General features: G+C 40.3%; 1 protein-coding gene across 1 annotated transcript; it reads right to left on the bottom strand.

Annotated features, from left to right (window-relative positions):
- Window positions 1–43,794: 43,794 nt before the first annotated feature.
- Window positions 43,795–51,338, bottom strand: LOC134487330 (potassium channel subfamily K member 16-like). The gene is made up of 5 exons (XM_063289070.1): window positions 51,110–51,338; window positions 50,415–50,535; window positions 48,539–48,705; window positions 46,859–47,027; window positions 43,795–44,066 (listed from the first exon to the last, which is right to left on the bottom strand). Exons 1-5 carry the CDS (start codon window positions 51,302–51,304, stop codon window positions 43,795–43,797), a joined length of 924 nt encoding a protein of 307 aa, XP_063145140.1. The 5' UTR covers window positions 51,305–51,338.
- Between the last annotated feature and the right edge of the window lie 20,751 nt (window positions 51,339–72,089).

The raw sequence follows: 72,089 nt of genomic DNA, 5'->3' as shown, positions 1-72,089 counted from the left end.
TTACTAGAAATTTCTTTTCTATGTGGAGTGGGAGTTAGTGGAATTTGATTGATTACTCCACAGTTAGTCAGGGAGTGATACGTTATTGTTGACATTCTTTGCATTCTCCTATTGGTCAGTTGGAAGGAAAGAAAATTAGGACTGAGTAGGTGACAATCTTCTCTACATTTTGAGATCACCAGAAAAGATGATCATGGGTTGGTTTCAACAGTTTGTGAGGCACTGGTGGGGTAGAAAGCTAACAGTATAGAAATGTGTTACATTTAGCCTCTTTCCTTCCTTCCTTCCTTCCTTCCTTCCTTCTTTCATCCATCCATCCATCCATCCATCCACTCACTCACTCAACTCACTCACTCACTCACTCACTCACTCACTCACTCACATGGCAGCCCAGATGTAGAGCAACTCAGGTTGGCTAACAGTTAAAAACATCACAATACAAAAGCAAAAATAAAAAATAAAATATTGCATCAAGCACAACACTCATATTTACAGTGAGCTCATATGTCATCCTGCTCAGGGCTGGGGGTGTGGGGGGACAGGTCTTCAAAGCCTTCTTAAAGGCTGGCAGTCTTAGGGCCAGACAAATCTCAGGGCGGGTGCTGTTCCTAGAGCAGGTGCTGTGACAGATGGCACTGTTTAATTGATGAGACCAAGAGCATACCAACCCTATCAGATCTTCTAGAATAGACAGGGATAATTGGAGATAGACTGACCCTCAAATATCCAGATCCTGTGGCCATGTGGAGCTTTATAGATGGCTGCCAGCACCTTGAATTGCATCTCAGAATCTACTTGTAAACAGTGCAAACCACACAGTACTTGTGTTTAGTAGACTTACCAAGGCGTACCCATAACTACTCACGTTCTATATTCTGGACCAGCCATGGTTTCTGAGTGTCTTCAAGGCAGTCCCACAAAGACCACATTGCAACTGTCCACATAAGAGATAACTAAGGCATGAGTGAGTGTAAGTAGCGCATCCTGATGTAGAAATGTGCACAAATGGAGCCCAAGATGAATTTGTTCAATGGCCCTCCTAGCCATGACTGCCACCTGCTCTTCAAGCAGGAGGCAGGTGTCTAGAAGGACCCCCTAAGGCATACCAGGGCTGCCTGGAAAAGTGCAGCCCCAACAAGAACTAATGACGGAAGACTCAAGAGCAAGATAGTCCCCAAATCCATACCACTTGATCTTGCCAGGGTTGAGCCTCAGTCTGTTAATCTCCATTCAGATTCCCACAGCCTCCAGACACTGAGACAAACACTTTTAAAAAAATGTATAAGGCTTAAAATGCTTATTTGTTACCAATAAGCTTATTGTTTTATAGCAAGGCCAAGGTAGCGGTATTGACTCACAATGCAGTGACATTCTTTGGGTTCAAAACAAAAGAATGTCACTGCATTTCTTCTGTACCGTGAGTCAATACTGCTACCTTGGCCTTGCTATAAAACAATAAGCTTGTTTTGTTCTGTAAGAAAACACTGCAGGCTGTTAGAGTATTTGAAATTCACAAGCATTGTTATTGATCTGTTCTCAGGAGATGAAATTGAATCCCCTTTGAACTGACTTCCATTTAATTGGCAACTTAACTCATGCTATCCCGATGGTTTCCCTCACTATGTCTTTTATGAAGGGCCAAGTCATCAAGATACCATCATACATGCAATTCATCTCCCAATGGCAGCCAGAAGAGTTCAGACCAGAGGCAATGAGGAAAGTTGCTAAGCCCCTTCCCTGGCACTCTTTTGCTAATTAAAAACAACAACAATGCTCTTCATCAGAGCAACGTATAGTGAGGTGCTGGAGGAGTGAGAATGCATCCATGCTTGGAGCACAGTTATTGCTCAAGCAAAGTTGTAGTCTTTCGCCTTTATTGCGAATGAGCATCAGTGAGCAGCTAGGGGAGTGGACCGTTTCAGCACATGGACACCTTGTCCTAACCAAGGGGATTCTTTTAACTAGGGCCTGTCCTGTTGACCCACCACAAGAGTTAGCTAGGCCCATTGCTGTCAGTTCCTGGTTCTACCACCTCTGAAACGTTGCCACGCTTGTCAGTTGCCTTCTCAGTGACAATAACACAAGGAGACACTACATCTTTTCCCTTACAGATAGGGAAGCATCTGTCTGAGTTTCTTTCAATCAAAAAACAAAACAAAACAAAAAAGTCTCCAGGGAAAAGGGGTAGAGGTCTCCTGTTTTAATTAGATTTGTAACCCCTCAGTTTTTAATATTCATTTCTAAAATACATTTGAGTTATCAGAATACTTCCTAGGTTCTTGTTAGCTTTCTCTGCAGGCTGTACTAAATTGCTTGAGGGACATACGATGCCTTGGGATTCTGTCCTGGGCAAGGAGATAAAAGGGATGCTCAACAAATTTGCACGACACTGGGGAGGATTGCTAACACCTCAGAAGACAGGCTCATGGTTCAAAAGGACCTTGTTAGATGTGAACATTGGGCCTTTTCCAACAAGATTTATTTGTTTAATAGATTTATTTGGTCCCCCATCTTGCTAAATGTGACTCAGGGCAGCTAACAAAGATTAAAAACAAAGCAAGAAAGAAAGAAACAACAAAAAACATATATTAAAATAGTTATAAATCTGCCTATTAAAATATCTTATAACAGTTAGAAGGTTTGTAAAGTAAGTCCATGTTAAAATTATTTATTACATTTCTTTTTAATTGATTTTAATAACTATTTTTATTTAATCAATGATAATTTTAATTAATAATTAAAGACATGGCCAGTATTACTCAAATTACGTTAGAAACTGTCCTAACAGCCAGGAAACACGCTGAGACAAGGAAGTGGTCTCTAATGTTTATTGCTAGTACATAACAGGAATCCTAACAAACTGAAGAAGCGTGGGAACAACCCAGACATATAAACCCTAAAGGTTAAGGCGGTCCCGATCTGTGTCTCTTTGAATGGCTGACCAATTCCTCAGTGCTACGCATGCGCTTTACAGCCTGGATGGGAGCCCCCTGCTCGCCATCCTTACTCATGACAGAAACCAAGATTTAAAAGTTACAGTAATTTATGCTTAATCTGGAAAATTTGCTTCAGCAAAGGATTGTTACCTTGTCGTGGTGCTGGAGCTTGAGCACCTCAATGATGCCATGAGCTAAACCATGAAGGGCCACCCAAGACGGGAAGGTCATGACAGAGAGGTCAGACTAAATGTGATCCCTGGGGAAGGTAATGGCAACCCACCCCAGTATTCTTGCCGTGAAAACTCAATGGATCAGTACAACCAGAGATATGTCGGTATACCATCGGAAGATGAGAACCCCAGGTCGGAAGATGGTCAAAATGCTACTGGGGAGGAACAGAGGATGAGTTCAACTAGTCCCAGACGTGATGACGCAGCTAGCTCAAAGCCGAAAGGACGGCTAGCGGCCAACAGTGCTGGTGGTGAACGGCGAATCCGATGTTCTAAGGATCAACACACCATTGGAACCTGGAATGTAAGATCTATGAGCCAGGGCAAATTGGATGTGGTTATTGGTGAGATGTCAAGATTAAAGGTAGACATTTTGGGCATCAGTGAACTGAAATGAACTGGAATGGGCCACTTCACATCAAATGACCACCAGATCTACTACTGTGGACAAGAGGACCACAGAAGAAATGGAGTAGCCTTCATAATTAATAGTAAAGTGGCTAAAGCAGTGCTTGGATACAATCCAAAAAATGATAGAATTATCTCAATTCAAATTCAGGGCAAGCCATCTAACATCACAGTGATCCAAATATATGCCCCAACCACAGATGCTGAAGAAGCTGAAGTAGAGCAGTTCTATGAGGATCTGCAGCACCTGCTGGACAACACGCCTAAAAGAGATGTTATTTTCATCACAGGAGACTGGAATGCTAAGGTGGGCAGTCAAATGACACCTGGAATTACAGGTAAGCATGGCCTGGGAGAACAAAATGAAGCAGGACATAGGCTGATAGGATTTTGCCAAGACAACTCACTCTGCATAACAAACACTCTCTTCCAACAACCTAAGAGATGGCTTTATACATGGACTTCACCAGATGGACAACACCGAAATTAGACTGACTACATTCTTTGCAGCCAAAGGTGGCGCACATCTATACAGTCGGTAAAAACAAGACCTGGAGCTGACTGTAGTTCCGATCATGAACTTCTTCTTGCACAATTTAGGATCAGACTAAAGAGATTAGGGAAGACCCACACATCAGCTAGATATGAGCTCACTAATATTCCTAAGGAATATGCAGTGGAGGTGAAGAATCGATTTAAGGGACTGGACTTAGTAGATAGGGTCCCAGAAGAACTCTGGACAGAAGTTCGCAACATTGTTCAGGAGGCAGCAACAAAATACATCCCAAAGAAAGAGAAAACCAAGAAGGCAAAATGGCTGTCTGCTGAGACACTAGAAGTAGCCCAAGAAAGAAGGAAAGCAAAAGGCAGCAGTGATAGGGGGAGATATGCCCAATTAAATGCAAAATTCCAGAGGTTAGCCAGAAGAGATAAGGAATTATTTTTAAACAAGCAATGCGTGGAAGTGGAAGAAGACAATAGAATAGGAAGGACAAGAGACCTCTTCCAGAAAATTAGAAACATAGGAGGTAAATTCCAGGCAAAAATGGGTATGATCAAAAACAAAGATGGCAAGGACCTAACAGAAGAAGAGATCAAGAAAAGGTGGCAAGAATATACAGAAAATCTGTATGGGAAGGATAACAATATCGAGGATAGCTTTGATGGTGTGGTCAGTGAGCTAGAGCCAGACATCCTGAAGAGTGAGGTTGAATGGGCCTTAAGAAGCATTGCTAATAACAAGGCAGCAGGAGATGATGGCATCCCAGCTGAACTGTTCAAAATCTTGCAAGATGATGCTGTCAAGGTAATGCATGCTATATGCCAGCAAATTTGGAAAACACAAGAATGGCCATCAGATTGGAAAAAATCAACTTATATCCCCATACCAAAAAAGGGAAACACTAAAGAATGTTCAAACTATCGAACAGTGGCACTCATTTCACATGCCAGTAAGGTAATGCTGAAGATCCTGCAAGGTAGACTTCAGCAATTCATGGAGCAAGAATTGCCAGATGTACAAGCTGGGTTTAGAAAAGGCAGAGGAACTAGGGACCAAATTGCCCATATCCACTGGATAATGGAAAAAGCCAGGGAGTTTCAGAAAAACATCTATTTCTGTTTTATTGACTATTCTAAAGCCTTTGACTGTGTGGACCATAACAAATTGTGGCAAGTTCTTAGTGGTATGGGGATACCAAGTCATCTTGTATGCCTCCTGAAAAATCTGTATAACGAACAAGTAGCAACGGTAAGAAAAGACCACGGAACAACGAACTGGTTTGAGATTGGGAAAGGAGTATGGCAGGGCTGTATACTCTCACCCTACCTATTCAACTTGTATGCAGAACACATCATGCAACATGCTGGGCTTGAGGAATCCAAGGCCAGAGTTAAAATCGCTGGAACAAACATTAACAATCTCAGATATGCAGATGATACCACTTTGATGGCTGAAAGCGAAGAGGAACTGAGGAGCCTTATGATGAAGGTGAAAGAAGAAAGTGCAAAAGCTGGCTTGCAGCTAAACCTCAAAAAAACCAAGATTATGGCAACCAGCTTGATTGATAACTGGCAAATAGAGGGAGAAAATGTAGAAGCAGTGAAAGACTTTGTATTTCTAGGTGCAAAGATTACTGCAGATGCTGACTGCAGTCAGGAAATCAGAAGACGCTTAATCCTTGGGAGAAGAACAATGAGAAATCTTGATAAAATAGTTAAGAGCAGAGACATCACACTGACAACAAAGGTCCGCATCGTTAAAGCAATGGTGTCCCCCGTAGTAACATATGGCTGCGAGAGCTGGACCATAAGGAAGGCTGAGAGAAGGAAGATCGATGCTTTTGAACTGTGGTGTTGGAGGAAAATTCTGAGAGTGCCTTGGACTGCAAGAAGATCAAACCAGTCCATCCTCCAGGAAATAAAGCCAGACTGCTCACTTGAGGGAATGATATTAAAGGCAAAACTGAAATACTTTGGCCACATCATGAGAAGACAGGACACCCTGGAGAAGATGCTGATGCTAGGGAGAGTGGAAGGCAAAAGGAAGAGGGGCCGACCAAGGGCAAGATGGATGGATGATATTCTAGAGGTGACGGACTCGTCCCTGGGGGAGCTGGGGGTGTTGACGAGTGACAGGAAGCTCTGGCGTGGGCTGGTCCATGAAGTCATGAAGAGTTGGAAGCGACTAAACGAATAAACAACAACAACTGGAAAATGAGACAAATTTAACAAATCTGAGTATTATAATGGAGATTATAATGGAATGGAGATTATATATGATGATATTATATAATATGAGTATTATAATGGAGATTATAATGGAATGGAGATTATATATGATGATATTATATAATATGAGTATTATAATGGAGATTATAATGGAATGGAGATTATAATGGAATGGAGAGCCAGTTTGGTCTAGTGGTGAAGGCTCCATGCTAGAAACCAGGAGACAGACAGTTCTAGTCCCACTTTAGGCATGAGAGCCTGCTGGGTGATCTTGGGCCAGTCCCTCTCTCCCGGCCCAACCCACCTCACAGGGTTGTTGTTGTGGGGAAAATAGGAGGAAGGAGCATTAGGTATGTTCCCCACCTTGAGTTATTTGTAAAAATAATAAAGGCAGGATAAAAATAAAAATAAAATAAAAATAAAATAAATAAATAATCTTATGTTAAGGAAAAATATCCAACTTTCGATGTGATACGCACTACTCTATAAGATTGTAATCTAGAAATAGTTTCCACACTGAGTTTAATTCTATGTCAGATTTGTTTTTCATATATGAAGATTGTTTTGGTATCGATCCATACTCCCGTAACTTTATTTGCTATTTTTCAATGGAAGGGATTGTTCATACTTTCCATTGAGAGGTGTAAAGAATCCTAGCAGCTGTTATCCTGTAAGAAGCCATTTCTGTATATTTTGTAGGAATTGAAGGTTTAGTAATATTTAATAATACGCTAAACAGAAAAATCAATCTTATTTTTTTTCCATTTTGTTATAAATTATTTTCCAGTACTGTTGAGCTTTACAATATTGCCACCAAATATGAAAAAAAGATCCCACTTGACTGTTATATTTCCAACAATTTTTAGAAAGTGAATTGTCTATTTTCACAATCAATACTGGGGTAATACACCACCAATAAAACATCTTATACCAATTTTCCCTTAATATTAACTGTAAATTTGACATTTTTAAAATTGATATTCCAATTATTGCATATCAGTTTTTCCATTTAAATTCTGCTGTCATGCTCCCATCTCAAACGTTCTCAGAACACTTGATTGGACTCGCGTGCATGTTTCATTCAACACGTGTCTTCTTGCAAGTTGAAAAGAAGGGAGGGGGAAACATCTTGGAGTGGGAATCATTTTGTTTGGACTATCGTTGAACTCCCAAGGTCGTCTACAAAGAATGTTGGAGGCAGCTGCACATGCTTTCACTAACTGGCATGAGAGGGAGGGGTCATACCTGAGAAGGGAGTGGGGGGGGGGGAAATTGGAAGTCACTAAAGATGTCTAATGGGGAAAAAGCACGGGCTTTTTTATTCACAACTTTTTCTTCTGTACTGAATGCTACCACCATTAAAGAGAATTCTCAGTAATTACTTATGAGTTGGATTTAATGGGAAGTCGAGTATTCCAGTCATCACATCTAGATCCATTTAATCATATAGTCAGTGACTTGTTCACTTTCTGAATTGTACTTCAGCAGCCTGTTATCCATGCTAAGGAACTAGCTTAATAATGCAAATTTAAAATTTGGTACTGCCAGTCCACCTTGTTCCTCTGAATTTGCAAGATCTTGAACTTTACCCTGGATTTTTTGTTGGGCCATATAAAATGAGTTCTTCATCTCTGCCATCTTCAATTCTTACTAGGATCGTTTGAAACAAAGAATTGAGTCTCGGCAAAACATTCATTTTTACCACTATTCTTCCATACCAGGATTTCAACTTTCTCCATCTTGAAATATCAGCCAATCTGGCAGTAATTGTTCTTAAATAAATCTGTATTGCTTTTTGTTAAATAGATTCCCAAATACCCAACCTTTGTAACAGTAATGTTAAAGCCCATTGTTCTCTTTATTCCATTTTAACATAGGAATATGTTCACATTCTCAACCCCCAGATTTACCGCTGCCATTCAGAGTTCAAGCTTATAATGTGAATCTCTAATAAAATAATTAATATGTGTAAGCTGACACAAGAAGTGAACAGTTTTAAGAGACTCCTCATTCTCCATTATGTATGACTTCCTAAAGAGCAAGTACAGTTATTATCCTGCGTTATAATAATTATGTAATATTTCCTCAGTGGAAGCAATAGCAATCTATTGTGCTCAGAGGTAATTACAGCTTTTGAAAATCTTGATAGTCTTTGGCACTCCTTGCCAGCAGTAAAATAAATGAACAAGACAGAAGATGATTACTCTAAAAGTGTGCCTAGAAGATTGGCATGATAGAAAAGAAATTACAGGGTTTTTGTTATAATGAAGTATATATCCTTGTTATAATTGCCCCTAAAGGTTATCAGATTCTCTTGTAGAGGAGTGGGGAATAATCAAGCTCAATGATTTTACTTATTTATATTTATTTATTTATACATAGTAAATTTTATTTTTATTATAAATTTTGCTTCGTAGTCTCCTTCTTCTAGAATTCCATAGCCAGAATAGTACAGGTACATAGATGAAACCTTATTTTTTTCATGAATTTTATGGCGGTAGTACTATCAAATCCACAGGTCCTTCCTTTCAAGTAAACACAGACAGAATATTTCCACACAGCACAATTTTCACTCCTTCCCATTCTCCAATCCCTCACAAATCAGTTTAAAGCCGATCTTCAGTCACCTCACGTACTCTTCCTCTTTCTTTCCCTCTCCACGTAGGAAGGTAATTTAAAACTTTCACTTGTAGTTTGGAATAAATATGTACTCTGACAACTGCATGGTAGTTTTTAAAGGTGACCCCTCTATCTTGTTTCCTAAAAGCTCAAGGAAGTTTGATGCTGGGCTTCTTCTGGTAGCTCCAGAAGACAGAGCCACCCCACCCCACCCCACCCCACTTCTCCAAAAATGGTTTTAAATCGTAAGAAATTAGATTTTGGTTGAAGATCAAGAAAAATATCCTAGGTAAGACCTGTTGAGTCATGGAAAATTCTGCTTTGGGAGGAGGTAGACACTTTCTCAATGGAGGTGTTTAACAGAGGCTGGATGGTCATTTGTGGGGAATGCTGGGGTAGCTGATTCCTGGACTGTGCACAGGATTGGATTACATGCTTTCAAACATTCCTTCCACACTTGCATACTATTATTTTAGGCAAAGAGATTAGCCCAATGTTCTTCGGAGGTTGTATGACTTGTCGCTTTATAACTTCCAGCATCTTTGGAAAGTGTGGCAATGGTTCAGCAACATCTCTCTATTTTGGTCACATGGAAGATGCTGTGTCTGGTTCTCGACTATAAAGCTTTTTTTTTTTTAAATTAACTTCAGCATCTTGCATTTCTAATGAGGTAGCAAAGCCAGAGCAGTTAAGCTGAAAAACAGGTGAAGAATTTAAGCAAGCATTTTCTTAACTGTGTGTTAGTAACTAAGACAGCGGCTGCATTCTCACAATACACGGCCACATTTTGGTTTGGTTTACAGTGTCATCCTAGCCCAGAAACATGAGTACTTCATAGTTCACTGATAGGACTACAATCAGTAATCATCTTTTTTATTATTGTTATTAAACAATGTTACAACCTAGCTCATATATCTCCAATGGGACAACAATGCCCACTGACATCTATCTTGATTCCCTCCCTCCTTCCCTCCCTGTCTCAGAATGCATCAATTTCCAGTGCCATTTCTATTTCTATGAATATTCCTGAGGGCTCAAACTGGCCTTAAATAATTTCTTAGAAAATTGAAATATTTTGTTTGGATGCCAATCTATGCAGAAAAAAAGAGGAGTGTAAGCTGAAACATTATAATCGTGCTTTGTGACTGGTTACATCAAATTCCTGTTATTTTTAATTAGACTTATAAATTGAATTAATCCTCCTCCTCCTCCATTACAACAACTTTATAAATGGGTAAGCCATTTATAAACATTTTGTGAGTGTGTCAATGGCATACTCTCAAAATTTCAAATGTGCCCATCAGCCCAAAAAGGTTGCCATCCTTCATCTAGCATTATACCTGAACCCAGTTTTTAATGGGTTCAGAGAATGGGTGCACTGAGAAAATGACATAAGGTGCAAAGATAGTCATAAGTCATCTCCACGTCTTCATTTTCTTTTATACTGCTTCCAGATGTACTTTATGAAAAAAAAATAGGGAAGGGGAAGGATTAGGGTTATGGTTATTCTTCCATCTTGTCCAAAATGATACCAATGTCACAGCTATCTTTTTATTGTTGACGTTGAAGGAAAACTCAAAACAGGAAATTACTGGTATGCCAGGTGAAAAGGCTGACCATTTAATGGGGAAATGCTTTAATGTTTAAATATTATTTAATGTTAAGACATACTTAGTGTGCCATGTGAACAGGTCATTGCATTGCATGCCCATTCAGGGTGAGCTATTCTAAAGCTAAGCATGAGTTCTGCTTGCAAAGGGGCATATGCAGATTGACTGATGCAGAAATGTGAAAGGTATCTTTCTCTGAACTCAGTTCAATGTGCCATGAAAAATAATTGACACCCAACAAACACACATAGAAGATAACCTGCCCTCAGCAGATGATCACTAGAATACAGCAAGGCCAAGGGCTTTTAAAGGAGAAGACTTTGCTATGGATGAATATTTGAAAGCGTGTAAACCTACAGTTGGTTAAATTAATCAATCATCATATAAGCTTCAACAAGCAGTCTGAAATGAGCTATTTTTAAAACATAGGCCTTTGTTCAGAGTTCAAGAGATTAACTGCGCAGTGTATTATTTCTTTGTCAATGCACTGAGAAAAATTTCAACTTCTGAGTAATATAATCAATGATATAAAAGATTAGCTATAAGTGAAGAAAACAGACAAGAGATTTCCAAGAATCCTCTAAGTTAGCTGGTTCGGTTCTTCTTACCCAGAGTTAAACCTGTTATGAAACCAAAAATGTTCAGCCCACCAAATATATATAGAGAAACTTGAGGTGAAGAGATATATTTTTATTCTCTACTGGGCAGTGTTTTCAAAAGAATTTCCTGAAGAGGAACAAGAGATGCTTGGGGAATAAGATAAAGTTGATGACAAAAATGTGAAGATTTCACATCCTGCCATAGTAACAGTATATCTTTCACCAAGTGGGCTTGACATTAGCAAAAGGTCAGGAAAAAGGGGGTAAAGGGAGGGGAACAATGGAACAGAGAACGGATGAGTGAGAAAACACATAAATCTACAGATGAATGAATTTCTCCCTAGCCCCAGTTAAAACGCATTGTTTGTCATCTTTAAAACCCCCCTTTCTTCATTTCTCCTGGAGCCTTCCACCCCTCCGGGAGATTTCCTTACCAAATTCAACAATGGCAGAACTTCTAATGTACTGGAAGAGTTCTTGAAAATTCAGGGAGACACTCAGAGATGTATCTGCCTTGAAAGTAGCCCATGTTGAGCTGTATAGCACAGTCAAACATCAGGAGTTGACCATAGGAAATGTTTAATGACATTTTGTATTATGTCCTAAAATGTTTTATAAAATTTGCCAAGTTTCTATTCCACAGAAGTCATAGGTCCCAGATTTTGGATGCATTCTGTAAGTCAGCCCATTTGAGGTACCTTGGTTCAAAAACTGTTGGCCTATGACGCATCATTTCACCCGTTTAAAGGTTACAAGTATCAAACAGACTCCATATTTGTAGGTAGAATATAGATAGATAGATGCAGCCTGAGTACCCTCTGTGATCTCAGATTCTTTCTGAGCAGTAGAAGCATAATGAGAGTGGACTTTGGTGGGGGAGCTTTCCCTATCTGCCTCTTCCCCATACACCAGTTGAGGCGAATGCATGACAGTGAATCAGGCCACTGGGCTGGTCCTGCTAGCTTTCCCATCCCCAACCCCCACTACAAACCTCCTCTTCCCTCTTTTCCTCCCTACTCACAATATAGCAAAGTGAGCACACAGAAAGGAAGGCTCATGACAACTATGGGAATGGATTTTTGCAGGCCGGATACAGGAGCCCTTCCTTAGACTCAAGGTTCTGTAAGATGGGAAAGTGGCATTCCTTTGCTTGGATAAAGAAGTCCCACCCCTCTCCATGTTCTCTAGCATCCCCAGACACTTCTGGCAGCATTTGGACCACAGAATTTGCTGTTTCCCTCTTCTCCTTTAAGGCAGGAGTAGTGACGTTCAAGGCTGGAAGGCAAAACCAACCAACTGAAATTGACCAACACTTCCTGGGAATCAAAATGGTTGGGGTTTTGTTTTGAAATCCCAAATAGCTCCCATAAACCATAATGTGTTTGGTTTCGTTTGTGATACAGTGGGATATGTGAATTCAGCTAATTGTGATACATACTATGGTAAAGAAATGATGGTTTGGTATGATGAGTAGACCCAGCCAGTTTCTGCTTCTCCCTTTTACTGATTCTGCCTCGTTGTTCCTGAAATGGTTAGAGCAGCGTTTCTCAGCCTTGGCAACTTGAAGGTGTGTGGACTCGGGAATTCTGGGAGTTGAAGTCCACACATCTTCAAGTTGCCAAGGTTGAGAAACACTGGGTTAGAGAATGCTGGGATGTTTGAAAAGACATCATCACGTGTCTTGCTTCATTGTTAAAAATATTAAAAATATTTAAAAACAAACATTTGAGGCCAACCTGGACTTCCCACAATATATACATGTATATGGAGGGTGGGGGGGAATCATTCAAAGTTCAGTATTGACATTTGAGGTATGGTCTTAATTCTAATCCATGTACCTGTTCCATTCCCTGCATATTATCCTTCTGGCTTTCATGTGTTTGTTTTCAAAACAGGATTTGTTCTCTATTCTTCCCCCTTCAAATTGATGAGCAGCCTAATCTCTTATAATTCAAAGAAATGGGATTATAATCGCTGCCTTAAGTCACCTAATGTTACATAATTTAAAAGTGAAATCCCAGTTTAACATAGTTCTTGGGAGAATGTGCTGCAACTAGCCGCTTGCCCCTATTAAATCCTCACACAGCTTTGAAATATAATAATATATCCCTGTCAAAGGGGGATTCAGATGAAATTGATGATGAACCAGAAGCAGTGCCAGACCAGGAGATATGTCAGTGGAGAGATACCAAATGATCTTGTCTGCACATTGTGGAGAACCATGGTTTCATTCATGTTTTATTGACTAAATCACAAATGGTTTTGCACAATAAGCTCACTTGGCCTCCCGAATCCAAGGGTCCTCCCACAATTCTCCAGCTAGGACGGCCATTGCTGAGAGCTCCAGGAGTTTAAGTCCACACAACTGGAGGGTGTCTGCGTTGTGGTAGACTGCCCTATGCAATAAATGATAGTTTACAAACCAAAGTAGGTGGTTCGCTCAACATGGTAAACTAGAACCAAACAAACCATATTATGGCTTAGTGCAGTATGTAAACCAGGACATTTTCTCTTCCTTTTTCCAAATGGCAACTGCAGATTTTCCTTCCTTCGTTGGTTTGAAGGAGATTGGTGATACAAATGAACATCACAAAGAGGTTGCAGTTTTTTACTCTAGAAAACTATAAATAATTGAATAGTTAATTGTTTATAATTTTCTTGATTAAAAATCTGTAGATTACATAGTGATTTAAAACATTAAAACAAAAGCAATGAATATAGAAAATAGTCTCAAAATGAAAAGGTATAAATGCCACTACAGTTCCACACATCTTCTAATAGCCTATTCTCTTGACAAAACTCTCTCTATAGTGTTTACTCAGAACTAAGAATCCTTATTATGCAAATGTTCCTAGAAAATAAAATTTAATGGCTTCCTGTTTTGGTGTTTTGGCCTTTTTATCCTTTTATAGGTGTGTGTGTGCGTGTGTGTGTTTGTGTGTGCAGATGCATTTGTATCTTTTAGTTATTACTTCTTTATCCCTAATTATAAAATTCAAAAAGGAGAACTAGAATCTGACCTTGATCGGTCAGATAAATGTGATCGGTGGCTATGGATGAAGTAGACTTTTTCAGTTAAAGTGTCCTAGTTATGGAATTATTTTCTCCGATCCCTGATAGCTATTTCTGCTATAATTCCGGTGCCGTGTGAAGATATTTTCCTTTCCCCTGAATCTTTCATCACTGGATTTCATTACAGAAAAAAGCATGGAAAAAAACATAAGTTATTGCAAATACTCCAAGTTTGGTTAAAGGAAAGAAAGCGGGCTATTTCATTTTGACGAATTTGATTGCAAAAGTCTTTTTTTCCCCTTTCTTTCCTCCCCATACAATATACTGTTAATATAATAACCAAGAGTTACAAAACTTTACTTCCTAATAAGATGTTGGCACTGTCGTTTCTTAATAAAAGTAGTTTTAAGGTCTCTTTTTCCTCTTTTCTTTTCAGTTGCTACTGAAGTACCTTGGGACATGTTTAGAGATCACTGATCATAGCCCAGGGTCTTGTGTGTTAGAGGAAGGAAGCCAAACTTTCTTTAATATCACAAGGGAATACCGTTCTTTTTCTGATGCACTGTTAAGAAAATACTCTGGTCTGGTTTCAGTTTTTGTTGGTCTGGACAGGAAATTTGTGATGCCTTTTTCCTGTAGGCAATCTCCCTTTAGCCAACATATAAACAGATGAGCTTTAGTGTGTGTATAATTGCCGTTATATTGCACCACCCACTAATCTGATATTTACAGAGAAGGGGATGGAGTTCTACTGCAAGGCAATAATACTACACAACTTATTTATTAATTATGTGCCATCAAATTGGGGTCAACTAGCCACCACATAGATAGACTTTCTTCAGGACACTCGGTCCCCAACCTGGTCCTTCAGATGTTCCAATAGTGCACCAGTTGCTGCACTGAGTCCATCTACCTCGCTGCTGGTCATCTTCTTTTTCTCCTTCCTTCCACTGTTTCCCAGAGACTTCTCCAGAGAGCTAAGTCTTCACATTATGTATCCAGTATAGGATAATTTGAGCCTGGTCATCTGTGCCTTGAGTGAAAAATCTGGGTTGATTTGGTCAATGATCTATTGGCTTTCTTGGCTGTCCATGGTGTCTCAGGAGTCTTCTCCAACACCAAAGTTCAAAGGTGTCAATACTCTTCCTATCCTGCTTCTTCAGAGTCAAACTTTCGCTTCCATAGAATGTCACAGGGAATACCATGGCTCGCATGATCCTGATCTTTGTAGGGATAGACACACCATGGTGTCTGAATAACTTTTCCAAGGCCTTCATGGCTGCTCTACCCAGCGCTAGTCTGAGGTGTGTTTTTTGGCGGCTAGTTCCTTTACTGTTGACAGTCGAGAGTTCTGGGGGTTGCAGTCTCTCAAATGGATGGCACAAGACTGGGGAAGACTGAACTAACTCTACTATACTAGTGAAAGGAACCAGAGAAATAATATTGAAGAAACAATGCAACAGCAGTTACAAAAACACGATTTATGCCCAGGACATGAAGAAAACATTAGAAAGAAACTTAAACTGACTCTGCCTTAAATGTCTTGGCTATACAGGTGGTCCCCATTTGCAACTATATTTGGGACCAGCAACTCAGTCATTAAGTGAAGCGGTTGCTAAGTGAAACTGCAACTGTGCTTATAATCTTCCTTCAGCTTTCTGTTGCTTTACAGACCTGTGAAGGTCATAAACATGAGGATTGGTCACAAAGTTACTTTTTCATCACTGTCATAACTGTGAATGATCGCTAAATGAGGCAGTTGCCAAATGAGGACTACCATTAAGAAGATATTAGAAGGAGGGAGGGAGATTGCTGTCAGGCATTCAAGATTTTGTTACTATAGGCTATATCTATAAAGTACAGTCCACGTCACTCTTCAGGAGTCTATTTCTAACTTGGCCTACCCCAAAGAGCTAAAAGCTATCTACCTTTTCTTTTTCTTTTTTCTTCTGCAATAAGAATCAATGGAACAAAGGTCTTTGAGGGGATACCTGTGGGCCCTGAAACCTACAGCAATAACCATTTTCATGTCACTTGTAAACCTCCCTGCACACAGTAATAACAATTGAGGTGTGAATGATAATCAAGTGCAAAGGAGAGGAATTAATGCTATTAATGGGATGTGTCTGGGATGCCCTGGTGGAGACAGGAAATTTGTCTCAGAATTCTATAAAAATGATTGTGTTGGTGGTTCAGGATTGAGTGAATCAATTTTAGGAGAGAAAACTAGTGTTCTTTGGTAAAGCTATAAATTTCAGGATACCATTAGATGACAGTAAAGAGATACAGAAAAATGTAGCTGTTTGCTGCCATCTAGAAGCCCCTGGACATTTTTGTCAGATTTTACTAGGCCCCAGATAACCAATGAATAAACAATGATGTTATTTATTTAGCACAATCAATATTTACTACCTTTATAAAGCAACATTTGTAGAAAGAAAGAGAACAGATCCTTGGTCAGATGGACTGTTCATCTATTTGTATTTGTTTCATGATATGAAATAGTTTGAGTTGTGTTTTTTATTTTTATTACATTTTCATTAAAAAAATCAAAACCACACTAAGAAAAAAAATCACAGAAAAGTAAGTAGAACAAATGGAAAACGAAAGGTCTGCTGAAGAAGAGAATCAGATTCTCTCCACCTCTCTTCGTTTAACATATGAGGATTGTGTTTTATGGTTTTAATTTGGTTTTAATTGAGTTATTGTTTTATTGATATCTGTATTTATTTATTTTTGTGTGTGTTTGTGTGTGGTTGTTTTAATTAAGTGAGCCACCCAAAGTCATGAATCTGAGATGGGTGGCTATACAAATCGAATGAATAAATCTCAACAGATTGAAAAGCAATACCAATTAGTCCTCTAGGGACAAAAGTGAAAATAAGCAGTGGTGGTATCTTCATACAAACTCTAATATATTAAACATCTGATAGCTTAATCAAAATGGTTTGTTTTTTAATGTCTGTGGAAAACACCACCAAGACTCACCACCGCACATATTTGTGGGGAAAATGCCTATGTATACCAGTTCCACGCTCCAAGTTCTTTTCTCAGCTACTGATCTATGAGACGCCCACCCTCTTCTCCTACGTCTGCCAAATTTACTTTTGAATCTTTGGTGAGGGATTCTGACCAATAGCTTTTTTTTTTCGTTTTATCTTTTTCATAGGTCCAAGCATGCAGTATCTTTCGGATCACTCTTATCTACAATTTCAGCTATACTTTTAAAAAGGCTAACTGTAAAACAAATTACATTCTTCATAAAATTGTTTTAAAAATAGACTTGGGAAAGCTAACACATGACAGAAAGCAAAAGGAAGCCTTTTAAAAGCCTTAGAAACCTTCCAGCTAAAGCAATTCATCTCTGCATACAATTATTTATTGCAATGATTTATTAAATCCATGCATATAGATCTAGCTTACACTGATCTAATATGCTGAAATGGACTTTAAAATAAGAGAAATTGGGAAAGCTGTTTATCTTGGAAGACAGTTGCTAGGGGACACTTCCTCAGCCACTCTGAGGGTGCAAGAAAATTAAGGCTTATTTGATTTATATGTTTTACTATCTGGAAAATAATGTGGTAAAAGAATCAATGAAACTTTGCAGCTTTTTCTAAAAAAATATCATGAGCTAACAGAAGCCACCACAAAATAAGTTTATTAAGGATCCATGTTTTTTCCTCAGTCTTCAGTGATTATACTGTGGCAATAGCTAAATTAGCAAAGAAGATCAAAATGCCTCCAGTCTTCCACAACTGGACATAAATCAGCCAGTGCTAAGCATTTCTATATCCTACTGGGCTCTTTGGGAGAGATATAAAACTTGGGCCTAGAAGCTGAGTAGTGAGTAGTGCTGTGGTATGGTATTAAATAAATCATTGGTTGGGGTTTGCATGATCTAAATATGCTGGGACTCGGAATCATGATTCAGCAGTATCTGGGCAGCCAGGAATCCCACTTCTACATTAGCAAATTTGAATGCCTTGGAAATGCAGATTGCTCTATGCAACGTGGATCTATTCTTTGGAGATGTGTCTGCATTTGATAGTCAATCCCAAGGAGTCTGTTGCCAATTTGCTTCCCTTACCAAGTGTAGAACCAGTTAGATTCCTAAATGCTTCAGTCTTTGTGACCATTTTATAGGCCTTGGTTTAAATATGTCAATGTGGTTTGGTGGATTATGGTTTGTATTGATCATATCCTGACCAGATATCCTTTGACATAAAGCTGACATGAAGCAGTAATTTAAATCTTCCTAGGCAAGCTGCTAATATGGGCATCTTAAAGGGGACAGATTCTTTCATATGGTGAGGCAAATGTGGACCCAGGACCCTAACTGGGGAAAAAGGGAGGAACGCTGGCCTGGCCCAGAGGAAAGGTTGAAAAAAGTATCTCAAGTGCTCAGTCTCTGTGCTTCACACCCACAGACACAACCAAAATCAAAACGCAGCATCAGTGGTTGGACCCTGCAAGTATCAGTCCTTGTGTGCTTCAGCATTTGGGAAAGCAGCTTTGAAATACAATCCATTTCCTAGGACTGGAAATGAAGAATTAATCCTTGAGTTGTAAAAATAACATCCTGGAGGGAGAATTAATGGAAACAAGTAACAGGCCAGCCAGCAAGACACTTTCATCCTGGATTTTAATTTGCTGGTTTATTTTGGACCGAATACTAGAAGCATTTGTTCTTTTCTCCTCCCTACCCCCATTTTACTTTCTTTGTATCCAATGTACACATGATGGTTGCAATAAATTAGAATATTTAGCTGTTTGAACTTTTAACAAAACATTCTCTTTCTCCAAACTCTTTAGTTATGCCTCTTAAGGCTGTCCATAGCCAAGGGCATTTCAGATCTCAGACAGATTTGGGTAACATATGTTCAAAACATGTTTCAGCTACTGACCTCACCAACCAAACATATGAAGCTAAAAATAAATGTGGGATGGCAGAACTAGACAAATGGGAGCCCATATTTCTGTGTGAGGAGGGAAAGAGACTGTGATTCCTCTGATCTGTTCATTGTAGAAGGTTCAGATCTGCTTTCAAAGCAGTGAATACGGACTGACTCTGGATTCACTCTCTTGGATAAAGACCCCTATTCTTCATCTTCATATTTATATACAGCTGGGGAATTTTTTAATGGTTGAAGAATGACAGAAAACCAAATCTGCAGTTCTTTCCCCAATGTATCTTTCATTTATTTAACCAATTAAAGCACAGCTTGAAAATACTATTTTCAGCTTTTTCACTGCCTCCCTAATTCTTTGATGAGTAGCACACAGGCCTGAAAATGATCAGCATCTAGTTGACCATTTTCAGAAGTGCCACAAACAGGTGAAAAAGATTCTGGCTGTTTGTCCGGAAGACTATAATGTGCTTTCAGTGGAAAAGCATATGGAATGTCCTTTTATATTTTATATTTGCAGAAAAACAGGTTTATTATATCCCATTTCAGTTTTTCATGTATTTTCTATGCCACTTGTGAACTGATTATTGGTCCTCTATCCACCACTATTATTGAAGAAATGTATACTTTCTGCAGCAGCTAAGAGAAGGTAGCTTTTATTCTATAGAAACGCACAAAGTTCTCTTCTATTAAATTATAGTACTGGTCTGTCTAATGTAAGCAATGACTATGAGCACACTGTTAGGTTGCCCTGTCATGAATACGCTTCACCATCCATTTCTGGAGGGCAGAAATAGATATGGTTCTCCACTTGCTCCCCTTCCATTGCAAATGCACGCTCCATCTGTGTTTCTCTTCTCCGTGTCAAAAGGAGAGTTTTCCAGCTGCCTCGTTTGTCTGCTGTATGTTACTTTCTTCTAGACAAACCGCAACACTTTGTTAGGCTACTGCGTGCAGTGCCAGGAGCACAACCTCATCCAGGTCTGTGGTCACTGCCTTGCAGCACCATTTTGGACTCAATATTCAACTCTAGCCTGCTGGTATTCAACCAGTGGACTTGTTTTAATCGATCTGCTAGTACAGTGGTGAAATGCTGAACCTCCCCCTTTGGGTTTTTGTTATTTGTTGTTTTGCTTCTTTAAAAAGTTCAGTGATAAGATAGTGAACCCCTGGGCTTCTTTCTTCGACTTACAGGATCCTAACCAAAGATCAGTTAGAACGGCTCAAGACAAGGGGTGCCTCCTTGACTTGCTGACTGCTCCACTGTGTTATGCTTGTGTGAAGCAGTAAGCACATCAACATTTCCTCAGTAGTTCAAGGATAGATTACTCTTCTCAAACTATAGTTCCATATCTATCCTACATTTAATGCACTTGTCCCTAATTAACCTTGGAGTGGGAGAAGCCACTCTGCAACACACAGGGACACATCTTGATGGAATTTTGCCCATGGCTACTCTGGCTAGGGCAGGAGGTGTTCCAGAGGATGCTCATGTGGTCAGTCTCTGGCCCATTGCCATTGTGCAGCATGATGATGATTGCAGCTGTTTATAAAATATCCAAGAAAAAATAACATCATTTGTTCTTGGTAGCTGCTCCATCAATCAACTCTACAAACTGTTGAGGAAACAATCCTTTATACACACACAGAGTTGTTTTATATAACTGTGCAGAAAGAACTGAAGCTGTTGTCTCATCAACCTGCAAATTCAGCACTACTTCTGACTGTTTCTGTACAAAATGGCTGCAGAGGCAGCCCCAAGATAGGCCTAGGTGGGAGTATAGTATATGGAAGTGTCAGAAGGTTCTTGCTCTTTTGGACATCTGCAGAGAGGTCAAGGACTTCAAGGAGCTTCAGTCCAGCCACCTTATCCTCAACACCTTTCATAATGTCTTTGTGAACTAACCACTAGAGGCTACCCATGCATTATCAGGGAATGCTGAACAAAGATCAAGAAGGGTCCTAGAGAGAAAGAGTACAGCAATCACATGGTACTCAGAAGCTGCAGGTGTGGGCAATGTCAGTGGTGGGTGGCAGACTGCACTCGACTGCAAGGCCCTGGGACTTCTTTAGCCCATTCCCCTGACATTTGTGGGTCCGGGAATTTGATGTTCTACTTCCTTAACCACTTTGGGTAAAGGAAGAGGGTATATACAGATTGAGTCCTCTCCTTAGACAAAGAATTTGAAGACTATTATTTTTGCTTTCCTCAATAAAGACAGTAGTAGTCAACAGCAAGACAAAAAAATTAATTTGGATGGCATGTAATGATGGGGGCAAAGATCATCATTATCATCCAATTCTTTCAGATCATTGTTCCCTCTGCAAGGGGTACTAAGAATCTTTTTTACTTTATGGCACACTAGGTGATGAAAAATAACAATAGAAAAAGTTACATGGAATGCAACAAGACTATTGATGAATTTTATTTGTGAACCAGTGCAACTTTAATTTTTGCAGTGGAACTTCAGTTTACTGACTGATTCTATGAAACTTTTTCTGGCCAGGCTAACAACGCTTCTTTCAACAATGTGTCTTTTCCTTTTCCATATATCCCTTTTAATCCATAGGGGAAGTTCTTATCCTAGTTTGAACAGTACACACTTAAATGCTACTGTTTTCCTGTATATTGATAGTTCGGTGCCTCAGCTGGATGCAGTTGATTGAATTATATGGCCAATTCTGGCAACCTGTATTGCTATTTCTTTCTAGCTGCTGCAGTTCAGTCTGCTCCTCAGGGCTACTGCGGCGGTACAGAGCACACCCTTGTTTTACTGCCCTCCTGGTCAGTACCACAAATGCAGCCATTATGCTCCACTGATCCAGGAGTTGGTGCAGCAACCCAGCAGCCACCAACCAACCTTCCCAGTGATGCAATGCTGAGACCTGCTTGTTGTGTACTGCTGAAGTGGAGCAGCATTTAAACATCTACTTTTCAGACTTCTGAAATGATCCACAGCTGGTACAAAAGCAGCAGCAGCAGCATCCTAGCGTGAGAAGTGCCCTCTAAGGCAGCTGAACCAATACTCTGATATCATAAGACTGTGGATAGTATCAAGGCACGAATGCAAGCCCCAGCAACAGGAGGGGGCCATGCATCTGGCTTAGTTCTGCTCATCAAGGCAAGTGTCTCTCCAAGCCCTCAGTGCCCTAATCTGCACCAGGAACAGTTTGACTGCTTCATGCAGAGCACCTTTCTTCAGAGTGTTCCGGGCAGGCCATGTTGGTGGCTTATTCTCCATGCACCCACTAGCGGAAGGAACTTGGAGTCTGGGACGATGAGTGTTGCCTGGCTAACTTCAAATGACTTATGGCACCCTGTGTTTGCTGGCAGAAAAGCTTTGCCACAGCTCCAGTAGGAAGACACAATATTGTATCAGGCAGTCCTGACGGAGGACAAGGTTGCCATCATGCTATGGTGGCATACTATGAGGCGGCACATCAGAGAGCAATCATTACAGGAATAATGGTGGAGGTCTGCCTAACTGTGAAGTATGTTGTGCAAGAAGAACTTTGCCTTGGGGACTCCAGGAAGGTATAGTCCAGAAATCAGCACATCTGTATCTTTAATCCCTGCCTCAGATTCCTCTTGCATTAGCAGTGTGCCTGTCATCCGCTTCCATTCCAGCATCACGGTGCAGAACAGTGGAATGTCTGGGATGGGGGTGGGGCTTAGGCAGTGGTTGTGGGGGGAGGCATTGATTTCTACTTTAGGTAGGCATTTGGTCTGCAGCTGCATCAGGAACCTCCCAACCAACTCCAATCATCTTTGCCCAGTTCTGTTCTTGACATAATAATGATGGTGAACTATAGCGGCTATAGTCACTCCTCCCTATATTTGTGCTGAGCCATTGATTTATAATATAAAATGGGAAATCCAAGGAATTAAAAAGAAAGCAGTTTGATGGTCTGATGCCTTTCTGTTGATACAATATGTAAAGTTCTTTAAAGGTCTTAAACATATGGAATGTCTTTAAACTTATTCCACCAATGTCTATATAAAAATTTGGAAGTCTGCAGTTCCAAACCAATGTCCTGCTTAAAGTCTTGTCAGAGAGAACAGAAAATAGAAGGGAAAATATAGGAAACAGAAAGGAGTTAAGGATTGTAAAATGACAAACAGACTGAACTAATCTTGCTGTCTCCTACCAGCACTGTACAGCAGTATCAGAGCCCCTCTTCATTTTTGACATCTCAGAAGCAAGTAACAAGGCAGAGCAGCCTATAAAAAAATCACATGATAAGCTTGTAATTACAGTGAAAGATTGGAGGTAGGATGACAAGCTGTCTCCATCTCTGGCCCTCAAGACTTTCTTTAACTAGTCTTTACAGAAAAAGGTTCCCATAGAAAGCTGAGGAAAGGTTTCATGGGCCTCCACATTATTAACATTCTTAATTGTTGTCCCCCACCCCACCCCACCCCACCCCTAACAAGGAAGGTGAAGTAGTCAATTATCTTTCTATGGCTACTGGAGTCTCCTCTGTCATGTGCAGAACCTCAAAAATGATTGGAGACCTACCTAACAGTAGACCCACTGGTACTCATTCAGATTTTATCTTTGAGCAAGATGTTGAATCCCATCTTCAAACTCCATCTCTATGAACGTTTAATCAAGATGGCATCAAGTGAGAGCATTTGTTTAAATTGCAGCTACTGGCTAGAATGTTAATGTTAATGTTAGTGAAGAATTGGCTGGGGATTCTTACCACAATGAAAATAACATCTAACAACCCACAACAGCTATACAACCAACAACAGCAAAAATGACAGTTCATAACAACTGCAAAATTAACAACAATTAATGATTATGCAGTGGATTCAGTTACAACAGTAATGATGTCATCCCTAAGAGATCAGGAAACTGACTCCCTAGGATGCCTAGAACTACACTTTATTGAGATAGGCTCTAGTAACAGAATCTTACAAGTCTGCCTATGTTTTTCCTTCCCTCTCTCTTATACCCCGTGGAGTCAGGGGGAAGGCAGTCTGATTCTTTTTCCAACACAATCCTACCTCCCTGGGCTTATTGCATGCTTCTTCTGTACCCATTGTTTGTCCTAATGGCTTCTGGATGCCTTCTCCAACATCATCTCCATGGCTTCCTACAAAAGTGGAAAACCTGTCCTTTGTGTTTAAGAACAGGACCAGGTTTGAATTGTGGGCTAGAGTTGACACCAGAGACCTACCCAAGAATTCAGTTGGCTCAGGCAGCTGGTTAGCAACCCTGTGTGGCCCAGAGTTACTGTATAAGATGGCATGGCTGAAGTGTGAAGTCTGTCCCCTACCAATGATAGACACTGCAGTAAAGTCCAGAAAAATTGGCTGGACTGCAGAGAGGTCTTAGAAGCCATAAATGAGATGTCCTTGAAGCTGGAGCTCTAGAGAAAAAGGTTGCAAGCCCAGGACAATGCCAGGATCGTTACTGCTACTGGCTCTCTATTCTGCTACCTTTATTAACTTCTTTCCAAAGCTATAAGCAGGCACCTGTTTTTGTGTGGGGGATTCCTGTCACACGTTTATTTTAAGTAAGGAAACAGAAGTTTGCAACACAGCATCAGGTCTATCCAAAGCCCCCACCTTTCCTTCAGGAGCAAAGGGAGCATAATAGTGCTCCCTCCTATTTTTCCCACAACAATCCTGTGAGAAAGTATGTTTGGCTTAAAGTCACCCAGTGAGCTTCCTTGGCTAAAGGAGAACTAGAACCTGTGTCCCCCCCCCCCGCCCCCAGTACCATTCCAACACCTTAACCACTACATAATACTGGCTCTTTATTCTGCTACCTTTATTAACTTCTTTTCAAAGCTATAAGCAGGTAAGGCCAGCTATAATTAGAAATACTACTTATTTGTTTTATATCTGTGTTCATCTTCAAAAATGCACTCGTCAGATACTGCTTTTTAAAAAATCTTTAATTGGTTGTTTGGGAAGTAAATGTAGGAGTCATTAATATAAAAAAGTCATGGAATCTACAGCAATAAAAAATGAGTTTGCAATCTTGTCTCCATTTGCTTTTCATCCTGAACTTTCTACATCAACCCCAAGAGCAATCCTAAATTTAACATCTTGCAAATAATATTTTAAAACCTTGCCTGTAAAAACAATGGGCAGATTGTGTGGGTAGGGACCACAGCTGCTTCAATAGGGCCATGAGAAAAGTCAAATTTAGTTGTAAGAAACAAATGGTATCCATCAGAAGGAAATGTTGGAGATTATGATTTGAAGGGGTGGGACTTTGGTTTGGCAAATCCCATTGCTTTGGGTTTATATTTCCTTGAAAAGAACAAACTCTGAGTCACTGATACCACTTCCAATTAGAGCATTAATTTATGCACTAAATCTATCTCAAACTTCTCAGACAGATTTACAATACTTCAGAATATGTATTTTGGCAGGGTGGCCTTGCTCTGTCCAACTGTAACTGATGGGATTCTAGGCGAGGCCTAGAGACAATCATCCAACCCATTCCGGATAGCAGATTGGTTCTTTAGGATCTGAGCAATGTGCAACCAACCAAAATATGGATTTATCCAATTGAAGATAACATTACAGAAAAATTAAGCCCATTGTGTAACAAAGTGAGATACATCCTTTGAGAAATAAGTTTCATTTTTAATGCATTACTTCATTGTATATCATAATTTTGTGGTTTTGTTATTGTAAATCACCTAAGATATCTAACTGAAATGGCAGCATATGACTTTTCATAATACATAACAAACTAGCATTATATATTAGTATTGATTTAAGCAGATATGAATTCATGCCAAATTAGCTCCAATGCCTGGGTTTCTCTGAACCCATCTCTGGATGACACACCAGGGAATGTTGAGAGGGAGGATGGAATCAGTAAGGAAAGTGGGGAGGAGAGAGGTGAAGATATTAGGGAAGGAGAAAAGGGAGGGAGAGAAGACCACAAGGTTATTTTGCGATTCTCTTGGGGTGAAGGGCCTGGGGTGAATTTGCCATGACCCAGATGAGAGTGGGGCTTGGGGAAGTGGGATTATAAAGAGATTTTAGGATGTGCTTTGGGGAAGCACTTGACCAGAGAGGACTGCCAAGTATCAGTAGAAGAGAATCTGTGTTACCTAGTCGGGAAATGAAGCATCTGCAAGCAAACAACCCAGCCCAGAGAGTGCCAAGGACTCTACTGCCAAGTATTTTGGCAAGTGCAACTCCTCCAAGTGGATGGCCTGTGTCGTGGTGGAATGTGGGAGTGGAGTAAATGGTGGGACTCGATGGTCCCAAGGACAGTTATAATGGGGAGAGTAAAACAATGGGGGAGAAGAGTTGAAAAAGAGCAGGTTGTGACAGGCAGAGGGAAACAGAATAAAAGGCACATTCTTTGGGAAGGGGGACTGGGCATTTGACACCATGTACTCATCCTGGCAGCCTAGGTTGCTGGATTTTAAAAGGTCCTTCATCCTAGCTGCTGCTTTTTAATGCCAGACCTGTCTGTAATAAATTAACAAATCTCTCCTCATCCACAGTTTGACTGTGGAGAAGGCAAAAATGGCTCGTATTACTGAAGCCTGTTTAGTTGAAAGCAGGGATGTTTCCCCTCTCCAGAATCAGCCCTTAGAGGTTCCAGCTTATGGCAGGGGAGGTGGAGTGTCTATTATTCTGCAGCAGCTCTGCAGGCAACCAGAGCTGCTGTACTGCCAAGGAGCAGATGGGAGACCTCACTCTTGAAGTTGGGTGCCAGAGGCAAGGGAAGATTGCAGCTGTTGTCCTGTTCCCTTTGCTGTACAGATCTCATTGCTGGAGGGGTGGTGGCATTCCCCAGGCTTATGGTACTGGGGGATTTAAATGTGCCTTTTCTGGGGGTGGGTTCTGAGGCAATGCAAGAGTTCGTGCCTACTATGACAATAGCCTTATTCAAATCATCATGGCCCCAATGAGAGGCATCTGGGGGGAAGAGCAAGGGGGGCAAATGATGAAAGCAGCATTATTCCATAAGCTCCTCCTCTTCTGTACATGAGTCATGATGTGACATGCATGTATGAAAGGGGCAGATATTATGTCACAATGGCAGAATACTGCTTTCATCATTCTGACTAAAGCTTTCAATCCCACAGACACCTCTGCCCCCAACTCACGTAGAAGGCCAGATGTTAGACCTGCTTTATGTCTCAGTAGAAGCATGACATACCTCAGAAGACATTAACATCTGTCCTTTGTCCCACTGAGCTCACGGATGCCACTAACTTCCTCAAAGTGGATGGACCTATTCACTTGGTTTCCAGAGGGCACTAGGAGTGACTCCTAAGATCATAGTGGGCAGCTCTGCTGAGTCAGCAGCTGGAATACAGGAGCAACTGGGCCCTTGGAAAGAACTGGACCTCCATCCACCAAGAAGCTCCAGGAAATGAATTGGCAGGAGAGATGCCCAGAGTGATCTTGGCAAAAGATGAAGAGTGGATTGGAATAGACATGGGTAAGAACTCAGGTTCAAGAATTAGAATGGGAAAACATCAACAATTCTCTCCTTTTACTGCATCCACAATTTGTTTTACACAGGCTCTGTTTAAAATTACCTGGAACTTACTAGGTAAGAATGGGTTGGAAGAATATGTATGGGCCATTCTAAAGGGTTTTCTAGACACCTGGAAGATAAAATTGCTCAGATCTGCTTGGAGCTGGATACCAATGAGGCAAATCCTATTGAGATGCTAGAGACTCTGTCTTGCAAGGTTATCTTTCAGAAATTTGATCCTATTGTTCCTGAAGGGTTTCTTTGCAATGTTAGCTCCCCCATTTGTGGTCTGGAGCCCTGTCCCTCCTGACTAGTAAACAGCCACAGAGAGATATCAGGAGGCTGGATCGCGGTGGTGGTTCATGCATCCTTGAGAGGGGAAGTAGGTTCATGTACCTGCTCCTCAAGAAACCATCACTTGATACAGTAATATTGGATGCCTATGTGTCAGCCCTTCAAGATAGGACAGATCAGGAAATATACACCACACGAAATACTATAATTCTACTTTACTGATGTAGGCTGAAGGTCTCTTTTTTTTCAGTCGCCTTGGCCCCTTTAATTATGACTGATAGCTTTCAGTCTTCCTGGTGCCAGGCAATACATGCTAAATTGCAATCATATGGCTTTACATGGACAGCCATCACCCTGATGAGCTATGAACGTGCATTAGCTGATCTCAAACAACAGGCCATCAATTTACAGCTGCAATCAGATTTATCAGTCTTACCTAGAAACATCTTTTTGAGTCATTCTGCACATTTTCTCTGACCAACCAGATACCTTAGCTGCAAAACAATTCCGAAATTTAGAAGGGCTTTATCCTTGACTAGATTTAATGCCCTCCCAACCGCTGTTATTGAAGGGAGATACCAAAATACCCCTTTTGAACAGAGACTGTGTCAGTATGGTAGAGGAATAATTGAAATGATGGAACATGTTATTTTGTATTGTTCCCTCTACACAGGGGCTCACCAGGAATTATTATCTGCATTCTTCACTAAACATCCTGGTCATTCTGACTCATTTTATCTTAAGTTGTTACTATCAGATCAGTCTGATTCCATTTCGTTGACCACAACTAAGTACTGTTCCATAGTTTGTACAACGTGCCATAATATCTCCTCTAATTTTTCTTAGATACTTTAGAATTTTATGTGTTTCTCTCTTGTTATCCTAATTAATTGGTCTCTTTTGTTTTATCTGCTGGTCTTTGACCGAATACAATAAAAAATTGATTGATTGATGTAGGCTATAATAATAGAATTTTGAAGGCCTGACAGTGTATCCCCTTTCTTTCCTTTTATACCAAAAAAAACTTAAGGCAGGGCAATTGTAAATTTCTTTCTTACATTTTGTTATTTTCCTGGACTGAGCTCATGTTTTGCTAGTGGTCTCTGCATAGCTTCTCCAAGTTCATCTCTGTGCTCCTCTATAAATTCCAGGGATATTCCATCTTTGATTGTAGGCAGGGCTGTACTTTGTTGTACAGCACTGGCTTGTAATCTGCGGGTCCTCCTGGACTTCCAGCTCCTGCTGAAAGAACAGATGGCAGTTGTGGACAGGAGAGCCATTGCGCAGTTAAAACTGGTTAGCCAGTTAGCCAATCTCCTGGTCTGGAAGACCCTACTCAAGGTCATTCATGCCTTAGTCACCTTTTGTTTGGACTATTGCAACATGATGTACATGGGACTGCCCTTGAAGACCACCAGGAAGCTTCAACTGGTTCAGAATAGAGTAGCTCAAGTTGTGTTGGAGCCTCAAGGTTATTCCATATAACACTCTTCTCTCAAGAGCTATACTGGTTATGAGTTTTCTTCCAGGCAATTCAGTGTGCTGCTTGCTACCTTTAAAGCCCTTTATGGGGCTTAGGACATGGATATAGGTCACGTAGGGCTTTTTTACAGTTACATTTTGTGATCCAATTGTGGCTATTTCTAATTTCAAAATTCATTTGCTCGTTTGTTAAAAACCTAGCTGGCAAATCTACTGAACTATAGACTATATGTTATATACATCCTTCCTCACCCATTTCATCTATCGGATGGAACAGGTTCTTAGAAATGAAAGCTTCTACAATAAATGTGTTAGTCATCAAGGTGTCATAGAACACTCTCTCTCTCTCTCAACAATCATCTGGCAAGCACCCTTTTATATATGTAGCAGCTTACCTTTGTGCCAAGTGGATAACTGTTCTAAAAACTATTAGCATAAGTAAAATAGACATTATTTGAATCCTGTCTCCAAGATCCCCTGGAAGCAGATGCTAATGAAAAAAGAGGAGGCAATGGGGAGGGGGAGACATAAGGCTTGAAATGGAAACAAAGAAAAAGGAAATCCCTTATTTCATAATGGTGCAAACAGAAGCATTGGGAGAAATACATCATGTGAAACCTAACACTGTTCCTAATGCATTTAAGAGAAGGCAAAATGTAGAGCATATCCTGCCTCTGGGAATAATATGGGTAGGAAGCTTTCACCAACTAGGCTGAAAGTCTTTCTACTTGCCCTGGAATCTGAGCTTTTGTTTTCAAAGACTTCCCAAGAGGGCTGGGGTTTTTAGAAGATGTCTGATACTTTTTGCCAATCTGTTTTCCAGAATGATGAATTCCCTAAGCCCGGTTTTACTCCATTACTTAATGGAAGGCAAGAGCTATTGAAACCAACTGAGGAAAGAAGCCCTCCTGTCAGAGTTTTCTAAAAAAAACAACAACTGTGATTTTGAAAATGTGTCTTATCTATATAGTTTTGAAATGGGCAAATTCTACCCTTATCAAGCAATAGCAGCCACTATCAATCAATCTACTCCATCTGCAAAGGATTTTTATCTGTACTGTTAGACCCAGGCTGGTCTTCCTACATAGACAAGTCATCACTAAATGTTGGCAGTCTTCCAGTGAGGAATTTGCATGTGTGAATAATCTTAATTGTCCTGTTCACTGTATGCAGAAAGGAACTGAGAGTATCTGTAGTGGAGAAAATAAGCCGTGCAAATAAAATGGAGGTTGCACGTTTTCCCCTCTGTCTTTCAGATATGACTAGGGTCAAAACCCAGTTCATCTCTTTGCCTAATTCTATCAGACCCAAGTTGACCCTCCCTGTCCCAGACAAATCCCATCTAAACCAAAGAATAGAAGCCTCCTCAGCTTACTGTACAGCCCAAGGGCAACCCTCTAAAAAAACCCTTCTGCTGTTGCCCCCACCCTGTGGAACATCGTGCCCCCTGAGGTGAGGTTGGCACCCACTCTTCTGGCCTTCAGGAAGAGTGTTAAGACCTGGCTCTGCCAACTAGCTTGGGGATCCAAGTGATAGGCAGCCCTGGGGGTGATTGGTGGCCTAAAGATGCTCTCTCCACCTTTTAGTTTTCCTCTTTTTATCTTCGATCTTTTGCATTTTTTGTATTTTTATAATGGTTTTTTAATGACTTTTATATCTGTAAGCCTCCCAGAATCACTTTTATAGTGAGATGGGTGATGTATGTATTTAATAATAAATACAGAGAAAATAAAAGGAATCGCAACCCAGAGAAACCCCAACCTTCCATCCTCCATCAGCTGAGGACCTCAGCATTCCATCTCCTTCACAAGGGGCTTCCCCAGCTCTGCTGCCCTCCTGAAAGGGCCGCTTTGCCTAACAATAGAAATAATCCCCAATACATGGACAAGGACATTCCTAGCTTCCCCAGAATGGCCAGCAAATCAGATCCCTAGGATTTCCTGCCCCAGGCCCGCAACTGGGGTCTGTGTCACCCGGGGCAAACATGGATTCCGCGCCCATTTTGGCACCCCCCCAGTGCTCATTTTGGCGCCCCCCCCCAGAGTGGTGCCCAGGGCACCTGCCTCACTTGCCCCCCCCCCCCGTTGCAGCCCTGTCTTGCCTTGTAGCCCTCAACTTCTATAAAAATGTTTGCTTTTCCATTGTTCAGTCTCCCTCTTGTAAAGTAGGCACCCAATGATTGTTGCAATAAAACCTGGTTCTTCTCCTCAGTTTTGTGCTCCTTCTTCAGACTGAATCCATGACAATATCCATTCCGATAGCTCATTCATAAGGTGATGTAGCCACCACTGAAGTCTTTTGAGCATCTTCTTTCCTTTACCCCAGTAACATACAAGAAAAGAATTCCTTTCCAACAGCCATAAGACCTGATTCTTATGTTTCTTGAGCAATTTCCTGATGTTACTTCAGTATGATGTGGACAAAGGAGCCATACTGACTGAATCAAAACATGGACCATTCTGATGCTATATGTGCTCTTCCGCTATTCTATGTGTTACCTTCGGTGAGATCTTTCCCAATTAAATATGATTAGAAATGGGCTGTTTGAGATGTCCTGGTGTATAGCTCTGTTAAATGTGGGGAAGGAGGGAAAAAGTCAAAATAATACCCTAAAGTAGAGACTGTAAGCAGGTAGAAGATCCTGAGTGGTAGAGCTTTTAGACAAGCATCTAAAATTATGCCCTACACAGTGATAAAAATAGGAGACCCTGTCTGCTTCCTACATTATAGTCTAGCTACTTATCCATGATTATATTTTGCAATACTCAGAATAGAAAGAGAGTTGTACAAGCCAGACATCTTGTAGGAAACTTTGTGAAAATGAAAATGTACAGATACTCCATAGCCCTGAAATACAAACAAGAAACACTGAGAAGTTGTATAAAATACCTTGTTATGCTCTCTAGACTGGAGAAGCAGATGGGGTATGAGATTATTACAGTTGTATAATGTTCCATATAAAGGGATGTGATTCCAGTTTCCTTGTGGATTTTTTTTAAATTGAGATTTTGTTGCCAATAGGAAACAGCAGAACTGACATGCAGTTTGATGCCTGGACCTTGTCTGCTTTGTTTCTGTGGACCTTCTACAATAAATCCTTTTAGTTTTGAATGATATGAAAGTGAAATATATGGAAAGAGGTGGTGGCAGCACAAGTAAGAAGGACCATTATGACCCTGCTTCTGGACCCAGTCCTGATTTTCTCTACAATAGCAATTTCTCACAACACATGTGGCTAGAAGAAGCATCCCATATTTAGTGTAGAAGCAGGTTTTGTACATGAAAAAGTATAAAAGGCTGATGAAGTAGTCCTTTAAAAATAATCACTGTATTATTAAGAGGCTGAGATGTTCCAAATCTGGTCCCAATACTGTATGTGGAAATTTCTGACCACTCTTTTTTTTATTGTCTTGCATTAAGCCTAAGATATAAAAGAATGAAGAATAAAGATACAAAAGGCAGAATGAAAAATAGAACATAAATAAAAATATTATGAAGGAGAATCGGTTGACACTTCCCCCTTCCTTTCCATTCTTTTCCCCAACCACTAACCACTACTTAAATACTTATACTGTGATTTTAATGTTTAATATTAAACATTGGAAAATTTTGCTTATATCTGTTTAGGTCAGTTCATCTGTTGTTTTTAATTAGTATCATGACTCTTTTTCTAGAAGCTGTATTCCAAATGCCTAAATCTGCCTTGCTGTGTAATGTTATAAGGGGAGCCATTCCTGCTTAAGTTTAGTTAAACTTCTACTATAAATACATACCATCAGTTTTGCCATTGCTGCATATTCACAAATTTTGGTCTCCCAGTCCTGTATCTGACTACTTTTCCAACTACTCTTGATTACCTTCTCTGGATATGATATGTAAGTACTAGTAATTCCTGTACAGTAGGAAGAAGTGCTACAATGAAGCAGTCCACAAATAAAATAAGATAAAATAAAAGATTTCTTATTATTTACTTGATACCAGCTAGAAGAATCAGTTCAGTAGTGCAGCTAGATAATTTTATAACCTAAATTTGATGTTCTGATGGGAAAGGGTAGGCTTTAGGCAGTCCTATGTCTAATGTGGGAATGAGCATTTTTTTATTGCAGAAAAAAGTAAATACAGGTAGTCCTTGCTTAACAACCACAACTGGGACCAGAATTTTGGTTGCTAAGCAAAATGGTCATTAAGCAAATCTGACCCAAGTTTACTACCTTTTTTCCAGCGATCGTTAAGCGAATCACCACAGGCATTAAGCAAACCACTTGGTTGTTAAGTGAATCATGCAGTTCCCCATTGATTTTGCTTGCCAGAAGCTGGCCAGGAAGGTCGAAAGTGGCAATCACATGACCACGGGACACTGCAACAGTCATAAATGTGAACTGGTTGCCAAGCGCCCAAATCGTGATCACATGCCCACGGGGACACTGCAATGGCTGTAAGTGTGAGGACTAGTCATAAGTCATTTTTTTCAGCACGTTGTAAGTCCGAACCATCACTAAACAAATGGTTGTTAAGCAAGGACTACCTGTAATACACTGAGCCACCCTTAATTATAAAAGTACTTTTAGAAATATGAATAAAGTATGTTATGGTGAACCAAAGTATATGCAAGTCTGATAGTTCACCATCATCTACTGCTTTCATTTTGGGGACTCCCCAAGGCCATAGGGCCCTGGACTTTGGCCCTGAGGACCAACCCTCACTATATCACTGTAATATTTTGCTGTCTGTCTATTGCATCATTTTGTGTGTCTTTAAAAGTAGCCTGCTATAGAAAAATAGTATTAATTGAAGCTTTTCTGGGCAAAGAATTAATACAATATGGAAAAACATCACTGCCTTTTAAATTTTCATTTTGTCTTTGTTTTAATAACACCACCACCACTACAGCACCACAACTTTTCTTCTGTTGTGAGCCACCTGAGTATATTTGGAAAATTTATTTGCCACTGTTGAGTATACATGAAAAGAGGGACATAAATCTAAAAAGTAAAGAATTTTCTGCATGTCTATCTTCTATAAAAACAAAGCAAAAGGTCAGTTAAAATATTGCAAACCTAGGGCTGATTTTCATGACCAGCTTGACCCAACATGAACATGAGCTGTTAGCTCTTGAGGGCAGAAATAAACCCTCCACCTGACCTCTATCCACCAAGAAGGCTACCTCCACCCAGCTTTATTTCCTACCACCGTATGGGGCTCAAGCAGCTCAAGGCTGTGGTGCAGAAAAGTCCTAGAGCAAGATTGTACAGGTAAGTTAAAATCAGATAAATATTAATTCTAGAGCAGTGTTTCAACTTCAGCAACCTTAAGATGTGTGGACTTCAACTCCCAGAATTCCCCAGCCAGCATGCTGGCTGAGGAGTTCTGGGAGTTGAAGTCCACACATCTTAAAATTGCTGAGGCTGAGAAACACTGCTTTAGAGCTTTATGCTTAATATAAAGAGCACTACTAATTCTTAAACTGCCAAGGACAATTATTGGCTATTAGGACCAAGCCCTATTGGGGAAAAAGATATATTTGAGATATATTTCTTTGAGGATGTTGTGAGATTTTCAAGAATTTTGCCATCTAAGTTGGGGGTGGGGGGGAATCCATAGAATTGTAGGAACTAAGGTTTTGACTGAAATCAAGTGATGGCATTAATATGGTGATTCCTCTATAAAGTGCCCATCCTACCACACTAGCACTGATACATGCATTATACATGGATGTCTTGCCAGGGTGGCACAGATGGGATGGCAGGATGTGTAGCTTGGCAATGACATCAGCCAGGTTTTATGTCATTGAGGCACTGAAATGTACTGCCTTGTATATTTGTTCCAAAGAACATTTAACATAGACAATAGATAATTCAGGGACCCAGCTTAAGTGGTATTTAAAACAGTAAACTCAGGAAGGAAGGAAGGAAGGAAGGAAGGAAGGAAGGAAGGAAGGAAGGAAGGAAGGAAGGAAGGAAGGAAGGAAGGAAGGAAGGAAGGAAGGAAGGAAGGAGGGAGGGAGGGAGGGAGGGAGGGAGGGAGGGAGGGAGGGAGGGAGGGAAGAAGGAAGGAAGGAAGGAAGGAAGGAAGGAAGGAAGGAAGGAAGGAAGGAAGGAAGGGAGGGAGGGAGGGAGGGAGGAAGGAGAGTTAGGGACGAAGGGAAGGGGAGGGAAGGGAGGGAAGGGAGGAAGGAAGGAAGGCATTGAAATATTGTCATTTATTCTGAGATCACACAGCTGCAGTGCAGAATTTGCTATATGGACAGGAATTCAGTACCTGGAAGATATTAGATTAGACAATGATAATGAAGAGACTTCTAGTGGTTACATTAATCAATAAAGTCTTCATTCCAACCCAGTTGGAACCAGCTGCCATTTTATTTCTTGCAATAGTAATTCTAGCTGATCATTATCTGCTTGATTACATGGTAGCATGGGAGAAAAATTGATTTTGGTACTTAAATCTATTTATTTTTCTTACCCTTTTTGATTCTTTCTTTTTGCAGCATGTCTCATGGATATACTTTATTTCAGTAAAATGCAAACCATCTTGAATGCTTTGGCAAATAGTTGTTAATACATGTTGATCAATCAGTACCTGAAATCAGGCCAGAAGATATGAATGCAGAACCTTTGGAACCATAGTACATCCTTTTTCACAAATTTAAGGTAGACATGGCAAGAACTGAATATCCATCTTCCTCTGCCTTGAAAAGGAGGTCCTGTCCATAATTATTGTCCCAAAGTTAGGTCAAAATATTTTTAAGTGTATCTCTTTGTTTTTAGTTCTTAAATAAATTGCCATCCTCTCCCTCTCATTCCTCTGGAGTCTTCCTAACTACTCTCTACTGTATAAACAGAGATTGCTGATAACCTCTGTGGGACAGGAAGCTCTTTTGTTTATGCTGCTCAGTAAAGCACCATGTAGAAAGGAATTAGTCAAATAAATAAATAGCTTTTTTGACTACTGCTACATTTCTGAGTACACAGTGCCCCCTATACTTCAAGAGTCTACACATCTGGTTAGCAATTATACTGCAGCTGAGAGGATCACTTCTCAGATTGTGGTTGCCATGTCCCTTCAGCTGTAATTAAAAAAACTGAAAGCTTGGAAAAAATGTGGAGTATATTTGTGAATGTGTTCGAAGTTTCATGCAATATATTCAGTTCTACCCAATATATCCAGAAGCTATCCAGTTTCTACCTAATTCCTACATGACTTTACATGCATACACACATAATATATCAATATTTTTTCTCTTATATATGTCAGAATAAATTGGATTATATAGTATACCCCATATTCTTTGAGAAAAAGCAAGAAATTTGGGGAATCGTGATCCAGCTCAACCAGTTCCTTGATTGAGTATAGCTGTAAATGATAACTTGACTGTATAATTGCATCAAGGAATGTTTTCAGAAGTACTGTATATAGGTTTTGCATGGTATATACATACACTCATCATGTAAATTCAACAGCTAAGTTGATCAACACCACACCAAAACTTTAAATGCAAACAGGTTCTCCAAAACTATCTCTGATAGGATATCAGTCTGATAGGATAGGATATCGGTCTATTGACTTAGCTTATACTGTCGTCTACAGCTGAAGATATGAAATAATCAGATTTGATGTTTCTTCTATGACAAATAGGAATATAAAAAAAGAAGACAGTCATCAGCAAAGACTGATCCATGTTCCAGGGTAGATATCTGGCTTCCCTGCTCTTCCCAAGTAGTCCATCCATTTATTTCAATGTATGATCCATATATATTTTCCTTCTAGAGGCCTCCTATTCCAAATACTACCCTTAATTTTGTGTTTGAAAAAGCTTATCAATAACAGTTGGCCTGTTATTGATAAGCTGGGATAAAATAAACATCACATATTGTTGTTTAGAAAATTGAGCTCTGAGCAGTTGACAGAAGTAAAGATTTGCACCTGAACAGACACTCCAAAATGGAGAATTTGGGCAGGACTGCAGTCTTATTGTGCATGCCCTCTGAGAGCCATACCCTCTCAGAGCAGCAGTAGCATTGTGCATAGTGTTCACCACCTGCTTTTCCTCAGACAGTGCTGAGCTCTTAAAATGGATTTTTCTTTTCCATTTCCCTTCCTCTCATTACAATTTCTTCTTTTGGCTTATTGCCTCAAGGCCTTGTTTTGCAAATGTGTGAAGTGCTGGAGCAAGCTTCTGCCACTGACAGGCATTCACTCCTTTGCCTGAAGGCAGACATTGTATTTGTTTATTACTTGTGAAGCATATTTATTTATTTATTTGTCAACCTGCTTGTCACCACAATCATATAGTGACTCTCAGTGGTTTACACAATAGGTTTAAAATATTAAGTAAATAACTAAAAACAAACAAAACAAAACATCCAAAAAGTAGACGGTGCACATCAGGAAAGATAACAATACAGCATATTCCCCATGAAACTGTAATCAGGGAGCATACCATTCTGTCCTGTTCCAGGGCCTGACAAAACAGCCAGCTTTTTATGGCTTTATGGAAGCCCATAAAGGTTGGGTTGGGTCATACAGATCTCAGAGGGCATTCTGTTCCACAGTGCAGACACAGCTTCTGAGAAGACCTATCTCCTAGGTCTTACAATGCTTTACAGCAGAACTTGAAGTGCATCAGCTCTTCCAGATCATAATGGTCAGGCAGAAAGAACTAGAGAAAGATGGTCCCATTGGTAGTCAAGACCACTTTAATTTCAAAGGATACTAAATGGTGTACATTGAGTAATATTGTGTTGACTCCTGCATTTATTGTCAGAAGTTCATTGTACAACCCTCTCAGAATCAGTCCTCTGGGCTGTGAACCTTGTGCCAAAATTATGTGCTTTAACATCCAGGATAAAGTCAAGAGAATTATAAAAGATACTCCAAGTTTCCATCACAAATTTAATGACTGTTCAATCTTGGGAAAAGAAGGAGATTGCAAGTATGAGTGAGTTTATTTGGCCCCTACCAGCATGTATATTTCAATCTGACCCAGCAGCAGCAAATCTTGAGTAAGGTCCTATGCCCTTAGGAACCCTTAGCCTTCCAGGGTGGCATTTTAAAAAGAACAGGAATGATATTAAGACCTAGATCTGGTCAGACAGAAAAGCAACCAATTATTACCTCCTCTTGGTCAAGGCAAGAATTCCAGATTCATCATTAATGGCAATTCTGTACAGCCTTCAGCTGCTTGTCACCCACGTTGATACTGAATGAATATAGAGATGGCTTAAGAAATTGCTGTCTGGACTGCAGTGCTTTGGTGACAATCTCAGAGAGGTGTTCAGGAGTACACAGGCCCTGACTGGTAGATGCTGCTGCTTCACTTGCCTACCTACCTGTAGGCAGTTTATGTCCTTCCCATGTGTAGATTGTGTTTCCCAACTTGAGCCCCCATGTATGTTTTCTTTTTCTTACCTGATGCATTGGTAGAACAGTTCATTTCATTTATATCTCGGTATTCTGCCTTTCTTTCAGAACGTCCCTACTCATTAATGGTATAGTTCCTTCCTTTACCCCACATTTTCTAAGACTTCAAAGTAGTGTTCTTCCTCCCAGCTTCTTGCCAAATATGTTTGTGGGGGGAGGAGATATAATTTATCACATGCCCTTGTTTGAGCCTGTAACAACAGTCTATGATAGACTAATAATTAAGATTGCTTTTTTTATAGCTATTACCTTAGCCAAGCCAGTGAATTGTGAGGATCTTGCATTAATTCTTCTTTTTTTTCTTTTTGGAATAGATAAAAGGTTCTACGATGACCTGATCCCTTTGTTCTGAAGAAAATGTCTATTTTCCATTTCATGAAAGATACAATCCTTCTTGCTTGCTTTCTCTAACTTGAGGATGATTTGCAATAACAGCTTCATTGTTGGACATTCATCATAACTTTGCCTTTTATATGGATTGTACAAGAGTCAACAGCTCTTTTGGTCTGAGAATTCCAAGCAGCAGTTCCCTTTTCCAGCCAGTGCCTATTACACTGGGTTGTAGACACTATTGTTTATGAGCTAATCTACTGTTAATGGCTATTCTACAAGATTTACTGCAATTTGGACTGCATCTGCCAAAGGTGTTCCTCTATAACATATCTCTGTCATTGTATTGTTGTATCTGCCAACACAAAGCAAGCACTACTGCTTGGATGTTGGCACCAGAGCTTATAAAGAAGTCCTTTCTTCAGGATTGTCATAGACCTGCTACCCAGCTCTATAGGGTATGCCTGTTGTTTTTCATTATGCATGATGCACAAAAACCATGAAGAAAACTGGATTATTTATTTGTAACTGTGATTTCATGGTTAACTGTGAACAACTTTCTCTCCATGACTCATTCTCATGCAGCTCCTATGTCACGCATTTGAATTGAGATACATAGGAGAGCATGGTAGTGGAGTCACAGTCTTCCTAAAATGCTCAGCTTTGGAAGTGTGTGGAATGATGGTTTACTTAGTTGCAAACAAAATATGTGTTACCCACCCATCATGAATCCCAGTTGCATTTAAACAACCTGACATTCTCCTGAGCTGCCTGCCAACTTTCAGTGTCATTAATCATAGTATCATCCTGGACCATCTTTCTGAAATGGTAATTGCGGGCACAGGTTTATACTTTGCTCCTTCTAGGTAACCTCTATTCTAGTTCAGTTTATCTCATTTAGCTGAGTTTTTAATTAACAAATATGAAAAAAGTCATCCTTTCTGCTCACCATCACCTTGAACCAGTAGCCCTGTTACACTGACCTTTTTGCCAGTGATGAGGAAAACATTATCATCTGTGCTATGATTAATTTGGTTTAATATAGTTAAGCCCAAAAGAGGTTCAGATTAGCTACTTTATTACAGAGACATACAAGAAACAGGTTTTGTCAATGAACTTAAGTGGGTTCACCATAATGAGTGATGGGCAAAATCTAAACAAGGGACCCAGGACAATTTAAACTGCTTCATTAAGACACAGTGCCAGTTCAACATGATACCTATAGCAGCAACAGCCTGTGGGAAGAATTTAACTATTTTGAGCCCGGAGTAAACTTAGAGCCAAGATCCCAAAGTTTCTGGAGAGGCTAAAGCAGAAGTGGCATTATATAGAGCAAGAAAACAACAAAAGGAGATTCTGCTGCCATCTCCAGTTCAGAAATAGAACTATTTTTTGCAGTCCACTGGGTTACACTAAGACATGAAATAACAGTATATATGACAGCACTTTTACCTTAATCTCAGGTAGGTAGTAGTGGAAAGCTATATTTTAGTCTGTTTAAAGGCAGCTGAGAGTAAAATTTTGGGATTAATGTTGGAGTGCCAGGCAGCTTGGAGCTGGTGGTTGCCATTTTGGCAGCCTCTTTGTCTATTTCACTGTTTCTCAACCTTGGCAGCTTTCAGCTGTGTGGATGCCAGAATTCTCCAGCCAGCATATATGCATATGATTGGCTGCATATCAAGAAAAATGCTAAATGTTTTGATTTGACATGGAAGTTTTGGTGTGAGGAAAAATGTTTTTGCAGGGGAAAATATTCTATCCTGTGCATTTCCACTAATCGTTCAGTTTAAGCATATGTTTATTAACCATGTAAAAGCCAAGCTTGCAAGGGAGATGCACATTTGGTCTTACCAGACCCAGAGGCCTTTTATTAAAGCTTAAAAGTAGTTGTGGAAAGAGTGCAAACCCGATCTGGGTAAAAGGATTTTCAACATTCTTGCACACACACACCCCCTCGGCTTTTTGTCTTGTTGGAAACCTAATATTGCCTGAAGCTATTAATAGCCCCAACTGAGGTAAAATGGCAGGTATAGATAATAAATGATTTAATTTTCATGCGGCAAGTAACCAGAGTAGGTGTGTATATGCACATGTGCAGCATGATTCACTTGGGAAAAGCAGTATGGGAAAGGCTAAAGGTAAGTATCTCCTCTTCCACTGTCAATGAATGAGCCAGGAATGTGTGGCTGCTTTTAAATTTTTTTACAGGTGTTGCAGTAATCAACTTGATGTCAGTATGGGCAAATTACAGTCAGTACAATAACTGACTTCAAAAAATCACACTAACTTTAATGAAGTTATTCCTTAAAACATTTTTCAGGCTCATGTGGAAGCATAAAAATCAGAGGGGCTGCTTGAATGAATACCAGAGTGCTGTATTCCCACAAGGTCTGAAGTGTTCAGTGGGAATCTTCTTCAAAGGATGGACAGCCTTAATGTTGAGGTGTTGGAGACAAAGGATTTCTCTCCAGTCAGTATAACTTCCACTGCAAAAGGAAATGCATCCTGAACCATAACCCTTTTAACGAATTATACAAAAAGGCTTGTGACATTTGATATCCACACAAGGCAACAATAAACCACTGGCATTGATTTAACCAAGAAGTACTGTAGGTGGCAGCCTCTGGCCAACTTTGGCTGATCTTGTGAAGCTAAACAGACTCAGATTCTGGTCTGGAAACTACCAGGCAATCTCAGGGCTGTAGGCTAGACTGCAGAATTGCCACTGTTTTATTTCATGATAGTTTTTCAAACTACTTCCATAACATTGCAAAGAAACCTACGCTAGTATGTTCATGTAATCTCTAGGAGTTGAGTTTAACTAGAGGGATTTGTTTTTTTAGAAAAATAGGGGAAATGAATAAGAAAGGCCTTGCAGGTTAAATGTAAATCAAGCACATTTTCGAAATCAAATGTTAATATGTTTGAAATCTTGAGGCTGAATGAGAATTTCTCCCCAAGTTCGTTTCAGTTCAACATACACCTTGTTTTGGCATTCAGAAATCCTAAGGATGGAGAAGAAATAAATCAGCCCAGCTACTTTTAACCTTTCATATTTAGAGAAAAACTCTAGAGATAAGGTATAACCATCTTTATTAAAAGAGATTGTATAGCAGTCCTGGCTTTTGAGAACCATAATAATCAATGTCTTCTTTCCATGGGGTGTTGTAATAATATTCATCTGAAAATTGTTATAGCCTACTGTATTCCCAGAATTTTCTATCAGCATGGGAAGTCTAAAGGGAATGTCTCCCCTCCACATTTACAATCCTCAATGACTCAACTTTTGAACAAACACATCAAATTGTTATATGTAATTAGCTTATAATAAAAGCTAGTTTTTTAAAAAATTTGTGTCTCTGCGAGTTAGTCTTACTGAATTCAGTGAGACTGAACTAATGAATAAATACTTAAATGTGCTACAAGATATGAAGGTTGAAAATGTTGGTACACCCACAAATCTTAGTTATTTGAATTTCCAAAACTACTGTTAAATAGTTATCTCACATTGCAATGGTCATTAAACATGCATGTATAACTTGCTATAGGACTCAGATTAAGAGAAGTCATTGTTCCTTTCTATTCTGCATGGTCATATCACTTCAAATATTGTGTCTGGTTCTGAGCCCTACATTTTAGGAAGGCTTTAATAAGCTGGAGTCTGTCTAGAGGAAAGCAACCAGGCTAACGGAGGGCCTGGAATGTAGAAAACTGGTTGGAGGCATGGGGTATGTTTTGCCTGGAGATGAGAAGACTGTGAGGAGATATGGGAGCTGACTTTAAGTATTCAAAGGGCCACCATGTAGAAAATAGGGCTGTATTGTTCAGTGTTGTTTCAGAAGATAAGGCAAAAGCCAATGGATTTTAACTACAAGGAATTAGATTTCAGTTGGATATCAGGAAATCTTTCCTAATGGTAAGTGCTGTCCAACAATGGAGTAGACCAGGGTTTATCACCACAAGGTCTTGAATAGGTTCTATGGGACTAAGAAGAAAAAAAATCTTGGTCCTTTATGGGAAACAAAACCCTCTTGATAAGTAAGTTAGGCTTAGTTCCTTGTAGAGAGCTTATTTTTTTCTCCATTCAGAACCCCACCTTTCTTAATCAGAGGATCTGGGATTTTTTTTTTACAAACAGATTCCATGGCCTGAGTAATTTTGAAAACCCCAGAATTGCATTACTTGTGGGGGAATGGACTCTTCCTCCCTGGATGGCCACTGTGGGTATATGGTAGTACTGGATCCCTGTCCTGCACAAGGGGTCATATTAGTTTATCTCCAAGGTCCTTTCCAACCCTTACAGACTATGGTTCTATGATCTTAGATGATGAGAGCTATTGAAAAGCAAGAACCTCATGCTAAATTTAATACTCCCAAAGCAAATTTGAACTCCTTGAGTTTGAAGCATAAAATTAGAACGAGTCTTTCTTATCTTACATACTAACCCATTTACTCATGAAATTTTGAAAAGCAACCACCCTCTTTTTTCACATTTTAAATTGGGTGGTCACATAGACTACGAGATCTGGGCTGTAAAAATCTGAATGATCACTAGATGCTTATTTGGATTTTTGCAGCCCAGATATGGCAGGTCTACTATTAAGCTGCAGTTTTGAAAACTGAGGTTGCAGAAATTTGGGGAAATATATTGTGAAGAATATATTATAAAGTGTATTATGGAAAGCAGAAACATTCTGGGGTGTTTTTTTTTTGCAGGCTTGTTGTTTATTTTATACTTTAAAATAACCGATTGCTCTGTCCATCATTACTGGAATGCAATGCTAAACCACCTTCCAGTGAAAACCTAGCAGATGGATCCTTTTTTGAGTTCTTCTTTCTCTTTCTGACCATTTTGACCTGAAGATAATCCTTGATGGGTTTCTCATTTCGGTCTTCTAGTAATGTTGTCAGTAAATTAAACAGTAGTGCTATCCAAGCAAGTCCAAAGATAATCCAAATTGCTACCACAATCCGATAGCCAGGGAAGTAGAACTTGTCATGTTGCCTCCCTGGGGGCACAGAAAAAGGAAGAGCTGAATAACTTAAAAGGCAAATGCATTTTATCTGAACTTCTTCACTCAGTGGAGCAAAACTGTGACCAAGGGAGACTAAATTGCTGATGTTGATTGCTGATGTTACTGTGGCTGCTTTAGACATAATGCCAAACTATTTTATTTATGACAGACTATTATATGTTATTTATTACAATGCATGTATTTAATGTTTACATTACATTTTATTACACTGTATATATTATTAATTTTTATGCCTTCTATCAATGAAGAAATTGGACAAAATCAGTGAAAATGCAGGATACACATTTTATATACAATCATAACAAACAATTACACATTTCTCTCTTTAAAAACATCAAGATTGCACATTCTTCTTTCCCTCATTCCTTCCCTGACTTGAAAACCAGAGCCTGATGTTTTCTTCCAAACCAGATAAACAGTGTATAGGTAGTCTTCACTTAATGATGGTAATTGAGCCTGGAATTTCCATCGCTAAGCCATGCGGTTGTAAAGTGAGATGGCGTTGCTTAGCGATGGCAATCCCAGCAATTCCCCTTTCCATTGTTAAGTGAATTTTACCTGTCATTAGCCTGAGCACCCACCCCAATCCAAGCCAAGTCCTTTTCAGACCCAGCTTCTCTGGCGAAGCTCCAGCAAGTTCTCCTTTGGAGTGCTCCAAAGGCTCTGAGAAGATAGCGTAAGCTGAGAAGATAGCATTCTGAAGGGAGCCACATGGAAGAAACGTTCGCTGGAGAAGCTGGGTCCAAAAAGGACTTGGCAAAGGCAGCCAGGTGTTTTTGCTTTGCCTGTGGTAGCTGGGAGAAAAAGGAGAAAGGTAGGTGCGGGGAACTGGGCAAGGAGGCAGCTGGATGAACAAATGTGGGCTGGGGAGGCTGGAGCTTGCTACGGTGGTCTCCCGCTGTGGGGCTAAGATGGGACATGTGGCCTCACACCACACAGGTGGGCTTCCTGCCCCGCAAGACAGTGCAGGGCTTCCAAAAGGGCAGAGATGGATGGGAGATAGGTGGGTGGGGGAGTTGAAGCACCCCACATCCATAAATGCGGGTGGGCTGCCAAACACCTGAATTTTGATCATGTGACTGCAGGGGTGCTGCAACAGTCGTAATTTCAGGCACAGGTCGTAAGGCCATTTTTTTCAGCGCCATTGTAATTTCAAACAGTCACTGAACGAATGGTCGTTAAGTGAAGACTACCGGTATATCAATGTTTTTCAACCTTGGCAACTTTAAAATGTGTGGACCTCAACTCCCAGAATTCCCCAGCCAGCAGAATTCTGGGAGTTTATGTCCACGCACATTAAAGTTGCCAAGGTTGAAAAACACTGGTGTATATCATCATCATCATCATCATCATCATCATCATCATCATCATCCAGTGCTAGAAGCCATAGTTAGATTAAAAATGATGTCAACCCTCCTACATAAGACAATTCTCTAATTCTGTTCCATTGAAAATTAGGGAAGGCTTTACAGAGCTGGGGACGTTCTGCAGGGAGGTTCTAGACCACAGACCATGCTCCTATTTCTTTGTTACTGTTTCCTTGGTTTTTAACTAAAGGCTCACAGAAGTATATAAACAACCACATAATTAAATATTCTGCCTCTGGTTGAATTTATAATTCAAGGCAAAACCTATGATTACCTCCTCTTCAAACTCAACAGGATCCATTTGAGAACTGAAATCAGTATATTTCAGGCACGAGAGGCACGAGTAGCAGAAGAGCTGGGTCTTCTCTATTAGAAGGAATTCTTGCTTAAACTGAGTGGAAGGGGACCTTTTTATTTTTATTTATTTATCTTCTATCCCACCTTTATTATTTTTATAAATAACTCAAGGCAGCAAACATACCAATTACTCCTTCCTCCTCCTGTTTTCCCCACAACAACAACCCTGTGAGGTGGGTTGGACTGAGAGAGAGGGACTGGCCCAAGGTCACCCAGCCGGCTTTCGTGCCTAAGGCGGGACTAGAACTCTCATACCATGCCTGATTGGCTCTTGGGCTGAGAGAGAGTGACTGCCCAAGGTCACCCAGCTGGCTTTCGTGCCTAAGGCGGGACTAGAACTCTCATACCATGCCTGATTGGCTCTTGGGCTGAGAGAGAGTGACTGCCCAAGGTCACCCAGCTGGCTTTCGTGCCTAAGGCGGGACTAGAACTCTCACTCTCCTGGTTTCTAGCCTGTTACCTAAACCACTAGACCAAACTGGCTCCCAAGAAGAAAGGAGAAGATTAGGATCTAAAGAACGCTAGACTTACTTTGCTTAATGCATGACACCACCATATAGTTATGCCTTGTGTGCTATCTGAACTCAGCCCATGGGTTAAATCATGCTGGTTGGGGAATTCTGGGAGTTGAAGTCCACACATCTTAAAGGTGCCAAGTTTGAAAAACACTGGTTAAATTAAGCTGATTGTTCTCTCTCTCAGTGATGTTGCTTCAGATAATTGGACTCAGGACTGTGCAGAGTGCATCCAGGGATGTTCAGGTACGTAACAGCCCTTAAAATGTTATTCAGCAAACCATGTGACCCAAAGGCTAAAAAGGTTCCCCACCCAGCCTTGCATTGTTTGGTGGGCACATTGGTTGCAACCAGATACCATGAAGCTCCAACATAGGTTCTCTTCACCCATACAGCCATTCTAAAAGTTATGTCTCCATCTAGTCTCTTAACTGCATCAGAACATAAGGCCTAGAAGTACTGTAGGAACTGTCATGCTACAAGACAGCAGGAAATTCTGTTTTGAAAACGTTACAGGAAAACTTACCTATCATATAATCCCCAAATCCAATGGTGCTAAGGGTAATAAATGTAAAATAAATTGCTTCATTATAGGTCCAGCCCTCTATCTTTCGAATGATGACTGATGGCACACAAAGAAACACTAGTATTCCCATAACCAGGAAGAACAGAAGTGTCAAGCCCCTTGCTGTTTTCTGAAAAACAAAGAAAAAACAGCAGATACAAGAAAATTGCCTACGGTGTTCTTGGACAGACAGCTTCCTTCCTTGATTGATTGATTGATTGATTGATTGATTGATTGATTGATTGATTGATTTACAGGACTATTTCATACAGTGACTCATGGGCTGCATTATTATGTTATACTTCCATGGTATTGCACATTGTAACAATGCATTTAGTGTACTGTTCTGAGCACTATCCTTTAAGAAGGATGTAGAAAAATTGGCCCCCTCAAATCCTGTGCTGCTTCATTGTAGCCAGGGTGCATGTTCCTGGGAAGGATGCGCAAAGAACACTGGGAATGTATATACTCCCCCCAGGATCACCTAAGGTGTGAAGGTCATCCCAGCTCCGCAGCTAAGTTAAGCAGGCACCTGTATCAGGTAGCAGCAATATAGGAAGATGCTGAAAGTGGATGATCACTTCAGGGGCCACCACAAAGGCATCATTTCAAACTGTGTAGCAGAAGGCGGTGGTAAACCACTACTGAATTTCACCAAGAAAATCATGTGGATAGATAATATAAAGCAGTATTTCTCAACCTTGGCAGCTTGAAGATGTGTGGACTTCAACTCCCAGAATTCCCCAGCCAGTATGGCTGGCTGGGGAATTCTGGGAATTGAAGTCCACACATCTTCAAGTTGCCACTGTTGAGAAACACTGATATAAAGTGATCCATTCTGAATAAGGTATATCTATGGGATCACCAAGAGTCAACATTGCCTTGATGACACATATTAAATGGGAGAAAATGGGATAAATTTGGGGAAGACAACAAAGATAGTCATAAGAGGAAAGAGTAAAAAAAAAGAATGGTCAAATATTAAGAATAGGATTGCATTCTTTGGTGACATAAATGGCAGGCTTAGATTTCAAAATTTAGGAGAAATATTTTAAGAGGAGTTTGAAATGGAGCCAGTTAGGGCAGGTGGTTTTTCCCATTCTGCATATTGGAGATCTTCAAGCTAGGAGGAGAGGCATTTCTGACAGATAATTAAGTCTGAATTTGTCATATTAAAGTGGAAGTTGCGCTTAAAACCCTCTCTAATGTTACAATCTCTTGATGCAATTTGGAGTTACTACAGAAAAGGAAAACAAGACCAGATTTTTTTAAAATTTAATATATTGTGCCTTGATTTGGCTTGGATTAATTGAACACTGTCACAGTTTTGGGGCATCAGGTTGTATATATTAACTTACCCATAAATCAGATTAATGGACTAGAAATATTTTGTTTCCAGATATGGATGTAATGAAATTACATGGCTATTCTATAAATATATCCTGATAGCTACATCCCTGTAACTTTAGTACGGGTGAGTTTTGTTGGTAATGTGCAGCTGCAGAACAGATTTAAATGATGGTTATTTCAGCTTGAAGCATGAATCAGACTGTACTTCAACTAAATTATCATCTTAAGGTTTTTGGCTAGTGAAGAATTCAATTTTATAAATAAACTCAGAAAAAAGCTTTTTTATGTTACCTTCTTTACCCCTTTCCTATACAGCCATTTAGCTAGCCATTCACAGAGCGTTGAAAGCATCTTGCCAACATGCTGCAAAAAGACAATATTCAGAGGAATTCCGAAGAGAGCAAAAAAGACACAAAAAAGCTGACCACCAGCCGTTCTGGGAGAGAGGTTTCCATAGCCTGTCAAAACATGAAAGTTACAGAGAATACACTGGTGAGCATTATGCCTATGTTACAACAAAAGATTTGCCCTTTATCCTGAGCAAATGACAGAATAGAACCCCAATTAAAGATGTATATTATTTATGACTGGTAAGTACTTCCTTCCTGCCATGGCAAGTAAGATACAATTTAAAATGCAATTATTTTCCTTCAGGATATCATTAATTTGGGGTTTCCAGATGCCACCCTCCAGCTCCTTGAGTTCTATAAGGCCTTCATTTTCTTGAATCATCCTTGGTTATCAGCATAGCTGGATTTCTTTACTAGAGATACACAACTTTTTTTGAGAACCAAGATAAAAAAGTGGGTGAGGCCAGGACAAAACCTAGATATTAAATGTAATTCTGTAGCTTCTCCGCATGTGTTTTATCATTTTCTTGTTCTGTTGTAGAAAAAAATGACCATTCAGTGGCAGCTGGGGGCAGGGCTGGGGGGCTGGGGAACAGCTCTGGTAACCAACTCCAAAGCTTTTGGGGGCCTTAGGTGATTCCAATACATTTTTAAAAGCAGTGATGATTTGCTCTGACTCTTCCATACTTCTGTTATCAGAATGTCCTCATATTACAATATCCCTTCAGTTCCATTGACTCAGGTTTACTCCACTCTAAGCATGCAGCTGAAATAAGCAACGTGTTCCACGTGGTTTAAAGAACAGGCAGTGTTTTTTTAGGCTGAAATCCCACAAAGATTTAGCCGAGCAATTTAAAATAATCAGAAAACCTGTTTATCGGTTCTTCTAAATATGCTAGCCAAGAGTGAAAGCAGCCTGGGATACATCAAGTCCAAAGGCTGAGCCTCCCAGGAGAATCAGACAAGCCCTATTGCTTGTTCACTACAGTTTTGAGCAAATATTGAGGATCACAACATATATTTTTTCTTCCCTATCAGCTGCCCTTGCATTTGTCATGCATTGAGTAAGTGGGAGAAGATTGTTATTATATCTTCCATGTGGAAAATATAAAATGACGATATTCTTTCATGTACTAAGTGCATGACAATGTGTAAAGAAGTAATGCATCTGCGGGAAAGTGTTTGTGGTTTTAATACATTCCATTCAGAAGGATCAGTACAACATGCTGAATAAAGACTGTGATTCTGCACACATTTTCTTGAATTGTGCAGAAAATGTTGGATTGTCACTGGGCATTTGTAATGACCTTTCTCACTGGATGAGGGATTTGCAGTTAGTTTCCCACAGCAATCTATTTCACATCATTGCTCAAGAATAACATGAGAAAACTTTTTGTATGTGCCTATGAACTTCTTGGTGAATGGAATGGGGTCAAATGGACTTTTTAAAATTATATTTATGAGCAGAGACTTTCAACAGCTATGTGTTTTATTTTCATGAGTGTTTCACTTTTGATAGGACCAACAGTCTCTTTCCACACATGAATTAAAACAAGTGTACTTGAAATAATTTCCCATTCATGATTTTATATCTCTCTGTTGCTTACACATATACACGCTGCTCCATTTCGCATTATCTTAACAATTGGCACGGAAATGAATTATAGTTTGCTTGATCTTATAAGAAGGAGGAAGATAAGATCTGGGAGTCTGAAGCATAAAAGTAACCCTTGAAACTATATGTAATACAGTGTTTCTGATGAAGATCACTTGAATATAATGAATATACTTTTAAGGGAGAAGTGTAAGCCGTTTACCTATTGTGGCTAACATAGAACCCACGAAGAAGAAAGAGTTACTGAAATCCCAGTTGTTGTGTTCATCAGGGAATTCATTTCCTGCTGGATATATGCCCATCCTAACGGCTTCCATCAGATTCTGCAATTAAGGGGATATTTGGCTTGAATGTTTGAATAACCATAACTGATTACCAAATAAAATTTACTTCTTTAAATGTTTCTGCTACCAACCTGCATCTTCTGATCCCAGGAGAGTCTACCAAATATAATTGAACTAAAATGATAAAACCACTCCATAATATATTTTAAAAAATATAATACATACAGTGCTGTGAATCAATTTCATATTTAAAAAGCTTGAGCAAAAAAGAGAAGAGAAGAGAAGAGAAGAGAAGAGAAGAGAAGAGAAGAGAAGAGAAGAGAAGAGAAGAGAAGCTTTTGACCTGGCTCCAGAAAGAATAATATGTAGTTCCAGTCACACCTCTATGGGATACAAGTTCCATATGCTGAGAACCATAACTAAGAAGGTTTCTCCTCTTCAAAGTCTCATACTATACCAAATGTACTCATAAAAGAGCCTCCCCTGATGATCTTCAAAGCACCATAGGCTGATGGTGGAAAGATGTTCCAGCAAGTTTGGGAGGACCAATACTTTTTACGGCTTTAAACATAAGCACTAATTTTTTGGATTCAGTTCAGAAATAATGGCCTACCTCCACAAAGACTTTGACCTCCGCTGGGCTGAAGGAAGTGAAGTTCTTCAGAAAGTCCTCCTTCATTCTATAGGTGATGCCTTGTTGTATTCTTTCGGCATCTTTCTCCAGAACCTGGAAAATGAGAGCACCCACCAGGAGATAAGCAAGATAGCCGGCTGCCAACATACAGCTCTGTACTCTGCTGTAGCGCATGGTGTCCTGTGGGAGAAAGTGAGCAAAGAAGACAGAGGCTGGTAAATACTGCCTTATTTGTAATCCTTCCAACCCTGATTGAATAAAATCCCAGCTGGGCAATTCCCATTTCCTCTTGGGCTTTATATGGATACTATCAGTCTTGTCCTTTCTTCCCCATAACTTGAGTGCTAATAGCAGCTTAGGGACTTTCTAAGTAAAGCAAAATATTGTTTCACAAACTTCCCAGGAGAATTTTGCAATCGCTCTGGCCTCACTCCCATAATTTTTTCATTTGTTTTTTTCTTCCCGTAATAAACCCATTAAGTGGGCCTAACTTCACAACATCTTTTGATAGCACTAACAATTGTCTGGAAGCATCCTCAGTATGAGGTGCTCCAGGCAACTAATTGTTCTGTCTCCTGACTTTTCTGATTCCATTTTAAAATGCAACCAGGACTATGAGAGCTATTTTCATTATTTGCTGGGGTCAAAATTCTATGAACGTTTGCAAGTCTAAACAGCTCACATAAAACTGACAGCCAATCAACACTTGCCCTTCCTAGCAAATAGCTGAGTCAATCAGTGCTCATGTGTTTCATACCTAAACACTATTATTATTACTATTATTATTATTATTATTATTCTGCCTGACTCCCATCTACTCTGGGCAGTTTACAAATTGTTAAAAATATTTAAAAACAAGGAACAGTACAAGAAGCACAGAACAAAACATATCTTTTCCTGATTTTCAGAAATGAAATGAAATTGCTGGATGCTGTGTGCTGTCCACAGAGCTTTACCCCCATGGCTTTCTCAGCTTTTATAGGCACCACGGCTATTTTGTATTAGGACTCTTTGTGCAGTAACCTTGCTGAAAGATTAGGATCTGGACATCAGTCCCCTTCAATGAGAAACCAGACTGCCCTTTGACATGTTTTTTCTGTGATAGTTGTAGCTCCTGCTTCTTCAATGAGAGCTGTGGCTAGAAACAGCATTGTCTTCTCAGTTAATAGAGTGCTACTGACACAAGGATAATTCAAGAATTATTGTAATAGGAAGGACCTGGTTGCAATGTCAGGTGATCAACATAGGGCTCTGCTCATGCCCTAAGTTGATCACCTGACACTGCAACAAGGTCCTGCCTATTGCAATAATTCCTGAATTACCTTTATGACAGTTGTTGTTTATTCGTTCAGTCGCTTCCGACTCTTCGTGACTTCATGGACCAGCCCACGCCAGAGCTTCCTGTCGGTCGTCAACACACCCAGCTCCCCCAGGGACGAGTCCGTCACCTCCAGAATATCATCCATCCACCTTGCCCTTGGTCGGCCCCTCTTCCTTTTGCCTTCCGCTCTCCCCAGCATCAGCATCTTCTCCAGGGTGTCCTGTCTTCTCATTATGTGGCCAAAGTATTTCAGTTTTGCCTTTAATATCATTCCCTCAAGTGAGCAGTCTGGCTTTATTTCCTGGAGGATGGACTGGTTTGATCTTCTTGCAGTCCAAGGCACTCTCAGAATTTTCCTCCAACACCACAGTTATGACAGTAAAAAATAAGAAATCTGATAGCACCTTTTCCAACTAACAAATGTTATTAAAAGGCATAAGCTTTCATGAGCTGCGGTTCACTTCATCACTTGTATAGAGTGGCTTGACTGACAGAGGATTTAAATTGAGATAGGTGAAAGGAAGAGAAAATAGACTGGTTATATATGAGACAGATTATAAATACCGTAACAATGTTTCTCACCTGATACTGCTGTTATTGTCCTGCTTTGCTCAGAGGAAGGCCCTGGAAGGTTGAAATGCTTTAACATTACCTTGCCCTTGTTCTGAATCCTAATGTCAAGTTTGTGCCTATTAATTATTTTGTGCAAAGTTTGTCCTATTTGTCCTATGTAGAATTCAGATGGGCATTGCTGGCAGATGATGGCATACATTATTTTGGAAGAAGAAGATGTGAAGGTGCCTCTAATTGTGTGTGTTGGGGCCTGTGATGGTGATGTTGGTGTTGATGTGAGGGCAAAGTAGACATCTGGGTTTGTTGCAGTGTCTGATTCCCACACTGGCATACTTATCCTGTTGCTTCTTGTTGCTTGTGAGAATCTGCTTATGCCTTTTAATAAAATCTGTTACTCGAGAAAGGTGGTACCATAGTCCTGATTTTTTGCCACCATAGACTAGCAGGGCTCTTCCCCTTGTGCCAGTGGCACACTGTATGACAAAACAGAGGAAGGTAGATATGTTTATTGTTGAAATAACACTTAGACCATTGAGAAGCAAGGAGAAATCAGAAAATAATCTCATGGCACTAGACTTTGGTTAGTGAATGTGTGTTCCCAAATGTGAAAACTATCTGGAGGGAGGTATTTAAGGAGAGGTGGGAAGGGATATTCTGGAGGGATTTTTTCAGGGGAAAAGAATTAAGCCCTCTGTTACTTTTTGTTGTGTGCAAATGCCTTCCCATTTCTCAATTTGTTTTACAACAGGAGTATGGCATTAGGACCCCTGTAACTGATTTACATCACACTTAAAGTAGGAGTGTGCATACCAAATCTTGAAGATTGCTGCCTAGCTCTTTAGCTTCTGTGTCCATTAAGTAAAAAGCACACCAAAGCCAATTATTTTTAACACAATTTTAGAGCTTTTCCTTGAGAGGGAAGAGAAAAGAAGCAATGAAGAAGACAATGATAGTTGTTTGCAACCTATTTTGCTCCAAAAGAACCAGCAAAAGACCACTGCAAGCCTTTCTCACCACTGCCTGAAAAAATAAAGCCCAGCAACAATAAGCTACAATTCAAAGAAAAAAAAAAAGGACCTTCTGGAGGAGATTAATTTAAGGAACTGGCTGATCCATTCAAAGCAATCTACATTTCAACCAATTAACATAGAATTGTCAGAATTGTCAACATAAATATTGACAGGCATTAAAAAAGTAGCCACTTGAGTTCATAGTTATACATCTCAGTATGCTGATACAAATCTTACAATTAAAGGTGAAAATCTTTGAAAACCAAACTCACTGCCTGAATATGTGCCTCTGGAAAGGGCCCCAGAACAGGGAGAGGCACACATTTATTTTCCTCCTCCAATAACCCAAGAACATTTGCCTTTCTCTACATTTCACAACAGCCCCATACAGAATGCGCATGCATGGTTTCTTCACTACACAACCCTCCAAGGACCTTATAATTACAGTAAATGAGCATAATATTCACACACACACATACCAAATTATGAAAGAGCCAAACAATTCAGCTCTAGAATAATAATTGGATTATTGGTTTTTAGATTCTTATTCTTTGGCTTTGTTACAGGTTTTTAAAAAATTCTTCCACTATCTGAAATTCTTAGCAGGTCAATGATTACAGGATGGCATTCAATCTGCACTCTTTTCTCAATTGGTAATATCTGATGCTGGTAACATAAATTTTGGTTCTGTTGTGATACATGTCCAAGTTGTTAAAACAATGAATGATAAACTCAACTGCTAGTTAGTGTACATTTTATTCTTCCAGCTCTAAATAATACCCTAGGATTGATCTCCTTTTTATCTCTCATAAAATAGTTTTTAATATATCCTACTTGAAGATAGGATATATCATTCCCAGTCATGAGTGTCAAAGTAGGACCCATAACCCAGATCTATATGTGCATGTGTATGCATGTGTGTGTGTGTGTTTATGCTTCCTACACACACACACTCCTGCAATCCTAATCCTGGCTTCCTACTTAGAAAACGTAAGCAATCAAGAGGAACTATTAACATTTTTATAAGGAAACACTGTGTGCTCTTATGGGATGTTAATGAGGCATTTAAAGGATTTTATGAAAAAAATTGTCAGACAAACGTTCATCAGTTGGTACTGAAGATAACATTCTAGTAAACCTGAAACTCTGACATATATCAGGAATGTTCTTCACCAGTCTGCTTCTAATTATGAAATCAAAGGTCATTAAATCATTAAAATCAGGAACAAGTGATTAAACCATTGAACTTCAGAGCTAGACATGTTTTTAATTAATTTCTGCAAAATGTTGAAGATGTGCTCCCTTGTAATTTAAAGATCGTTAATTTATTTTGATAAACAGAACTTTATTACATATAATATATTATTACTTATTCTAAAAGAAAACATCATACTGGAAAGCTGGAAAGATGACCATATTGTTGTCCTACCAAAACTGAACAAGGAATAGCCGCAGCTTAGCTCATATTACCCAATTACACTTTTAAATCAATATGAAAAAATCTTAGCTGCAATTTTAACCAAAAGGTTAACAGCATTATTATCTCATTCATGCTTGGACACAACCTGGCAGATTCTGTTCACAGGGTATAGAACATAATTCATCATGGCCATTCTACATCTAAGGCTTTTTTATCCTTAGATGCACTCAGAGTGTTTGAAGATTAGACTGGCTTCAGAATTAGAATTCAGGAATGGCTTTATAAGTTAAAAGGATGTATGCCAATTCAAGAACCATCCTTAGTACTAACTAGACAACCCGTGACCCATTGGGTCATCGTTTCAGAAATATTTCCTTACCAGATTCCTCAATGCCTTCAACAACGGCAGAGCTTTTAATGTACTGCCTTCACTGGAAAAGTATTCAAAATACAGTATAAGAAAAGAAATTAAATATAGAAACTTTAAAAGATACACAAAGAACATAGCTCATTTAAAACTCACCTATTGCCAACTCAAATCTCTAAGGATTATTGTGCTTAAGGATACAGAACAACTTTAAATTGAAATTCTATCTTATGCTAGTTAAAGGGGAAAATGATCAGAATGAGAAAAAAAAAACCTCCCAAGTTTTAGGAAGATCTGAGACAAACTGAGGATGCTTCCCAAATTATCATTTTTCAATACCAAGTTATTACTTCTATCTAGAAACAAGCTTTCTGAATGGAAAAGTATGAGAAGCTGTAGTAGATCTGCCAGTTCAGTTTTATACTGATTGAAGCATCAAGGAGGCTTTGCTGTACCTAATCTGAAGTTTTATTTTGATGTATTTCAATTAAATCAATTAATGCATCTGCATTGTCATTATCTGCATAATGATGGAACTATCTCCTGGGAAATAAATGAGATAGTAAATGAGGAAGTGGGCCCTTCCCTTTTACAGTGGTAAATTGCTTTTCAATAAAAGACATTACCAAATGATTTAATGGTACAGCAACTGCAGATGAAATATTTAGTTCCTTTCTCACCTCCTTTGATTCTTTTTTAGATCATCCCAGCAGTATATGAAAAGATAGCTATTTACTATATAAAGACTGGATGCACAGAAAAGTTTTTAGATTAAAAGGTTGTTTCCACAGTGAAAAGATTTTCTCTAAGCAAGACGAACTGCATATAATATGAAAAGGTGAAAGGTCCCCTGTGCAAGCACCGAGACATGTCTGACCCTTTGGGGGGATGCCGCTTTCGTGATGTTTTCTTAGCATGGATACAATAATTTCAAATTACGGCCGTTGCTTCCACTTTAATTAGACAACAGAGAATTCCAAATGAGTAAACATTTTTGAGAAGTTATGCCTAACTGCACTTAGTCAGTTAGCTGAATGGTTCCATCCCTTTATAGAGGTTTAGTTGATATTATAAAGATATCTGTTTCAAAAATAAAACTGACTTGGGAAATAGATCTTGTCAGACCAATCACCTATGAGCAATGGCATATAGTATCTTTTTTGTAAAACTGTATCTGCTCAAATTAGAGAAGCAACTATAAAACAACATCACCAGTAGCGCTGAACATGAACAAACTTGATTATGGTCAGTGACCAGTGCAAGTGGCATTAAAACTTCATATGACTAACAAACAAGTGATTCCTAATTGCTGGAGGAGTTGTGGAGTAGAAGATACAGTCAGTCATAGTTATGTGGATTGAATGCCTGTTGGTAATATGTGTTTGGAACCAGCCATTAAGAATTATTTCTTAAACAGACCTTTAATTTTTGCAGAGATACTTTTTTTTACCCAGCTTTAAGGTTAGAAATGGGGGGCATTCATACAAAGAACTCATTGGTATATTAGTAGCAGTTGCATTCTTAAAAATTGCAAATCATTTTCAAACAGCTTCTTGTCTCATGTGATTGGCTGCTTAAAAAGGGTATGTTTGGTTGCCTAGAATTTTTTCCACAATGCTACCTCAAAAGAATTAACATCCACAGACTTCTCTTTTGCCATATATAAGATGTAGCTGAACAAGCTGTTTGATTTAGGAAGATTGTATAGCACTTTGGCCTTTTAAATTTTATAATTAGACAGTAAAGTAGTCAAACAAAAGAACATCCCAAAAACATGTTTTAGCCATGTTTTCCTGAAAACGGTACAACTGGTTGGTTCACATGCTTTATAAATCTCAATGGTTGAGTTCCACAGCACATTAATCCAAAATCAAGGAAACCAGATTATGGGCTCACCCACCCAACCTTTCTCCAGCTCCATTGGAGAAGGCAACATTGAGCAGGAACCTCAGGGGGCTCAGCGATCTGCAGAGCTCCAACAGACTCATTATAGCCTGGATTGTGCCCTTGCATCCAACCACTGGGTTCTCTGCCTCAGTGGCCATTTTTGCTTTGGCTCCTGGACAGACTAGAATCTCACCAGGTAACCAGCTTTTTTTTTTTTGGCTCAGAGAAATATTGATTTTGTGAATTACCTTTTTCCAGATCACTATTTCCAACACAAACCTGCATGCAGTATGTCACTGCCAATCACCATGCTTGGCTGGAGAGGAAGTGTAGAGAGGTAGGCAGCAGAGGAGAAGATTCCCCCTTCTTTGCTCCTTGCCCTCCTGACAGCAGCAGTGGCAGCTAAGCGCTGCCCTTCTCTGGGGCCTCATTCCTGGGCACGGTAAGGGAAACTTTGTGAGGGCAGTTCTCAGACAGAAGACTTTCCTCCTGTCTTGAGGAGTGGAGGAAAGCACATGGATGGGTATGTGTGGATGAGGCTTATAGTTTAGAGAAATATGGGGACTCAAAGAGTCTGTGGCTTGTTGTGCATTGTTGTGTCCATCATGAGAATGTGGATCACAGGGTAGCCATAATGCACTTTGCTAATGCTTTTGTGCTCTTTAAAGACATCTTCAGGCACTTATGGTACAAAGTTCCCTATTTCTTGGTTGGCTTGCCTAGCTATTATTATACCACCTCATCATCAACATTGTCTGGACAGCATACATAAAAATGGGAAAAATACAACAAAACGATAACATAACAAGAGAAAAACAACAGAGATAAATCAATCAGATTAAACGCCATAAAAGCTAAAGATACTCAGAAAGCTCATGGGGGGAACTAACCTTAACTACTGAATATGGCAATATTGTGTGGGTCAAGACTGCCATCTTGACATGCTGGATGTCTATCAGGGGCTGAAAAAAAACAGTAGAAGAATTCTCTACCTATCTGCTGACCCAGCCTACTGTTTATCTGGCCTACTGTTATTACTAGGACAGTTTTTCTCTGTAAACATGGGAATAACAGAAGCACATCTTGAGCAATCCTTCCCTGGTCCCATACTCACTTTCACAGATCCATTGCTGCCTGAATCCTCTTCAACTCCCAACTTCAACTTTCAGTGTCTGCTGAGAAACTTGGCACCACCCTTTAACTGTATAACTACTTGGTAGGGGCAGAATGTCTGTGAGGTCATGGGCATATTACCCTTTTTTCTGGATCTGCTTACCTGTACCCCTAGGCCTCTGTGAGGTCATCCTTGTATACCAGCTGGACAGCATATAATATCTTATGTCAGAGAAACTAATACATATTTTATGGAGTTGTTCTTATATGGGGAAAAGTTGGGAATGTTTTAGCAGGAATAAACCTTATTTTTATAGTAACGAATTAGTTAAAATAACTAAAATCAATACAAGCCTTCCTCCCTTGGGTTGATTTACACAACTGAAGTTGCAAGATATATCCATAGCATCAGTCCATGCATCTCCTTAGGCCATAATATGGTTTGCTTGATTTTGGCTTAGCTGAAATCCCCAAGCACTATGACTCTGATATATTCCACTGCCAATTCCAAAATTAGGGCCAGCAGCTCAAGCAGAAACACCACTGTGCATCAAGGGAGGCAACCTAGCTTCTACAACAAGGCCTCACATCCAGTTAGCTATGGAATGGTACCTCTGGCTGCCAGCAGGACTTCCCATATAGCAAGAGCCACCCCATGTGGCCCACACTAGGCTCTTAGCTGACACCATGGCTGAAATGTAGATGGGCGCATTTCAGAGTGATATACACCACTCTACACCCATCCATGTCTTGATAATGCAATCCAGGTCTACCTTCTCATTCACAGTAAGGTCATGGATGAGTAGAGATTTATTTATTACAGGCAGACTTGGAGTTGGAACCCAAATCTTCCCTGCTGTACTCTGACAACTGAACTAACCCCCCAAATGAGCTAGAAATGGGAGCAGGTGAGCACTCCAGTAGGAAGAAAGATGCCCCTGTACATAGCAGAAATAGGCTACAAGGCATGTCCTACCAGTTCCTCATGGGGTGGGGTAGAAGACTGGACTGCTTTTCCAAGCATTGTCTAGAACTGTAGATAAATGCAACTTGTACTCAGCATCATGTGATCATCAGGAATGTGTTTACTAGCATGATTGAACTAATTTTATTATGTGGAAAGGCTCAGAATTGGGATGTAAAACTGAAGTAAGAAACATTAGCCCCTCTGAGGGGCTTAGTCTTAGTCAAAGAGTCCCTGAATATAAGTGAGTAGAAGTAGTGGCCGTGAAACTGCAAACAAAGGTTGTCATGCGTGAAAGAATGTTCCCACACCAAAGTCTAGTCAGGGTTTCCCAACCAGGGTTCCATGGCACCTAGGGTTTCGCGAGAGGTCACTAGGGGTTCCCTGGGAGACCACAATTTATTCAAAAAATTATTTCAAATTCAGGCAACCTCACATTAAAGAGGTAAGTTTCATTCTGTATTTTTAATTTAAGAACACTGTTAATGCATTTACACAGGCCTACACATGAAACGAATATAATAATTTTGTAACTTCTGGCCTATATTTGAGCTTGAATGTGCAGGGGGTCCCCGAGGCCTGAAAAACATTTCAAGGGTTCCTCCAGGATCAAAGGTTGAAAAAAGGCTGGTCTAGGTGAACAAATGGAAATGCAATTTCTGGAGAAGTTTTCCAGATTAAAAAAAATTAGAATGCCAGATTCCCTTTGCAGGCAGGCTCCCTACATGAGGCTTGATTATCTAAATTAAAGCCAGATGATTTATTAAACCCAAAGAATAATTCCACTGGCTAAGGACAAATCTAGAGCCTAAAGATACTGGCTGAGTTCAGACAGGGTCAACCTTTCGTTAGATGCTGACAGTCTTGCATGATCTCACGTAAAAATGCTGAAATTTCAGACGATCATGCATGACATTGAAATTTTGCAAGACTTGACAATTCTGTGAGATTTCATACTAAGCTGAGGTTTGTTTTAGCTATAGCTTGTTGAACAGAGCACAGAGGCCAGAGCTGCATCAAACTTTCAATGCTTGAATAAAACCTTGTGTTTTCATATGATTAGACTTTCTTGAGAGTGCGATGCCAAGATGTTTCCTGTAGCAAGCTCAGCATAAATTAAACATGTTTTGTTTCATTTTTTCAGTGCCTGAAATCTCACAGAATTGTCAAGTCTTGCAAAATTTTATGCATGATCTTCTGCATGATCTTCTGAAATTTCAGCATTTTTACATGAGAGCATGCAAGACTGTCAGCATTTAACGAAAGGTTGATCCTTACACAATTCTGGCTGTTTTTATCATACGACTCCAGTCATTTCTATTTTTAAATTAGTTTTTGCACATTAAATTACTCAGAAGTGCTTCATACCTGAGAATGTTGCTGACATTCATCAACATCTCTCAGAACAAACATATCCAGGTGACTGAGTTGTACTGGATTTTGGAATTTGAGAAAAGCTTCCTTCATAGATATATTTAGGATCACATCCTAAACGTATGAAGAATAGGTTGGAGAATTCTAGCTATGCTTTTCAGACTACTCAATTTTATGAAAAGGCATAAGCTTTTGTGAACCATAGCTCACTTCATCAGATGCCCTTCTTTTGTAAACTGTAGCAAACTGTGAAACTTACACCCTTTAATTAAATTTAGTACTGAAGTCTCAGAAAGGGGCTTCTGGATTTCTTCTAATTCCAGGCTACCACAGATTGACATGGCTTTCTTCTTACAGTGTTTAGCTGTGCTTTGGAAATCATATGAACTTAAAACTTCTATTAATGTCGGAATATGGGCAATACCTGGATTTAACACCAGGTTGCAGTATTTAACTGTCAGGTGTGTCAGTATAAGACTGTGATGCTGGATTTGATAGGCTAGTTTGTTTCATTATACTTGCTTTTTCATTGCTTTTGATTAGGGTAATTTCCTCATGTGGGAAGATTGCTTCATTATCATACGTATGTTCGGCGCCTTGAGTTATTTATAAAAATAATAAAGGCGAAATAAAAAAAAATATTTAGCAGAGCTGCATTATCACTCAGTTAATCTGGAGCAGTTGAAATATTGGCAGTTGATTATTTAGATGTTCCCTAATTCCAGCCCACAACCCAACAGTGAATCTGGAATCTCTCCAAGTTCTATTTTAATGGGATTCATTTGGCCTGGCTTGATATAATCAGCTCCTAAGTAGATTTATTTATTTATTTGCGAATGTATATAGCTGCCCAACTCACAAAAAGTGACTCTGGGTGGCTTACAAGCGTAATAACCACTAAAACCATATAACAATTCAAGAAACATCAAAATAAATAAAAACAAAAATAAAAAGTAAAAGTAAAAGTAAAGACCTGGAAAAAAAAAACCAAGATAGCTGGAGAACAACAGTAATTTAACCTCATACAACCACCTTGCAGGCTCACTGTGGGATCCCCAAGTTTGATGGAAGAACCACATTTTCAAGGCTTTCTGGAAGGCTAACAGGGATGGGGCTAACCTCATCTCAGGGGGAATGATGTTCCAGAGGGCAGGGGCCACAGAAGAAAAGGCATGTCTCCTGGGTCCCACCAGATGGAACTCCTTAGGGGACGGGACCTGGAGCATACCTCTTCTGCTTGACCTGATGGGATGGGTAGATGTAACTGGGAACAGACGATCCCTCAGATAACCTGGTCCCACACCATGTAGGGCTTTAAAGGTCAAAAACAGCACCTTGAATTCCACCCAGAAGCAAACTGGTAGCCAATGCAGCTTGTGGAACAGAGGTGTAATGTGTGCCATGCTAGGGGCACTGTCATGAGCACTGATAGTGAGCAGGAGGGGGCCCCTATCCAGGGGGAAAACACATGTATAGTAGTGAGGAGTTGAGCAGCCATTCAAAGAGACACAGAACAGACCTGCCTTGACTTTTGGGGTTTATCTGTCTGGGTTTTCCCACGCTTCTTCAGTTTGTTAGGATTTTCTGTCTAATGTAGCAGTAATAAAACACTAGAGACCTATTCCTCATCTCAGCGTGTTTCCTGACTGTTAGGACACCAAGATGACATACTAATATTCTCTGAGGATGCTACAACTCATGTAACCCATGTACGTAATGTCTTACAAAGACTGAGAGAGAACAAGCTGTTTGCCAAGCTAGAGAAGTGTGCCTTCGATTTAACTGAATTACATTTCCTGGGCTATAGAATATCAACAGAAGGCATATCCATGGATCCTTCAAAGGTCCAGGCAATTCTCTCTTGGCAACCCCCCCGCAATGTGAAAGATGTACAAAAATTCCTAGGATTCGCCAATTTCTATAGAAAATTTAAAAATAAATTTAGTGACAGGGCCAAGCCCCTCACACAGCTTTTGAAGAAAGGATCCAAATTCCTTTGGGGGGAGAGAGAGCAAGCAGCCTTCCAAGAATTTAAGCAACTCTTTGCATCCCAGCCGCTTTTAAAGCATCCTGATCCCACGAAGCAATTCATAATGCATTCAGATGCTTCAGATTTTGCCATCGCTGCTGTTTTATTGCAATATACTGACAAAGCAGGGAAGACATTGCTTCCTTGTGCCTTTTTCTCTCGCACACTTTCACCGGCAGAGAGAAATTATGATGTTTTTAACAAGGAGTTGCTGGCAATTAAAGCAGCATTTCAAGAGTGGAGGCACTGGCTAGAAGGTGCACTGATCACAAGAATTTACAGCTTCTACAAAACACCAGATCCCTCACCCCACGCCAAATCAGATGGAGCCAGTTTTTCTCCCGTTTCAATTTTGTTATTTCTTATGTTCCTGGGGTGCAGAACTGTTTGGCAGATGCCTTGTCTCGATCTATTCAGGCAACCCCCGCTACTCACCAGGAGGTCCAGGCTACTATATTACAACCTCACAACTTTGATCAGCCTATGAGGGGGAACCAGACAGAGATTTTAGCAGCAGGTAGACAAGCAGAGGACCTATTTACAAGAGTCATTGCTCAGCAACAACAGGACTCGTATGCCAGGGCCAGGATGGATGACCTCCAGAGGGGCCCACAAGACACTGCCTCCCCATTTAATGTGGAAGCAGAAATCCTCTGGCATAGTGGGCGATTATACATTCCCCCCTCATTGAGGGAAGAAGTACTGAGACTTTGCCATGACCATCAAACGGCAGGCCACAGAGGTGTTTTCAAAACTCTCCATAGAGCTCTGAGAGACTACTGGTGGCCTAAGATGACTGCAGACATAAAGGGTTACGTTGCTTCTTGTCATACCTGTAGACAAGACAAGCCTCTCCCAGGGAAGCCCACAGGACTCTTGCAACCCCTACCCACCCCAAGTAGGCCTTGGGATACAATTTCCATGGATTTCATCACTGATTTACCCCCGGTCCAGGTGCTGACTTCCATACTAGTGGTGGTGGACCTTTTCACTAAAACGGTGCATTTTATTCCTTGCAAGGGCCTCCCATCCGTGCAAGCCACAGAGCAGTTGTTTATGGACCATGTTTTTTGGTATAGAGGCATGATAAATCACTTGGTGAGTGACAGAGGCCCTCAGTTCACTTCCAGGTTCTGGAGGGCCCTTTTCCAGTCATTAGGGGTCCAGATCCACCTATCATCATCACATCATCCTGCTAGTAATGGGCAAGCTGAGAAAATTAACCAATGGTTACAGCAATATCTCAGGTATTACACCACTTATCAGCAAGACAATTGGCCAGCCCTGCTCCCTATGGCAGAATTTACTTATAACAACTCTGTGCAATCCTCTACCAAGATGTCTCCTTTCCAGGCACTCTACGGGGTTAACCCTCGGGTGTTGCCCACCTCCTCCCAGCAGGGAACTGTTCAAGCCGCAGCTGATTTTCTTAGAGCAACAAGCTGCACAGGAGTTGTTAAAGGAGCAGCTGAACAGGGCAAAGAGTGCTTACAAGAGAGCTGCAGATGCTCACAGACAAGAGGGGCCAGGGATTGTGGTAGGAGAAAAAGTGTGGCTCTCTACCAAGTTTTTGACCTCTACCAGGCCTTCCAAGAAGTTGGACTCTAAGTTTGTGGGCCCTTTCACTGTGGTACAGCAGATAAATCCAGTGGCTTATCGTTTACAGCTACCAGCATCCATGAAAGTCCATCCAGTGTTTCACAGAGCCTTGCTAGCCAAAGACCCTCCCCCAAGTGCCTTATGATCGCAAATGCCCCCCCCCCACCTCCAGTAATTTTGGATGGGGAGGAGGAATACGAAGTTGAGGAAATTCTGGACTCTAGGAGGAGGGGAAGGGGCATCCAATATTTAATACACTGGAAAGGGTACCCTGAGGAAGAGCACACATGGGAAAATGCCAGAGATGTGCATGCACCAGCGCTGGTTCAACGATTCCATCAGCTTTTCCCTCACAAACCCAAGCCTCGCACTCTACCAGAGATTCCTCACATGGCTGAGCAAGCAGAGGAATCCCAAGCAGAGGAGTTCGTAAGTTGGCAACCTCCACCCCTGCCAGAGGCTCTGAGGCCAGAGACAGAGGAGGAGGGAGAGCCGCAGCCCTCCACCTCCCGCTTGCATTTCCCAAGGTGGAGGGGGGAAGAATCTTCTAATTATCTAACTATTTTCCAGCAGCAGCCACCTGGTCCAGAAGCATTATCACACCTGGAGAGCAGCACTGATTCGTCCTTGGAGGAGTTTTCCTTTGAAGACTTTCCATTGTTGCCCAGTTCCCATGGGAGCTTGGAGGGGGAGATGGACTCTCATGAGACTTTGGAGGGAGGGAGGAACTCTAGAGAGGAGGGAGCTGAAATGGAATGTAAATCTGGAGGGGAGGATGATGTCATGAGCACTGATGGTATCCAGGGGGGAAAACGCATGCGTAGTAGTGAGGAGTTGAGCAGTCATTCAAAGAGACACAGAACAGACCGGCCTTGACTTTTGGGGTTTATCTGTCTGGGTTTTCCCATACATCTTCAGTTTGTTAGGATTTTCTGTCTAATGTAGCAGTAATAAAACACTAGAGACTCATTCCTCGTCTCAGCGTGGTTCCTGACTGTTAGGACAGGCACACATAACTGTCTACCCAGCTGCATTCTATACCAGCTGAAGCTTCCAGACGCTCTTCAAGGACAGCCTCATGTAGAGCATGTTACGGTAAGCCATTCTGGAGGTGACCAGGGCATGCGTGACGGTGAGTAGAGTCTCATGGTCCAGGAAGGGGTGCAACTGGCACACAACACAGAACTGTGCAAACACCCTCCTAGCATAAGAATTTCCCATCTATTGTTTTATAGGAGATAAGAAAAGCTTGTTCCTTTTCTAAGAAATCAAGATTTCCTCTAGTGCACCAGTTCAGTGTGGTACCTATTTAGGGTTTGGGGTTTAAATATTTTAAATGGAAAAAAATATCTGCCCTTAACTATTTGCAGAAGAAAATGGGAACAACACATGGAAAAATAAATTCTGTTTTAGCTAGTTGGAGTTGTTGATTACTATGATTATATGGCTCAGTTTGGTTTTGCCTTTTAAAAAATATACAATGTTAAATTCTCCTTTTCAACAAAAAATTTCCAGCATTGCTATATATACTGCAAAGCTGTATTATATATGATCCATAAATATTTGTTGGTTGTTGTTTGACTGTTTGGAAAGACTTGTTGGCCCAAAAGATTTGCTTCCAGATGTAGTATAAAGAGTACAGGAACATAGCTGGCTAAATTACATCTGCTACAGATGTTGTTTTGAAACTGATTGATGGTTCCTTCCAGCTCATGATGGGTGAGAATTTATGTGATCTAGATAACCAGCCTAATCTGCACATGCAAGACTAATATGCTTAACAGAATACCATTATCCTTCAGTTTCTACATTTCTGGACTTACAACTAAAGAAATTACATACAGAAATATGTATCTGAAAAAAAGCCATGGCCCAAAATAAATATGAATTGTCAACTGAGTTATATATATGCCAACAGATACATATCATAGACTGCTGTGGAAATTGGACAGAACTGATTTAGTTGAATGCAAGCAAAATTAATATGGACTAAAAATTGATCAATTTGGCCTTCCCTATTTCAAATTTCAAATTATGCCTGTTTTCCATCTTCTCTGTTCTTATCTTCTCATGCAGTTGTTCCAGTTGGCCCAGAATAGACTTATGCAAATACTGGACATTTTATGGAAATGTGATTGATTGATCTTTCATGATAAAATTGGAATGCTTTATTCAGAACTGAAGATGATAATTTTGAGAAGAAGAAATTATGGAAGAAAAAAATACATGGATTAATGAAGTGACAGTTCAAAAGATCATGAAGGACCAACATGCAGAATACAGGTGCTCTAGCTTCCAACATCATTGCTAGGAGCACCAAGAGATAACAACTTGTCTGTTCTGAATTTGCTGCCCCTGATGGTAAGTATTCAAGGATTTAACAGGCTCACCATCTTGAGATCAAGCAGACTGATTCATATTTTCCCAACTAATCTGTGGGATTTCACACTTGTTCAAATGTTGAATGCCATGCAAAAGTATCAAACTACATTTTAAAATGTGTATTTTAGTATGAAATGCTCAGAAATTCATACATTTAGAGGAAGTATGTTAGAAATACATACTGTTTTGAGAAACTAAGTATTAATCCATACTCTCTTAGAATCAACCTCCAGAGTCCACTGGAGATGAGCAGCCAATAGAGCAACATCATCAACAACAGTAATAACCTGTTCATCCCTAATTCTGAGGCTTGGAAGCTACACACCTGGGGCCAGGACCATGTTATTATTCCAGGATCTGGTTCAGTATTCTTTTGAAAGATAACTGCTTTTAAATGTTGCACAGTGCAGCCTTTCTCACCCTTTTGAAAATTTTGAAATATTTTTCAGGCCTCGGGGAACCCCTGCACATTCAGGCTCAAATATAGGCCAGAAGGTACAAAATTATATATTTGTTTCATGTGTAGGCCTGTCTATATGCATGAACAGTGTTCTTAAACTAAAAATAAAGAATGGAACTTACCTGTTTAATGTGAAGTTGCCCCAATTTGAAATAATTTTTTAAATAAATTGTGATTTCCCAGGGAACCCCTAGTGACTTCTCATGGCACCCGAGGGTTCCACGGAACCCTGTTGAGAAACCCTGGCACAGAGGGACAATTTAAACCAGAAAAAGAACCAGGGCTGCATATGGCTAGTTTTGTTACCAATGAATGCATATCAAGTTTTTCACTGCTTTTGCCAACAAGGAGTTTTGCGTGGGCATATTGATTGATTTTTTAAAAAATATTATTATGTCTGAGCAGTACAACTATGATCCTGACTGGACAATACTCCTAGGAGAGTTTAATGCAGCTGCTTTCTACAGCTATTCAGACAATGCACCATGGTTATTTATATTCTCTCAGAGGGTGGATGGGCAGACACAATTTTTTCCACTCTATTGAGCAGCTCTAGGTACCCTGGTGATGATGGTTGTTAGGGGCAGGCCAATCACAACTGCATGATTCTGAGAGCCCCTTCTAGCATGCATATTCAGCAGTGACTTCCAAGTGCTGCCTGTCATGAGGTCAGAACAGGACTCCTTAGTCATTTGCTGCCAGCACTGTCATTCCTTTGCAGTATTAATCAGAGGCAAAGCTCAATAATTATTGTTTACTTGCTGCCAATTCACCCCAAGCCTCCCTCTGCACCTTTGAACTTGGGTTTAGCAATATTTCATGCTCAGAAATAGTTCCACTGATAGGTAATAGACAGAGAAGGGATTGCTATTGCTGAACCCAGGTTTAGTGCTCTTTCAGAAGAGTATTATAGCTGTGCAAAGAAAGAACCTGATCATCAGGAAACAGGTGCGGGAGCATCAGGACAGCTCCACTTCACCCCACGTCTCCCATTAGCATCAATCACCTGTTGACAGCTCAACAGTGATAAAGCCTCTGTTCTAAGCATCTGCCTAAACTCAGACAACCCCATCCTTGCCTATCCTGTGTTCAACAGTAATTGGTGGTGGTTTTTCCTCCAGCAGATGTTTGGTGAGAAGGGAAACAAAACCAAAGAAGGCCACCACTCCCTTTCCTTAATCTGGCCTGCAGGAACTAGGACAGCACCATTTTCTGACCTCATTATTGTGTCAATGGAAACAGCAGATTTTATACTGACAGATAGCACTTTATCTTGGCCGTGAAGAAGAGCCCCTAATTTCATTTCCAGGCTTCCCTATTGCTTTCAGTCCCTTGAAGTCCTAGGCTACTGAATGAAAATGATCTCAGGGGTTTTGTTTTGCCAGCTATGAGCTAATTGCTCAAAGCCTAGAAGTGGATGAAGCAGACATCCAAATATAGGCCAGTCATTCAATGGAGGAAGCCATCTGTAGGTACAACAAACACATAAATCATTCAACATATGCTTGTCCTACACTGCATTGAAAATGCTGGGCAGACGTAAAAGCCTGATAAGAAGTGATGGGAACCTCTATTCTTCCTTTATACCCTACGTATAAAGAATTACACATGCAGATAAATGAACTGAAACTCCCAGCATATCTATGCAACACTCTTAATATCCATATTAACAGAACAAAAGCACTAGTGGCTACTCATGCAGTGATGAATTTTATGCCTCCTTAAAGGCTAATCGATTTATTAGGGTGGAAGATTTCATGGAAGTTCATAGCTTCATAAACATTAGGCTTTGAGGAGTTAGAAGGCTAAATCTTTCTGCAGTAGGATGATAACAGCTAACCCTCCAGAGACTGCTTACTGGTTGCGATTTCACTTTAGTTTCAGTTCAGGGTTGATGTTCTCAGTTTTGATCATACACCGGCATGCCTACGAAAACAATTAAAATTAGAAACAGCTGCAGAGTGTTGCTAAGCCTTCATATTGTCTGTAATTGAACAAATTGTTATGATCTTAGACTAGCAAATAGAAAGAGTAATTATATATAGCAGTGTCTTACATTCAGCAATCAACTAGGCATCATATCAATAAATACAAATTTCAAGATGCTAATTAAGCTGAGGAAAAAGTTGCTGTCTTGCAGAACATAATTGTTGTGCAGAAGCAAAACTGGGGGCAGAACTGACTGAAAAAGGATATATTTAAATTCATCAGACCGACAGGAAGCTCTGGCGTGGGCTGGTCCATGAAGTCACAAAGAGTCGGAAGCGACTAAACGAATAAACAACAACAAATTCATCAGACCTACCTGGCATTTTCAGTCAAATGAAAGGGGAAAGCTCCTTTGAGTTAAGTATTGCTGAGTACCCAAGCAATGTGGAAAAACTGCCTTCCCGATTGCCTTTTCATTTTTAATTCCATGTTCAGCCTATAACCTTCAGATTTCCTGGTGGTCAGTCTTCAAAATACTAACCAGGTTCAGCCCTCATTTATGTTTCCAGCAAGGTTTGCTAGGTGCAGTTACCTAATTGGACAGAAACCCTGGATTCACTTATAAATGTGCTCCATTGTCATGATCACCGTTGCGATGCTTGTGACATCGCAACGGCTCGCATGACAATGCAGGGAAATGGGTCCCTGGCGGATTAAGGGAAAAAGCAACTAGGTAACAAAAGAGAGCAACAGGTGCTGGCAACAAAGTATCAACTCTAGCCAGAGGCACGGAAGAGAAAGATACAATGTTGCAAAGAAAGCAATTGACAAGACCAGACCAAGAGGCGCGTCCGAGCTGTCAAAGAGATTACGAACCTGATCGCCCGGCAATGAACCATCACCGGCCAGGGAAGCAATCAAGGAAACGCCCGGAGCACAGGAGGGGCTCCACGACCCCTCACTTACCGATGACGGAACCGACGGGGCTTGGGGGTGCACCCGGAGTAAGAAGGGTGGAGCGCTGACCGGTGCGGGCTATTTAAATCCCGTTCCGGCGCGCTCCACTCACTCTCAGCTTTCTTAAAGGGCACGCATACTGTTACTCGAATAAATCCAGAACCTAAGCCTATGCTGGCGTCTGTGTTTTTACTGGGTAGCAGGCAGAGCCTGACATCCATCATTATATTTAAAAAGTTGAAGAAACTGTCTTGGACAGATAAAAATTAGCTGCTTTTCCATAGTTGTCCATTGGTTTGAGTACCTGAGACTTCCTGGTGGCTGCCACTCAAGGGCTAACTAAATCCAACACTGTTTAGGGGTCTTTTCAAGGTCATCCAAGGTCAAATAAGTGCTGCCACCTGAACTGTATTTTCATGAAATGTCACTGATTTAAAAGATCAAATACTCAATAAAATAAATTGTACAGAACATGTTTCACTTTTCAACATCCTCCCATCTGGAAGGACAAATGTGTAACTGTACATTCCTTCAAGCAGAGTTGATGGGAACTTGTTGAAACTTGCCAATAAAAAATATTTACTCTAGTTAATCATTAAAAACCAAAAATATAATTGTACAAAGGAGATCATTCCCTTAAACCCACCAGATTAAAATTACTTGGAACCACATTCAGTCCTGTTGGAGTCTGGGTTCCCAAACACTTCTGAGGATCATTTTTTGGACTAATAAATCCAAACGATACTTAGAAATTCAGAGAGCCCCCACAACTGAAACTTTTCATTTAGGTTTTGTCCAATTTAACTCTGACTGACCTTGTGTCTGACTCAGATGACAGTTTGTATTTCATGGTTCCTTCCTCTTTTTAAAAGTAAATTGCCAGAGGGACTCCTTCATTAATGTAGGAATATGGGTGGGGGATAGCTGAATAAATTGTGAAGGCACATGTTTGGGTGTCAGAAGTTCTTCCTTTGAAGACTTCTATCAGTAGCCCTCAAGACTAAAACTGAGGAAATTCTGGGACTCAGACATTGTGGAGTCCTTGGTGCTCTCTGACCCTTGTTGTTTTCTTGCAGACGTTTCATTGCCAGACTAGGCAACATCTTCAGTGCAAAGAGGGAGTGGGCCTTGCTCTCAGTTTATATACCGTGGCTTGCCCTGCTTGTGTTGGTGGGGGTGTTGTTCTCTCCTTGGGAGTTGGGATTGGGCTGTTGTTTGCTGCTTGGCTGATTGCCTGAGTTAATAGTTCCTTGATTCGGGTGTATTGTGCTGTTTGATGGTTCATCTGGTGTTGATCCTAGTGTTGATTTTTGCATATCTGGGTGTTGATTGCTGGCAAGGGAGTGTACTGGTCTTTTGGCTTTTCTACACCCCCACCAACACCCCCACCAACACAAGCAGGGCAAGCCACTGTATATAAACTGAGAGCAAGGCCCACTCCCACTTCACACTGAAGAAGTTGCCTAATCTGGCAATGAAACGTCTGCAAGAAAACAACAAGGCTCAGAGACCACCAAGGACGCCACAGTTCAACCCTCAGCTACAAATATTCGCTTCGATTGGTACTCAGACAC

This window comes from Candoia aspera, chromosome 1, assembly GCF_035149785.1.
Source record: "Candoia aspera isolate rCanAsp1 chromosome 1, rCanAsp1.hap2, whole genome shotgun sequence".
NCBI classification, from domain to species: Eukaryota; Metazoa; Chordata; class Lepidosauria; order Squamata; family Boidae; genus Candoia; species Candoia aspera.
This window is presented reverse-complemented; position numbering and strand designations above follow the sequence as displayed.

Coding starts and splice junctions, on each gene's coding strand:
- LOC134487330 (XM_063289070.1), bottom strand. CDS start 51,304: ATGCGCTACAGCAGAGTACAGAGCTGTATGTTGGCAGCCGGCTATCTT. Junction 50,536..51,109: donor AGGTCAAAGTCTTTGTGGAG/GTAGGCCATTAT, acceptor CCTTAATTGCAG/AATCTGATGGAAGCCGTTAG. Junction 47,028..48,538: donor ATAGGAAAGGGGTAAAGAAG/GTAACATAAAAA, acceptor TTTGTTTTTCAG/AAAACAGCAAGGGGCTTGAC.